This window comes from Taudactylus pleione, unplaced genomic scaffold (assembly GCF_031769625.1).
Source record: "Taudactylus pleione unplaced genomic scaffold, aTauple2 ptg000149l, whole genome shotgun sequence".
In the NCBI taxonomy this organism is placed as follows: Eukaryota; Metazoa; Chordata; class Amphibia; order Anura; family Myobatrachidae; genus Taudactylus; species Taudactylus pleione.
The window spans coordinates 1,531,652-1,592,599 of record NW_028284551.1 but is presented as its reverse complement, the minus strand read 5'-3'; the positions used below and the strand labels follow the sequence as shown (position 1 = coordinate 1,592,599).

The following is a 60,948-nucleotide window of genomic DNA, read 5'->3' as shown; positions in this document are numbered from 1 at the left end:
ACAATGTGTAAACGATTTGTAAGCAATCAAGTGAAATTGACCTGCATGTTCAGTCGATGGAGGAGACGATCAAACGACCAGCGGGAGCGCGCATCGTACATCGTTAGAAACAATTACTGCACGATTTGCAAACGATGTTTGAACGATTATCGAATGATTTTATCATTATCGTTCAACTTTATCGTCTAGTGGATACCCCCCTTTAGAGATGATTCCATGGAGTGAGATCATTAATAGAAGTTTCTGATACATTTTTGCAATACATTCAATAATGTACAACACACAAACTACTGGTAAGGAATGATATTGTAATTACCTTGTTGTAGATGTTGTTCATTGTTTGTTCAACTGTTTTTTTTGGCTGTTATATAATTACACTTTGTGTTATAACACACTTAGTGCTTATAATACACGGCTGCCATTGACATCCACGGCTGCCTCTATACTGATTCTAAACTTAAAGAAAGTCTGATTGAGACATGCTACAGCTGACCACAAATGATAACTAATCAATGAAGAAATTTGGCACTGGGTTTGTGTAAACACAAGCAGTATCCTACCATAAACTAGGCATCACTGAACAACATCCCCCACCCAGGTAATACAAAATACAATCAAGTCATTACAGCTAAATCTTTGCTAACAGAAATAAATTCCATTATGCAGAAATGTAAGAGCAATATGTTGCTTGCTAGATGGGAATGGGTAACATACTTTTTAAAATCCAAACAGCTGATCTGAGTGATTGCAAAGCACTAGTTAGACTATGCAGCTTGTAGAATGGGTATCATACCTGCAGGGATGACAAGAAATAGAAGATGTTCAGTCCAGTTGCAAATTTATGCAGATTATTGTTTTTTTTAACTGTTATATAATTACACTTTGTGCTATAACACACTTAGTGCTTATAATACACGGCTGCCATTGACATCCACGGCTGCCTCTATACTGATTCTAAACTTAAAGAAAGTCTGATTGAGACATGTGTCACTGTTTCAATAAAGTCACCACAGCAGTCAAACCTACCAGTTTCTGGACAGGAACCTCCTTCGGTTGCCTTTTCCTAGATCATGGCACAGGTTGCAGACCGTTTGGCGACTCCTTCGCCGGCCCCGATAATGGGGTTCCCTCAGCAGCTGCAACCTACAATGTTTATGCACCCTATGCAGCCGTCCTGGTTGGACATGTATGCTTACTCGGGTCAGAATGTGGCTTCGTCCTCAGCAGCTTTCCGGCAACCAGCCTCACTTGCCATCCAGTCCCCAGATTCTGGTACATCCTGCTGAGTATGGGGATACACTGGTTACATCTCAGGAGAGGAAGACTTTTCCAAAAGCAGATGGCCCTTCCCTGATTAGGGCAGTCAAAGCTGTGCTAAACATAAATGATGAGGAGCTGGTACAAAGAGGCTCCAGTATTTAAACGCCAAAATTTCCCAAATCTGAGCACCTTTTAGAGTTTATGGGGGAAGCATGGCATTCTCTGGACAGGAAATTCTATATTACAAGAGAGGTTGAGGCCTTATACCTCTTTCCATTGGATGAGTGCACCAAATGGGAAGTTCTGCCATCAGTAGACTCACATGTAGCACATCTGGTTAGCAGTGCCACATTGCCCATACCATCTGCATCCTCTTAAATATTCCACCGATAGGATACTTGAAGCCTGTCTCAAGGCAGTCTTTTCTCTATCAGGAGCTGTTACTCGCCCGGACATGGTTACGGCCTGGGTTTCTAAAGCTGTTGAGGAATGGGTGAAGGCACTGGAAGATACTCTTCCAGAAGCTTCCAATGGAAAATAAGAGTATCTTAACCAAAAGCCTCGGAGAGGCCTTTGGTTAAGAGACTGGAAAGCAGATGCAGGGTCTAAGAAAGCCCTGGAATCCCTTCTGTTTATGGGAGGCATTTTGTGTGGCAGAGAATTAGACAAGATTGTTGCTACGGTGGCAGCCTCTAAAATGGCTGGTCCACCTTCAGCACCTACTACTAGACCATAGCCGTCGTCCTTTTGGACGCAAGGAAAAGCAGAAGTGTCAACCTTCCTCTAGAACCAATTCTTGCAGGAAACCATTCTAAGTAGTTCTGGCCAAACAGGCGACCAGCTCCCGGGTCTGAAGATAAACCCGCAGCTTGATGGGACGGGCCTCCCCCTTAGGATCCCAGGGTAGGAGGCCGACTACTTCAGTACGGCAGAAGATTCTGCGAAGTCTTGGCCATCCAGCAGGGCTATACACTCCCTGCTGTTGTCGGGGTAATAATCCCAGTTCCAGTGAATCAACTAGGAAAGGGATATTATTCCAACCTTCTTGATTCAAAAACCCAATGGATCTCACCGGCCTATTCTAAACCTGAAGGGACTTCCTACATTTATACGGGTACCCAATTTTTGTATGGATGCTCTGCTGTCGATTGTGTTGGCAATGGAACTGGGGGATTTCATGGTGTCTTTGAATAGTCAGGATGCATATCTTCATGTACCATTTACACTGTCCAACCAGCGGTTCCTGCGGTTCGCAGTGCTGCAGAAACATTTAAAATTTCAGGCACTGCCTTTTAGTTTGTCAACAGCCCCTCGGGTATTTACCAAAATCATGGCAGAAATGATGGCCTGCCTCAGGCGCCAGGGAGTCAGGATACTGCCATACTTGGATGATCTCCTGCTATTGGCACAGTTGACACAAGAGTTGCAGTGTCAACTCAGACTGACAACTACCTGTTTACACAGACATGGATTGATCATAAATTGGAAGTCATCTTCACTTCTGCCAGTACAGCAGATGGTGCATTTAGGGGCGTGCTTGTATTCTCTGGCACAGAGGATATATCTGCCAGAAGACGATTGTGGCCCTTCAGCTGCGGATACGCAGGCTTCTGCACAGCCGGTCAGTATCTGTTCATGCAGCAATGCAGGACCTGGTATCCATGGTGTCCACCTTCGACATGGTGGAATATGCCCAGTTCCACTCCAGACCATTGCAGCGGTTAATTCTCTCGCAATGGAACGGGGAGTACCACTCAGACGATCCGTCTCTTACCAGAAGTGCGACTGTCCCTGTCATGGTGGTTACAGACATACCGTATCAACAAGGGTCGCCCATTCTAGATTCCAGATTGGGTACTCCTTACGACCGATGCCAGCGTCCGCGGATGGGGTGCAGTGACAGGTCGACACACACTTCAAGGAAAATGGGACGACCAGGGATAGTTCCAGGACGTTTATGGACAGGTAACTAAGGGCAATATTCAGAGCGCTTGTCCAAGCAAAGGAAATACTATAAAAGCCAAGCTTGTTCAGGTACAATCCGACAACACCACCGCAGTAGCCTACCTCAACAATCAGGGAGGCAGGCGCAGGCAGGGTGCCATGGCGGAAGTGTCAAACATTCTGGTCTGGGCAGAATGTCACTTTCCGGCGATATCAGCGGTGTTCATACCAGGAGTCCTCAATTAGGAAGCGGACTGCCTAAGTCGGCAGGATATACACGCCGGAGAGAGGGCTCTTCATCCACAGGTATTTCAGAGCCTTGTGGACAGATGGGGTCTTCCAGATGTAGACCTCATGGCCTCAAGTCACAACCACAGGGTCCCCAGGGATCCTGCAGCAGAGTTTGTGGACGCTCTGGCAGTGAGGTGGAACTTCAAACTGGCGTATCTGTTTCCTCCATTATCTCTTTTTCCAAGGGTCTTCAGGAAGGTCAAGCAAAAAGGCGGGACAGTAATACTGATAGCTCCTGCTTGGCCCAGAAGCCATTGGTTCACTGACCTACAGTCTCTCTCCATAGACACTCCGTGGCCTCTTTCTCTAAGGCCGGACCTGTTAATACAGGGTCCCTGCCTGTATCCAGATCTTCCTCGTCTGTTTTTGACGGCGTGGCTCTTGAGACCTCCATCTTAAAAGCAAGAGGTTTTAGCAATTCTGTAATTCAGACAATGTTGAGAGCATGGAAACCTTCCTCTGCCCGTATTTATTACAGAATTTGGCACTCGTATTTTCAGTGGTGTGAACTTAAAAAATGTGACCCTAAGGTGATTATGGTCTCTCGAGTGCTTTCTTTTCTTCAGGCTGGTTTAGATCGGGGTCTCAGTCTTGCCATCTGCACTTTCAATTTGGTTTCAGTGAAGGATCGCCCCATTGCCTGATAATAGAATATTTTTTCTGGGGGTTCAGCCTCCCTTTGTCCCCCCTGGTAGCCCTGTAGGATTTGACATTGGTTCTCATGGCTTTACAGGCTCCCCCATTCGAACCCCTGAAATCAGTAGACCTGAAGTGGTTGACAGCGAAGACCGTTTTTCTTCTGGCCATCGCTTCTGCCTGTATGGTCTCTTGATTTGGCAGCTCTTTCTTTTCGCTCTACTTTTTGATATTTCATCAGGATAGAGCTGTTCTTCGTACTAGGGTGGGTTACCTTCCTAAGGTGGTAACTCCGTTTCATGTAAATTAAGAAATTGTGGTTCCGGCTTTGCAAGCTTCAGACCTCTCGGCAGGTGAAGCATCACTGGATTTTGTTCGTTCACTGCGTATCCATGTATATCGCACCAACTCCATTAGAAAGTGAGATTCTCTATTTGTGTTGTATGGCTGTCATAAGCTAGGCTGGCCAGCTAACAAACAGATTTTGGCCAGATGGTTACGTAAGACAATTTCTCAAGCGTACACACAGGCTAGTCTTGTTGTTCCAAACACTTACAGCACATTCTACCATGTGGTCTTTCGTCCACACCTTTGTCAAATTTTATGCATTTGACACATTTGCCTCTCAGGATGCTTCCTTTGGGCGTGGGATTCTCCTTTCTACTGAAACACAGGAGCATCCCCACCCTTAAAGGGAACTGCTTTTTGACATCCCAAGGTATTTTCTGTGGACCCCGAAGAAGAAAACAAAAAGGTATGTTATACCATAACTCTTATTTTTAACTCTTTCGTCGTGGCCCATAGGGTCCACAGAGCACCCACCCTAACGCACCTGGTGGTGTTGGGTAATCTTTTTTTCTTTTGTATTTCTACGATTCACTCTTCTTAGAGAGTTTCTGGAGTACATGGGTCCTTCTCTTTTTCTTTCTCCTGCTTGGGCTTGATAACAAACTGCCTGTAGCCAGGGGTGGGGTATATATGGAGGAGGGCCCAGTGCATCCTGGGAGCTGAGAGCTTGTTAACTGTTTGGTGCCTGGATCACTCCAACCACATACCCCAAGGTATTTTCTGTGGACCCTATGGACCTCGAAGAAAAATAGTTAACAAAGGTATGTTATACCATAACTCAGTGGTTCCCAAACTTTTTTGAACCACGGCGCCCTAGAGTATAAGCAATGTTTTCATGGCACCCCTAAACCAAAAGTTTATTGAGAAATTCAGAAAACAAATTTAGTAAAGTGAATTGTGCTTACCAGTCATTCTCGGCTTCAGTTATGTGATAGTGGACAAGTTTGGGCTTCTGTTTGTCCACATATATACATTACATTGCCCATAAATAATTTGATTTGGTGCTGGACCACCAACCTGAGGCACCCCTGCAAGTGTCCTGAGGCACCCCAGGGTGCTGTGGAGCTTGGGAACCACTGCCTTAACTTATATATATATATATAATTTTTTTTTTGCCTAATTCTGAGGTTTCCTTTGTTTGAGTAGACTTATTTGCGGTGGTTAGATTTGTCCTTCATTTCAAGCATAGTGAGGGTGTTCCCAAACATGGTATTTCACTATTTAAGCACAAGAAAAAGTTAATTACCTTTCCTTCGTCTGCACAACGGCAGAATCAAAGCCAGGGATCGACTCCATCACAAGTTCGTCATCCAGATGGCTCAGATGCACACTGGTAGGATGGAGAGGAGCTTGAGCAGAGCTGGGTGTCTTACCAGCTCTTGAGTGTATGCAGGATGCGAGTAGCAGTGCAGGATCACTCTGGAAATGCTTTTGGAGCAGATAAATCGCAGGTCTAACTGGAGCGAAGTGGTACCACATCACAAGGTATCTGTATCCACTTACAGACTTTACTTCCATTTGACTACACACATCATAATGTACTACTGTATCTCAAGTGGTTTTGTAGCTGTACTTGTTGAATTGGGAAATGGCTGATCACTGTTTCCCTACTATGCAACTATCACATATGGGTTTCTCTGCATTAGTCATTATTCATGTGACCATACTGTAGCTTCTGAACACTGTTGTATCCAAGGTGACCAAATCTTCTATGCCAGAATTCCAATGACGTGACTCAGTTGTTGTTATTATTGCATAACAGTACTGTGTGACAAGGACAAACATTTGCTGACACCTTGTCCCTGTAGCTATGATAGTTCCACATCTGTTCTGCGCAGTACACTTTCCTTTAGTGAAGTGAACTATGTGGTCTGTTCCAGGACATTGATGGCTAAAAGATTTGTCCCCATTCCTGGTAGATAAAAGACGTCTTAGATTTCTGTGACATTTGTTCTTGTTCCAATTCTCAAGTGGGCTTAAATTTTTCCAACTTCAAAGAATAGCATGTCAGTTATGAAGCTGGACATCACTGGTTTTGGCTGAGTAGGACAAAACCAACTTGAAATCTGTATGTACTGAGAATCTCTTTTACCTTGGAGACTAAAATCTAATCTCTCATTATCTTGCTATGTACTGCCACAGATTGATGCAAGATAAAGAAGTACAGATCACACTTCTATAAGAAATTAGTTCCATACATTTTGATGCTTCCAACTGCTGTTCAAACCTGAATCAGCAGGGTCTCTGAGTCAACCATATGGTACTTACTATGCCAAGTTTCCTGAGATTAATTTTCCTCTTACCCCAGTCTCCTACACTATAGGCAGGTTTATGTCATATGTCGTATATTTATGATTATTTTTTATATATGATGCTCTGTGGACCACATTTAGCAGGTATATCCTTTTATCATGCCTTGATTGTTAGATTTGCTCCATTTCTCCTTCCTTTCCTTTTCCACCCTCCCTCCCAAGTTCTGTTGCTATACCTTTTTTCTGTAAATGTATCATTGTTGCCATTAAATCTACTATAATTACTCTTGTACGCTGCATAAACTACTTACAGTATGTTTTTCTTCCTGATTATAGTTGATTTATCTACCTATTTACATTATTTTTCTATTGCAGAGGTTCCCAAACTCGGTCTTCAAGGCACCACAACAGTTCAGTTTTAGAGATATCCATGGTGGAGTAGAGGTGGTTAAATCAAATTGACTGAGGTACTAATTAAGTCATCTGTGCTCAACCATGGATATATCTAAAACCTAAACTGTTAGGGAGAGTTGAGGATGGCATTTGGGAATCTCTACCCTATTGTATTGTCATTGGTTTTTCTACCTCAGGGATCCACAGGGATATCTTGGGGTATAGGGCTTGGCTCCAGCCATGGGCACCACAGAGTTAAAAATTCTCTCCCAGGATGCACCGGGCCCCCTCCTATACCCCGCTCCCAGGCCAAGGCACCTCAGTTTTCAGCAGGTGCCCGGCCGGGAAGCTGGGTCATCGCAGAGGGGGGCTGTGTAACAGCCCCTGAAGATCTTAAAGAGCGGTAGCATAGGACTGTCCAGCGGACGTCCATGCTACCGCTCCGACACCCCCGCCGGCGCCGACCACCGGTAGTGATCCGGGGAGCTCGGCGGGCTCTTGGGGGTTCCAGCTAGCGGAACCCCCGGGGGGACTTGGACTGTGGCCAGATGTAAGGGGGGCAGCAAAGGTAAGCAGCGGGCGTCTGCGGTAGGCGCCCGCTGCCTCACAGTCCGGCGTCCCCAGGGCTGGGGGATCCCTGGGGACGGCAGTATAGTGGAGCCAGGCGGATGTCTGCGCTCTCCACTAGACCACCAGGGATACGGGGCTGGAGCATTGCGGAACACGCTCCAGCATCCCGGGGGGTTAATGGCCTGCCAGGGGAGGACGCCTTCCCTGTAGCGCACAGGAGGCTCCTCCCCATCACTGCTGTCGGTGCCTTACATTAAGGCTTTGGCGGGCTGAGGCAGTGATCCTCCCCAAGCCCGCCTCCCTTCATCCTCCGGCGGCCATTTTATGTGACAAGACGCTGTGGTGACAGGGTGTGGAGCCTGGGGTGCCCCTTACATACCTCTCCTCCAGTAAAGGTCAGCGTATGTAGGGCTATCACTGCCAGGCTGTAAGTCTGTGTATGTGATAGTGCTGTTAGTGCAGGGTTTTCTGCATGGTATGTGACTTTATGCTAGCGCTGTGTGCCTGATCTTTCTCCTGTCAGCCATTTTACTATCCCTATCTCTTCCTCCTGACCAGCCCTCTCAGTGCCAGTACTGTCAGGGTAGGAATTTACCTCACAGTTTTAGATATTTCTGTGAGAGGAGTGTCACATATTACTATGTCCAGTGAGGACTCTGTTAGAGGAGCACCTCTCCTATTTTCCTGCTCCAGATGTAAAGCAGGTGTGGGGCAGGGGGCGGTACTCCAGGATGGGTTATGTGCTGCATGTTTGGCCATCCCTGGTACCTCTGCTGTACCCAGCACCTCTCAGGAACCACCTTGTTTTGCACAAGCCCTGACTGTTCTTGTAAATAGGCTTGCAGCCCCTCCTACGTTTCCACAATTGGGGTTTGCACAGCAGGCGGTAGTCCCGCCTCCTGTTCTGGGAGTTCCGGGACCGATAGTAATGCAGTGCCCCCCGCAACAGGTCCTTAATCAGGCTGACCCAGGTTTGTCTGATTCTGGGGTGCGGTGCTCTCAGCAGGATCATTCTAGACCTGCTAAAAGACAGTTATTGTCATATCCATCCGCTCAGGATGATGAGGATGACGGCTCGTCTGATGAGGGCGAAATTGTAGATTTTTCGGACACTGACACTCCTCAAGTAGGGGCAGAGGCTACGTCTAGTATTTACATTCCAGGCCTCATACGGGCAGTCTGTGCGGCCATGGTAATTACTGACAACAACTTACCTGCAGCGCCTACTCATGCTTATTTTAAAGAGGTTAAAGGAGCTGCAGCAGTTTTCCCTCTATCTGGTCAGCTAGTTGATCACATGGAGGAGGCCTGGAAATCTCCAGGAAAAAGATTTCAACCTCACAAGCATCTGGCACGTACTTATCCCTTTGCGGAAGATTACTTCACTAAATGGGAGTCTCCTCAGGTGGATTCTCACCTTTCGCGCTTAGTAAAGAGCGCAACTTTGCCTATGCCGTCCATGTCTTCTCTGACGGTACTACAGACCGTAAGGTGGAGGTGTGCCTTAAGTCTATCTATTCCCTTGCTGGAGGAGCATCTAGACCAGCTATGGTTGTCTGCTGGGTGGCCCAGGCTATGGAAAGGTGGGCGGACGCTTTGGAAGCATCATTTGCTTCTGAGGGTACCAGCGAACAGGTTATGTTAGTGGGTAACCTTCGGGATTCCGCTACGTACATTAACGAAGCAGCTTTGGATTTGAGCCTGTTTACTTCTAGGATTTCTGCGGCGGCTGTGGCCGCTCGACGCTCCTTGTGGTTACGTTCGTGGAGGGCGGACGCTGAATCCAAGAGGCTTGGAATGCTTACCCTACAATGGACAGGTCCTGTTTGGACCAGCCTTGGACAAAATTGTAGACACATTGGCGGCTGCAAAATCTGCGTGTCTACCCTCAGCCCCGACTCCGTCTGGGTCTAAAAATCCATCCTTTCGGCCCTATCGCCTTCCGGGAAAACCTAGGGTTCAGTCCTTTCCGTGACCTTCAGGTACCAAAAAGACAGCTAAGACCAAGAAGCAAGCTTGGAGTACCAGATGTCCAGCTGCCAAGCCGGACGACAAACCCTCAGCCTGACGGGTTGGGCCTCCCCTTGGGGGGTCCCAGGGGGGTGGGAGGCCGACTTCTGCAATACACCCAGTGTTGGTTCAAAACCACCACAGACACTTGGGTACGGGAGGTGGTATCTCAGGGATATGCCCTCTCCTTCCGCAGAAGGCCTCCTCATCAGTTCTTTGTAACAGCAGGTCCTTCAGATCCAACGAAGGCTCTAGCAATCCAAGAGTCGGTGCGTTCTATGCTTCAAATGGGAGTAATATAACCTGTTCCATTATCCCTGAGAGGGACTGGATATTACTCCAACCTTTTTCTGGTTCAAAAACCAAATGGATCATACCGACCTATACTCAACCTCAAGTCCCTGAACAAGTTTTAAGGGTCCCTCGGTTCCGAATGGAGACTCTGCGTTCTATTGTTTTAGCTATGCAGCCTGGGGATTTTATTGTGTCCCTGGATATTCAGGATGCTTACCTGCATATCCCCATTGCCAGGGTTCATCAGCGTTACCTCAGATTTACAGTGTTGGACCTCCATTTCCAGTTTCAGGCCCTACCGTTTGGCCTTTCCACGGCTCCTCGGGTGTTCACAAAAGTAATGGCGGTCATGGCGGCACACCTGCGGTTGCAGGGAGTTCGCCTGTTACCTTACTTGGACAACCTTCTGTTGTTGGCAGGGTCGCCACAAGTCCTTTGCAGCCATCTACAACTGACAATATCGGTATTGCAGGCTCACGGCTGGATAGTGAATTGGAAGAAGTCCACTCTAATTCCTTCTCAGAGAATGGTCCATCTCGGGCATTGTTGGACTCTCAGCAACAGAGGATCTTCTTGACGGAGGAAAAGATAGCCCTGTTGCAGTCCAAGATACGCCATTTTCTAAGCAGTCGCCGAGTGTCTCTTCTCTCGGCGATGAAGTTACTGGGATCCATGGTGTCAACGTTCGACATGGTGGAGTATGCCCAGTTCCATTCCAGGCCTCTACAAATGTTGATCCTGTCCAGATGGGACAGAAATCCCCGTCGAATAAAGACGCAGATGATCAGGCTCACTCCGGAAGTGCGCCTGTCTTTGACGTGGTGGTTACGAAGGTCTCATCTCAGCAGGGGACGTCCGTTTTGGATTTCAGATTGGGTCCTTCTAACAACGGATGCCTGTCTTCGGGGCTGGGGTGCTGTGACAGGCCCACACGTCTTCCAGGGCCGGTGGACGTCTGAGGAATCGGACCTGCCAATCAATATAATGGAAATTCGAGCAGTGTTCAGGGCGCTGCAGCATGCAAGACCGTTCCTGCTGGGGAAACCTGTGCAGGTTCAGTCAGACAACGCCACCCCAGCGGCTTACCTAAATCGTCAGGGAGGAACTCGAAGCCAAGCGGCTCTAAGGGAGGTGTCCCGCATTCTGACTTGGGCAGAAGGCAACCTTCCGGCCATTTCGGCCATCTTCATTCCGGGTGTGCTCAACTGGGAGGCGGACTTCCTCAGCCGCCACGATGTACACCCGGGGGAATGGTCTCTTCACCAGGAGGTGTTCCAACTCCTGGTGGACAAGTGGGGTCTTCCCGAAATAGACCTCATGGCCTCCAGACAACCGCAAGCTCTCCTGGTGGACGCTCTGTCGGCACGATGGAAGTTCCAATTCGCGTACCTGTTCCGTCCATTCTCCCTGCTGCCTTGAGTAATTCGAAAGTTCAGGCAGGAAGGAGGCAAGATCCTGCTGGTGGCCCCTGCGTGGCCCAGAAGGAGTTGGTACTCGGATCTCCAGTGTCTATCCATCGACACTCCTTGGCTGTTGCCTCAGAGGCCGGACCTATTGTCTAAGGGTCCTTGTCTCTACCCGGACCTGAGTCGGCTATCTTTGACGGCGTGGCTCTTGAGACTTCCCTCTTGAGGTTCAAGGGTTTCTCTAGAGCAGTGGTCAATACCATATTACATACTCGTAAGCCGGCTTCAAGAAGAATTTACCACAGGGTGTGGCATACCTATTTTGAGTGGTGTCGCCCTAAAGCGTATGATCCTCACGAGTTTAGAATATCGAGAGTGTTGGCTTTCCTTCAGGCAGGCTTGGATTTAGGTCTACGCCTTGCTTCACTGAGGGTACATGTTTCTACCCTGTCTGTTTTGTTTCAACTAAGGATTGCTACACGGCCTGATATCCGTACCTTTATGCAGGGTGTCCTTCGCATCCAGCCTCCCTATGTCCATCCGGTAGCTCCATGGGATCTGCCTGTGGTCCTGAAGGCGCTACAGGATCCTCCATTTGAACCTTTGGGTTCTGTGGATCTAAAATGGCTTACAGCAAAAACAGTGTTCCTTTTGGCTGTTGCTTCAGCCATAAGGGTGTCGGATTTGGGGGCTCTTTCGTGTCGTCCCCCATTTCTAATTTTTCATTCGGATAGGGCGGTACTTCGTACCCGTCCCGAATTCCTTCCTAAAGTAGTGTCTAGTTTCCACATTAACCAGGAAATTGTGGTCCCAGCCTTTAATTCATCTGATCTCTCAGCTGGTGAGGCTTCTTTGGATGTGGTACGGGCTCTGCAGATTTACGTGGACCGTACCAGTTCTTTGATCCCTAAAGACCCTGAGGTAGAAAACAGGACATATGGTAAGAACTTACCTTTGTTATCTCCGTTTCTACGAAGTCCTTAAGGTCCACAGGGCGCCCGCCCTGACGTCCTGTGCTTCCGTAGTTGTTGTTCTTAAAAAGTGGGAGGCACATATAGAAACCGTTGTAATTCCTACACCGTTCACCTGATTTGGATGTAAATACCCTCAAATTAAATCTGAAAGTCTGCAGTTAAAGCACATCTTGTTTGTTTCATTTCAAAGCCATTGTGGTGGTGAATAGAGGCCAAAATATGAAAATTCTGTCAATGTCCCAATATTTATGCACCTGACTATCTGATGAGCAAAATATAAATTAACAATAAGGTCCAGAAAATTGCTCTTATGTTCAAAAGTTCCCATAAAAAATAATGTAATTCTACAAAAATATGTAAAAGCCGAGAAAGGTAAAGAATTGTCACTAATAGTGGATTGCAAAACCAGGTTGCTTTAAAGACCTCCATTCAAAAAGCATTGATTGATTTGAAATGTCCTGTTGTTACTTGCTGAAATAGTAGATGTACTAACGCCAATAAAAGTACTTTAGCTGTAGAAGCATTGTGCCAACAGGATGAACATTTGTGTATGGCAGATGCTGTTCTAAAGTTTCTCATGTCTCATAGTATTTGCAGGACCCCACAATATGACGATTCGGAAGTAGAAATTTCTCAGATATTCACTATTGCTAGTCAGACAATAATAAGGTAACAAGTAAAAAAAAAAAAATGTTGATAGGCTAGCAATATGCACAAGTCAGCCACCGCCAGACACAAGTGTATTAGAGATTCAGGAGGCAGGAACAACAGCAAGAAATACCCTATGATGAGTCTGACCAGACCCTGCCACAGACTTGCTGTACTTTAAAGCAAATGTTTGATCTTGAAATCAAAGAATCGATATGGCAGTACTAATGCTCCTAATAACCACAATAATAATAAAATGTATACTCCAATATACAATCTAAAATGCAATAAACAATTAGGCAACAATTAATACAAATATTAGAACTACAAAATCACTGTAAAACATAGATGATGACATAGTATCAGAAGTAATACAATGACTATTGAGTCAATCCCAGACAAAATTCATGTGTGACAGGCTGTGAACAAAGTACTAGTAACTGCAAATACTGTAGGTCTTCTCAAGGTATCCAGGAAAAATGTGACATTAAAAGATAAAAAAAAAAGTTCTGTCAAAAAAGCAATGAAACCAGCACAGCCAGAAACTCACTTAGGGCTCTATTTACTACAATCCGCATTTGTAATGCAGATTGTAGTGTAACATTACCGACTGAATTCGCATTGCGAATTCATGGAATATCACAGGGATTTACTAAAAATCCCTTACAGGGACAGAACTTGTGATAAAGCTCTGTCCCTGCGAATCCCCTCCGGAGCCTTATCACGGTATTTTTGCAAAAGATACCGTGATTAAGTGCCCGTGCATGCGCCGACCGACCGCCGCTGCTACCCCCTCCGGCGCTAAGCCCCCCCCCCCCTCCCTTACTTACACTTACCTGCATGCTCCAGGCCTCCGGTGATGGTCTCCATTCCTCCGGTCAGGTGATCTCCCATACTGCACTGGGGCCCGATCACCTGATGACCGGGCAGCAGTGCACTGTGGGAGACCAGCTGACTGGAGGGGAGTCATCACCGGTCGTAATTTTTTTTTTTTTTTTTTACAGTTTTTTTTTTTTTTTTTTTTTACAGTAATCAGCATGCGGTCTGTTTAGACCACACAGCTGATTACTGGGACCGACTCCCGACTCTGCTCTCCCCGTTAGGGCAGGAGGCCGGTAACCGGGGGAGACCCTGGATAACGCCACCTCCAGGTGGCGTTATTATCACAGGGCTTTCCCCGATATTTTTTTCACATTTATTTTTAGTAACTCTGGTCGGATCACATTTCCCATTACAGTTATGGGAAATGCGATCTGCTTTACTAAAAATAAGTGATAATTAGGGGTTGGAGTAGAATTTTACGAATTCTACTCCAATTGCCCTGTAATAACTATAGGTGATACTAAAATAATGTGAAAAGGGTGTGAAAACACCCTTTTTCACTTTATTTTAGTAAAAATAATGTTAATAAATAGAGCCCTCAGTCTAGCAGCAACAATAATGAAACAAATGACACTGTTCAAGGCTGGAGGTAAACAATGCCACCATTTAAAACTGGAATACCAGTACCTACTGTCTATTCTGCCCAATAGCGTAGAGCCTGAAAGTGCTTTCTCTGCAGCTGGGTATATAGGGAGTAAAATCCAAAGTCAAGTTAGTGACGACACCCTGGACGCCCTGCTTTTTTTTAGGTCATACTTTCTGCAAATGAAAAAAAGATTCCCAAAAATGTTTAGAATATTTCCATTTGCACTACATAAGTCTAGTCAAGTAACTTCCAATTTCCAAAGTAGAGATTTAGGGCAGTATTCAATTTGAGGCGAAAACCCGTTATCGGCGATAATTTATTGCAGATGATGTCATTTTTGCCTGTTTTAATTATACCCGTATTCAATTTCAAAGACTTTTCGCTGGTGCGAAGTCTTTGTAAAAAAAAAACGGGGATAACTTCTCTCCACACAATAGGTGGCGAAAAAAAGTCCAGAATTGGGGTTTAGGGGTGCAGGCTTAAAAAAAATAGTCTGCACCCCTGGGAATGTCCCCTAAAATTAATGTGTCAAAAAAAGTTTATAAAAAAAAATGTACTTGAATTTTGGGGTTAAAAAAAATAAATATGAGGGACAAAGTTTTAAAGTACAAAGTTTTAAAGTAGCGAAATTAATTCAGGGGGGGGGGGTCCCCATGTATGCGGCAGGTGTTTTGAAGAATGCGGGTAGTAGCGGCAGTGCATTTTTGAAGAATTTTAAAAATGCACTTTAGGGACTTAAAAATATGCTTGCACCCATTTTCGTGTACCCCAAATTTGATGCAACTAGTGCTATTCTTCACCCCTTCTTCACAGACGCATTTATGCACCTGCCGCGGCTATTTAAAAGCCCACTTACCTTCCGCAGGCCAAAACGGGGGAACCCATAGTGACCCCCCATGTCAGGACATCATTAGGGGGGTCCCTGGATGATTTCCCAAAAATTCCCAGATTTTTTCCATATTTACCTTTCCGCCAGGTCCCGATTCCGCAGCTTCTGGAATTGAATACGGGGATAAGCGGGCACGCGCCCGATACTTTATCCCCCTCAAAAGCTCGGATGTGGTGCGAAAAGTCCAGCATGCAAAAAGCCCGGACTTTTTGCATCCAAATTGAATTCTGCCCTTAGACTGTCTTACCATTTCTCTTTCACTTTCTAGCCTTTTTTTTTCCTTTATCCCAATGCCGAAATTAATCCCAGGATCGTATCCCGAAATCCTGGAATTGGTAAATAATTTCAGGACTGGAATCCCTGCAGCCAATATTCCTGGTGTGTGGATAAGGACACTACAAGCCATGCTATCCATTTGCAGCTGGTCAGAGTGACCTAGAATTCCTAGAACTCAGTCCTTCCCGCATTGTTGCTGGCCCAGCGTTGGAAACTATATATTCCTCACATAGTGGGCCAGATAATTTTCAGCACAAGGGAATGGTTATTGCTTTGTGTACCGAATACAATGTGAGTACATACTCAAAATGGCACATCCATGCTGAGGCAACATATATAGCTAGTCTGAAATTGTTTAATTTACATTTTTCATTTAAATGTTTAAGCTACTGACGTGTCTACGCACAGTAAGAGCTAATACCACACAGCCTAAGATAAGATAGCTAATAAAATAACTATATGATAACTAGCATGTTTGACCCTTCATTCACTGGGTCCCTAGCTATTGTGGGTGCCATATAGCTTCATCCCAATATGCCTCTCCAGCCAGATCCCTCTATGCAGAGCTGTAATAGGTCTAAAATGCGCCCTGTGCCAGCCCGTCCCCTTAGCGTCCAACGTCATGATGTTGGGCACATGACATCATTACGATGCACAGAGGTGTGAGGGCCAGTAGCACCGGTAAGTGCAGGACTGACTTGGAGATCAGCTGCAAAGACTGCAGGGTGCCTGTCTAGAACATCTAAAGGACTCTCCGGCAGCGCTGCAGCAGTGATCCTGGCTGCAGGGTGCCGTTCCAGGCATTCTGCTAGCCAGAGGCAAGGGTTAGGGGGATGGTGATGATGGCACACACCCCTAGTTACAGCCCTGCCGCTATATTCTCTACAGCCTCAAGGCCCTGATGAATCTTTCCTGTCTCATGCCACCTTAGTTTCTCAAGCCTCATGCCCGTGTCTCTATAGCCTCATGTCTGCCTCTGTCTCTCCAGCCTTATGCCTCCCCGTGTCTCATGTCTTTTCAGACTCATGCTACCCGTGTCTCTGCACAGCCTCATGTTGCCTACTGTGTCTCCAGCCTCATGCATCCCCGTGTCTTTTCAGCCTCATGCTACCCTGTCTCTCCACAGCATCATGCCAACCCGTGTCTCCCCAGGCTCATGTCCCACACTGTGGATCTTCAGCCTCATGGTATGCCCCCACTGTATTTCTCCAGCCTCATGTACCCATTGTGTCTCTCCAACCTTGTGTCCCCACGTCTTTCCAGCCTTATGCCCCATGTCTATTTAATCTGTCCCCTCCATCTCTCTCTGTCATCCCCTCTCCCATCCCTGTTATCTATGTCCCCACCCCCTTTCTTACCCTCACTCTTATCTGTCAGGGGATAGGAGGTGCAGGGATTGCCAGCTTCAAACACTGACAGGAGTCTTGTCCAACTTCCTCATCTCTGTCACCCTCCCTCACACCCACCTGTTTCTCTAATCTTTGCATCTTCTTTCCCTCCTCCCTATGTCTGTATCTTTTTCATATCTGTTCCCCTCACTCCTCTCTTTTTCTTCTCTGCCCCCCACCCTCCCCCTCATAACAGCCACCGCTCCTGACAATGTGTGCTGCAGGCATCATGAGTGGGGAGCCAGCAGTTGTTGCAAGTGGGAGGGGTCCTCGGGTGCTGCAAGAGTGTGTCACGAGCGCCATAAGAGGAAATGCTGACAGGAGTGCTGGCTGTGTCTTTGAGGGGAGTGGGGCCACACAGTATTTCTGTCTAGCAGTCACTGAGGGCGCTGAGGAGGATGGGGCTCCAACTGTGGAGACAGAATTTATGGTGCTTATACAGATTTGTCCAGTTGCATCCATGCCGCTTGTGTGTCAAATCGCACCACGTATGGAGTGAGTTGCGCTCCCGCAAATGGGTATGCGTGCTGCGTACGCACCTGTGACCCCATAGGATTGCATGATGTGAATGCAGTGCGTGGCATGGCGTACGGTGGTGCACGCAGCCGTGGAAAATCGCATGGCACGATGTGTGCGCACATTTGCAGCGCGAGCAGCAAGGATGCAAGAGGACACATCTGTATTATAGAAGATGATATTCTACTAATAGAATGCTGAGTTGTCGAAAAAAAGGAAATACTGACAAACATCCTGTACAGCATTGTCATGGCTAAATTGCACAGGCAGTCTCCCTGTCTCCTCTTTGCAAGGCTATGTACACAGAACACCATACACTGAAGTGGCAAAAGTCATGGGATAGTGGAATGTAAAGGTAGGTAGTGTCACCGTACTGTGACGTCCTGGAAATACCCATCAGTTGTATCTGACATCTCATGAGTCAGTCTGAACACCGGCTAGGTTGCTCATGGTAAGGCAACGTAAATTATCAGAGTTCGAACAGGGCATGATAGTGGGTGCCCGATGGATGAGATATTCCATTTGCAAAGTTGTGCAGACATTCAACATTCCTCTATCTATGGTATAACGGGTGTACAGGAATACTTCATGAAAGGCATTACCACCCACCGTGGACAGTGCAGTGGCAGAGCACGGGTGCTTAATGATCGTGACCAGCAGTGTCTGCCCAGAATTGTCCATGGTAACAGACAAGCAACACTGGCTTAAATCACATCCACATTAAATGCTGGAGGTACTAGATGCATATCTAGCAGGTCAGTGCAGCAGTCTTTAGATTCCATGAGATATGGGAGTTATCAACAATGTACTGTACAGGCTGGTGGTGGTTCCATAATGATGTGGGGTGTGTCCAAGTGGCTTCGGTTTGCCTGAACATGTAATTGACCAGTAACCACTATGTTGCATTGCTTGATAACCATTTGCAGCCTTTCATGGACGTCATGCACTCCCACAATGATGGAATGTTCCAGCAGGATAATGCACCATGCTATTGGTCCCAAGTTGTCCACAATTGGTTTGAGGAGCACTCTGGAGAGCTCCGACGAATGGTGTGGCCACCACATACGCCCGACATGAACCCAATCGAGCATTTATTTGGAGAGGTCCATTCGCACCCATGATCCTGTACCTACAAATATCCAGACGGCATGTGTAAATATCTCTCCAGAGAGCTTCCGTCCACTTGTGGAATCGATGCCACCTCGAGTTGCTGCACTTCGACAGGCTAGAGGGAGTCCCACACTATACAATGCATCTATCCCATGACTTTTGCCACTTCAGTGTATATACTTATTTTATTACATTATGGGTTTGATTCCACGTTAGTAGCAAATCAGAAAAAAATAAGAAGCAATTGCTCCTTGACAAACCATCACCCACGGCAGGTGCGGAAGCTTTAAACTGTGCAGAGATATATGGTTGGGAAGGGGTGTGTTCTAGCATACTGAAAATTTTCAGTGAAAAAAGCAAAGCTTCCCAGTATTTTTTCACCAAATGTAAAAGCAGCCAGTATTTTCCCTGCATGTAAAAACATAAATGCATTTGCTCCTCTTTCATTGCAAGGTGGTTTGTTACAGGAGCAAATTGCTCCTTTCTTTTTTTTTTTTTTTTTTTTGCTCCTTACTCTAAATTGGGCCATATGTGTTAAATATCAATATAGGTCCACAGACATAAAGCACCAGGCTCATACAGGTAAAAATCCCCTGCTAAACCAATAACATATTTGGACACATTAATGATTAATGCTTACTTAGAAAATGCAAAAATTGTACTTATAATGCACAGTGGGGGAGATGCACTAAGCCTTAAAGAATGATAAAGTACCAGCCCATCAGCTCCTAAAGCCACGTATCCACTAGACGATAGTGCAGTAGTCGGGGAACAGGATAAATTACCCCACATGGGGTAAAAATGAAATTCCTGGGGGTAATGGACGGACAGCCGGGCTTGCATATGAATCATTCTATAATATAGAATGATTCACATGCATGCCTGGCTGTGCCGCAGGGAGGCTCTAAGCTGGACGCCCGCTGAGATGTTATTACCAGCGGGCGCCCGGCTCCTTCCCTGCAGCGCTGCGTTAGCTGGAGGCTGGAGTTCTCTTCTGAACTCCAGCTTCCGCCTCTCTCCATGCGCACTATGGGAGAGACGTCATGACGTCTCTCCCATAGTTCCGAGGAGCAGCCGGGCGGACAGAACGGCGGCGGATGCCTGAGCGGGGATTAAATAAGTGGTTTTTTTTTGTACAAGCGGCACTACAGGGGCATTATATGGGGGCACTACTATAGGATTTCCTTCCTTTCAAATCAAGGGGGTAACGTCGGCGTATCTATATATATATATATTGGGGTAAAATGTAAAAAAGTTCACTGACCCCTGCGATAGTGGAACGACAGTACGATTACAACATTGTAATCGTAGAGTCGTTCCTCATCCCCTGTAGTGCCTACACTGAACGATAAGACATTAAACTGCCCGATTAATGAGCGATTAAACGAGAACGATGTCGTTATCATTCAATCGCTCATTTATATCTGCAAGTGGATACACGGCTTAACTGTCACTATACAGGCTGTCTTTGAAAACTGACAGTTAGGAACTGATTGGTTAGTACATTATCACTCTCCACTTTATCTCTCTCCAAGGCTTAATGCATTTACCCCATGGTGTCCATTTGTCAGTCTAGCACATGTTAAGGTGTATATCCACTTAATATTCTTGGAAGCACGTACGTGAAATCAATTGGCACCAACATTTGCAGATATTCTTTTTAAATGTGCATGGTGTAAACTATGACACATCACATCAAAGTCCAACATGTGATCACTTAAAACAAAAAAACACCTTCACTCAATTAAACACGTTCTTCCCAGAAATGACTGCTCCATATGGCCTCATTTGTGTCTTACATTATTAGAGTGGACATTTGGACAGTATTATGCGTCATTTGTGGGGGGGGGTTTTACATTAGTTGATGCGCTCCTAAGCACACGCTTTCCCACAAAGTACAACTAGAAGGTGCATAATGCATTTTATTATAAATATAGGGACAAGACTGAAATTATTGCACCTCTATCCAGCCAGAGAAATGCAATTATTTTGTGGGTAGTAAAATGCTGTGTCCCCACCTACAAAACAGGGAACCTAAATGTGTCTTCTCTGCCAATGCCAGGTCTCTGAAATACTAGAGTCCCAGAAACATTAAGATTGGCATATGTTGCCATCTTGGTCCACGAAGTGTCGATTTTTTGCACATGACATCTAGGCTGCCAAGAGAAACCATGTGCACTATCCTAGGGTGGGGTGACCGCACAAACTGCCGCCAAAGATGTGTCTTCTGTATCTTAGTTGAAAGCAGGACCTGCCTATGCAAAATCACTTTCCTCCATCTTTATACTATCTACTATGAAACTGTGCGTGCAGCTAGTGCCGAAGGCCTGAGGTGGTTGCTCCATTCGCCTCCTCGCTTTCAGAGCCACTGAATGGCATCACAAGATAACACTTGCACAGCACTATTGCACAATCTTAAATAATACAGGGGACATAGAATGCAGGCGCACACTCTAGGTACTAAGAACAATGATAGACAAAAAATACCTGATAAACTCTACAATTAACATGGAATAAAAGTGAGGTTCTTAGTACATGTTTGGCCAAAAATGTTTGCCCATCCACCGCGTCAAGGTGAACCCCATAAGATGGGTCCCTAACATCCCTAATACTAACATATTACATAACATTTATCCAGAACTTATCTGTAATAGTACCCATTCTAACATGTAGACAGAAATGCAGGAACCTGGGCTGGTGATTAAAAACACCTGAGGGCAGATGGGTGGGGTGCAAATTCCAAATAGGAGGCGTCTCAACCTCCAAGTGAACAAAATATACACAAATATAATAGTAAGGGGGGGCGGGCTTGGACTTCACACCCTAATTTTGAACATAATAAGAGGTGCTGCCATGCTGAGACTTGTAGTACAATACAGGGGACATAGAATGCAGGCGCACACTCAATGATACAATGATAGACAAAACATGTACTAAGAACCTCACTTTTACTCCAAGTTAATTGTAGAGTTTATCAGGTATTTTTTGTCTATCATTGTTCTTAGTACTTAGAGTGTGCGCCTGCAATCTATGTCCCCTGTATTGTACTACACGTCTCAGCATGGCAGCAACTCCTATTATGTTTAAAATTAGGGTGTGCAATCCAAGCCCCCCCTTACAATCTTAATTAACCCTACATATATTTGCAGAAAGTCAGTTTGGGCAGAATACATGTATTAAAAAGTGACAGACTAGCATATAGTATGTAATTAAAAATGGCTAGTATAAGAAAAAAAAAATCACCTTTAAAGTCCTGCTTGTTGTGGTGGAAAGTGAGTAAAATGTTGTCTCAAAAACTCATTAGACTTTCATGGTACTAAATGAAGGTTCTTCAGGGCAGGAATGATCGAAATTTTGTGTACAAACAAAAAGGCAATATCTTGATACCATGAAAGTAGTAAGAATGTGGAAACTGCACAGAATAAATAGAGTGTCTGTAAAGTGGACAGCACTGATGATGTCACAAAACTATTTGCATACCGAATGCCCGATTATAGGCAGGATGCATAGTTGCCAATTCTGCTTATTACAACGGAATTGGGCTTGTTTTTTTTTTCACATTGCTGTTTTTTTTTATGGTTGCGGGTTGGTTGTTTTTGGGCTTATTTTTTTTTTTTAAATGGTAGCTTGTCTGTGTGCCACTGACACCTCCTGCCTGTGAGTCAGCACCTGCCTTCAGACCGGAGCCCCTCGCAACCCGTTACCAGCGTACCGCTATCAAGTTATTCTGTCATCACCCATCGTGCAGACACACCCCAGTCAGACTGTCATTGGTCATGGCCTACGAGTGACACCAACTTTAAAGCCTGAACTGTGCTGTGCAGGCCTGCCAACTTTCTGGCTGCCCCTCAGGTAGGGGGTAGCCATGTGGGCACTGCATGGGGCGTGGCAGTGGCAATGGTGGGCGTTGCAGCGCGATTGCGTCATTGCGGCCCTGCTATACAATACCGGGATTACTGGCATTGTAAAGCAGCATGCGGGGCTAAAATAATGCGATTCAGCATAAATCGTGTAAGCGGACCCCTCTGGACCGCCTATTTTTCAACAAGTGCGAGGGGGGGGGGTCTTAACCAGTCCAGGAAGTTTGCCCTCTCCTGGGGGGGGCAGGAGTGTTGCTCAATTTTCGGAAAATATGGTGCTGTGATTGTAGGGGATCCTGCTGCTGATGGACTGTGTCTCATGAATGGTGAATGTAGCTTTTGCTGATCCTCCAACATGACTCGTTCCACCATGTACAAAGTGCTCTGCTCCTGGCCTTCCCACGTAATGTATGACGGCAGACACCTGTTGAAACATCTGTCTCCTCTATTACTAGTTCCATACAGGGATCTGCAATAATAAATTAGGTGGGAAGTCCAGCACCAGAGCAATTGTACCGCGTGAAACGGGTCATGTTGGAGGGTAGGCTTTTGGTGCCACCTGGCAGGTGGAGACTACAAGACGGGCGAGGGACAAAGCCATGCTGCTATATGACCATAGTGTGAGAGCAGGAAGCTCCCTCCCCCGTCTGTCACCTGTCAGGCACCCCAGCCTGACAGGTGACATGCGGTGCTGCTGCTGTCCTACACACACACACGTCTGTTATTATATGTGTTTTTAAATTGTACTTTACCTCGCACAATATACCTCCTCCTCCCTCCAAATTGGCCATTTCCTTCTTTAAAAGTTATGCGCCTGTGTATACCAGTGTATGAGCGACAGGTGGGTTACTAGACCCACTCTATGTCCACGTGGTTAGTAACTGATGACGTCAGGGTACATCTACTGGAGGGGATTTATCCGCTACCGAGAGCGTTGCAAGGCCTGAGACACGTGACGTCACTTCTTTGTCGACTCCAGACATGGTAGTGTCTAAATCCCCTTCACGGAGAGGACCCTGACGTCATCAGACAGCATCCAGCGTCATTCCCCCTCCAGACATCTTTTACTACTAGAGACGCTTAATAAAGTTTTACTTGATGACGCGTTTCTCACGCGTGCGCAGTGTGTCAGTCACTCACTCCAGACGTACACACGTGTAGGGCGGAAGATGGCGGAGAGCGTGAGGCACAGCCTGGACAGCGCACAGGTGAGATCTACACACCCTCACCGACCCTGTTGAGTGGGGATGTGATCAGACGTGTAGAGGGCCGTGCAGCATGCCGTCACTCTGTCCTGTGCTGCTGGGCTCTGACGCCTAAGCTACCTCTCTCTGCTTCAGGGCTTTGGTTCCATATTAGCAGCTTATAACTTCTGTTCTAGTTTTCTAGTGAATATAACAGCGAGCTGTCATTCATATTATATAGTTGTTATCTACTGGTGGCACAGTTCATTAAATGCCTCTATTATTGTTTCTGTATATGGGATGTAGTCATGCAGCAAATGACTTTTCAAATGTGGTTAAATCAAAATAGTAAAAAAAATCAAATTGTAAAGGATACAAAGCCTGACATGCAGTGAGTTAATTGTCCATTATCCTATGTTTAAAACCCATCAGTTTGTGCAGAGAATTTCTGTTAACTGAGCCTTCAACCCTGTTCCTCAGACAAGCCAATTATTTCATCAAAGCAGACTTTACTCCAAATGTACTTTTCCCTCAGTTGTTGTTCAAACATTGTGCATGAAGCTAGGCAGTTATTACCAGTGATCGCAAATACGCGCTATAGCGCGTATTTTTCCCATAAATGAGGACCGGGGACTCACTTTCTCAGAATGGGTGGGTCCCCAAGGACGCGCTCCGCTGCCGGGAAATCTCTGGCTCCTGGTTACATGATTGATGTCACTCCTGGCCCGGCTGCAGGGGAGACATCAAAAAGGAGGTGGAGCCAGCCGTTACACGCCCCTTGATGCTGCAGCTCACTCAGTCAGTGAACTGTCCTAGTGTGAAGAAGGCTGCGGCCCAGCCTCCGGCTTGAAGACGACACCCTAAAGTAGATAGTGCTGTGGGTGGGCGTGGTGTGGTGCGGGCTGGGGGATGTAACAGATGTACCACTGGCTGGTCCACCGCTGTCCGGCTAGAAGTGCAGACGAGAGGCCATGCCCCCTCCTCCCTTCCTGCCTGCTTTCTGAGGACAGCGCGGCCATGGCCATTAATTCAGTCAGTTTCAGGAAGTAGAGAACAGCAGCGCACCTGGCCCCAGCTTTCTGCCTCTAATCCCTGCTCCCCCCCATCTCTAAAACCCAATGGCAACCTGTCCCTGCTTACTCTTCCCCATCTCCCCTCCACCTCATCCTGTCAGTGGCTTCTCTCACCCGCTAACACTCAGTGGCACCCAGACCCTTCTCTTGTCCCTGCCTACCCCTCCACCTCATCCTGTCTGCAGCTCCTCTCTCCCTCTAATACCTGGTGATACCCAGACCCTTCTCCTTTCCCCTCCTACTCCTTTCCCCAGCTACCCTCCTCCTCCTGTACATGGCTCTCCTCCACATCTAATACCTGGCATTCAGCCCCTTCTTCTGTCCCAGCCTACTCCTCCTGTCCCCAGCTACCCTCACCTATAATCTGACTCCACGGATCCTCCTGTTCCCGGCTCTCCACCTCCTACTCCTCTCCCCAACTCCGCCTCCCACACATTAAGAAGATGAGGAGCCATAAGGACCTGCAGCATGTGCGCAGTCGCCCCACATCTAGCTCTCACAGAATAAAAGGACAGAAGAGTACACAGCTAGAAGCATAGAATTATTTGAGCATTTCTGTTCAAAGATAAGAGAAGAAAATCTTTTTGGTATATTTTTAAAATGCATTTATCAGTGTGTGGATTTTCAAAAAATTTTATGCATCACCACTTTGTAAGAACAGTCTTATCACAGAAAGCGAACTACCGCAGCAGACTGCAGTCCCCATTATTGTCAATGGGTACTGCAGTCTGATCTTTGTGTACAAAACTTATGCTATTGGGGGTATCAGATGGGCATTCTAGGGGTATGTGAGGAAGTGTGGTGGCATATGGAAAGCTCTAAAGCATAAATTATGATGGGACCCAGAAATGGTCAGATAGGACCCCATTTTTTTTAAAGTGCTGGGACCCACATTTTGCCACTCAGCGCGATCACTGATTACATTTCTGAAACATTACACTACAAGTCACATTTTTGGCTCATGTATTCAATAAATAAAATTATACTACTGTTGGCTTCAGATATTTAAGGCTTAACAATTTCTTTAGTCATTTTTATAAGAGAAATGAGAAGCAGAAACCAATGTTGAAGTAAATGATCTTGACTTTTTTTTTTTTTCTCAATTTGCAGGTTAAGAAGGCAATCCAGGCCCTTTTCGCATATCAGAAAACAAAGGGAAAGGCTAATTCATTGCTTTTAAATGAACATGACCAGATATCCTTAATGGTTACTGTATGGAAAATTCCAGCTCGCCCACAAACCATCAGAATGTAAGCTCCTGTGTCTGATTATTCATTTACCTATCTCCAATTATATACTTGGAAACTGTAGTTAAAGACTTTTTCCACTTTATTCTTTTACAGTGGTATTCTGTTCGCCCATAACCTAGCAAATGTTGCCTCCCCGTATGGTCAGAGTGTATTGTACAACGCATGCTGCTGCATCTCACTCATGTTGGAAGTGATGGGACATAATCAATTAGCGGTGAAAATGGGCATTTTTTTCACCATTGGCGAAAACGGCAGTTTTTCGCCCAAAAAAAAACAGGAGAAAAAACTGGAGAAAAGTTCTCTACCAGACCAGGAGAAAACAAATGCACAATCCTTTTGGCTATAAACTTGGATTTATTTCAGAAACCCTTGGACACCTTCTCCCCCGACCCCTATCGCCCTTATGATAAATTACCATAAAAAAATTTTGACGAAAAACGACCACGTAATTGTTGGGTGTCCAAAGGGAAGTGAAAGAAGTCCCCACATTTTTAGCCAAAAATAGGGATTTTGCTTTTTTTTTCTCTCCTGGTCTGGGATGGAGAGAACTTTTTTCCTCCATTTTCACCTGTTTGCCGTTTTCGCCTGCGGCAAAAGAACCGTCTGTTTTCGCCGCTAATTGAATACGGCTCTTGGTTACTGTCTCCAACACAATTTGCTTTGTTATGTAGCAGTATGCTATCAGACCTGTTTAAAGGTCCCTGGAATCCAATCTTCAAGCTTTTTGGACAAATTACCCAAATATCTGTTTAGTTCTTCTCAACAAAGCACTTAATATCTACAAGCCATTTTCAGGTGCCTACTAATGTATCCTAAATTCAGTATACAATCTGGTTACTCTGTTTCCTGCAGGACAACTTAGGTTTAACACTCTGCTAGATTGTTCCAAACTTAAGTGCCTCCAATCTAAGATATCTTTCTTTATTTCTTATTTATACTCATTGGGGGATTTAAGTTGATTTATTTTTCGCCTTAAAAAATAAATCAATTCAATTGTTGCTCTGTTTGGGCACGAGAACCGCCAGCGCTGACTTTTCTGCCCACAACCTCATGAGGTTTACGCGGTAAACACAATCATATGATGAACGATTATCCAACGGATACACTTTGGGACTGTTTAACCTCTCTCATCAGACTTGTCTGTCATGTAATTTGTTAACTAATTTGTGGTCTGAAACTACAAAACGAACAAAGAACGAAATAACTCATCTCTTCCTGCTTAAGTCATCTGGTACTGTTTTATATCCTGGATGAACTAGTCTAAATCTGGGGATTCACACTGGACGTTATATCGCCTGTTCTATCCAATGGACAATATATCATTTGCATTGGCAGGTAGGTGCAGATGATGCTTGTGTGAACAGCGTCGTTCAGATTATCGCATCAGCCCTGCAGCACATCCAATACCCGATATATCTGCAGATATATCCACGCATCTAGCTGTGTGTACGGGCAACCCACCGACCGCCGGTGATTGACATATCAACTGCTCGCCCTGTTGTGATGTCAGGGCAGACACATTTGCTGGTGGTTAGTGTGTATAGCTTACCTGATCGGCTGCTCTGTCGATACCCAGCATTTACTTGAAGTGACAAATGCCATGAGCTGGTCTAGTTTGGCATATCAAAGTGCCCTGGTTGTCAGTCCGGGCTGCTTTAAATTTTCTTTTTGTCTTTTTTATTATCTACAAAATTCCACCAGAACCTAGTCTACTATGTCGTATGACATGCTTAGAAAACCTGTAGTAGGGTAAACTTTGTGTGTATTTAATGTATTGGTTTTCTTCTTCTCCTACAGTCCTCTACCTCATGGAATTAGACCTAGTACATGTGAAGTTTGTCTGTTCACCAAAGATGAGCCAAACATGAGTGCTGAACAGACAGAAAAGTTCTACAAAAAACTGCTCAATCAGCATGGAGTTACACAGATAACGGAGGTAAATACATAAGTGAATTGTAGAAATGATTTTTTTTTTTTACTACTTTTTAAATAGAATATAGTCAACTGCACAGGCATTTTTGTCGCACAGGTTATATATGGGAAAACCAATGATAGCCAGAGTGTTATAGGCAAGGTATCAGAATGTGCAGATACTTTCTGTACAGCCTTTGCTATAAGCATTTAATTAGATCATATGGGGAAGTTAAAAAAAAAAAAAAAAAAAAAATTGGGGTTCCTTTAAAGTACAGGCTGGCACAAATAAGTGTGCTCACTTGGCAAACTGTTCTCTATCCCCCATCTAGACTAAGCTAGCACTTGGTATAAACCAGTTGTTCTCGCCCTAAAGTGCATGATAAAAGCCAGGTCAAATAGCATGATAAACTTGGAGCTTTGTATGGGGTTGAATCCCTCCCTCTGTTTATTGTGAAAAGTAAGCTTTAGTTTGATATGATTTGATGTGGTTTTTCTAGGTCATTCCCCTTAAAAAAATGAAAAAAGAGTACAAGCCTTTCGAAGCAAAGCGCCGTTTGCTGAGCAATCATGACCTGTTCCTCTCTGACGATAGAATCCGCCGATTTCTGCCATCCCTTATTGGGAAACATTTCTACAAGGAGAAGAGGTGAGTGAGCACCTGGAACAGGTACCTGGTTATTAATAGAGCAGTTAAACTGTTTTGCAGCTGAAAATTAAGATTGTAGTTGTAAAAAGATGATCTTAAGAGTTTTTGTTATAGACATTTATGGGTGCTTTAACCTTTTGTTTTGTCTGATATGAGTGGCATTTGCCTTGAGGCATCTGTGCTACTATTCATATATCATGCAATCTTCTGCTAAAGAAAGTTTAGGTGTTACCTTCCACATATATTGCAACATAATTATACAGCTTTCACTTAAGGCAAAACCTCTGGTATATTTCTGATGCATTGCAAATTGACAGTATGCTTTAAATTTTACATTAAGGACGCAATCTCTTATAACCTGTGTGCAATTTTGTATTTTTCCAGAGAGCCCCAATCTGTGAATCTGAAGAGCAAGCACCTGGCTGCTGAATTGAACCGCTATATCCAGGGAACACAGCTTCATATTACCAACAAAGGCTGCTGCTAGTGAGTTTTTGAGAAATAATTTTTTGCTGCTCAAGAGATATTTATGAGATACATTTATTTATTTTTCTCACTTTTTTTTTTCTTGCAGCGCAATTCGTGTTGGTCATACTGGTATGGAAATGGCGGATATTGTTGAAAACACAGTCGCCGTTGCTCAAGCTTTAGCTGAGAAGTTGCCAATGGTGCGTGCCTCTTGTGTATAACATAGTTCTGGCTATGAGACTGAAATCCATGCCATCATTTCAAGTTCTGGTGACCTGCTGCTTTAGATAACTGTAAAACCTATTTTGCAGCAAATATGACTTTCTTTTGGTCTCATATTCTAATATCTGTATTGAGTGCGGGGGAATATATATGAGATGGCACTAATTGTGTGAAACCACCTATGGAAACGCAAGGAACATATGTACTTGGTTTTTATATTTGAGGGTTCCTCCCCTCCAAATACCACTTGTTTCCCTCTGTGATAGTGACGTAGTTAATACTTTGTTTTTGTCTAGTAAGTTATACAGGTTTTTCCTTTAATTTTCAGAAGTGGCAAAACATTAAAGTTCTTCATTTGAAAACCCAGAATTCTGTGGCTCTTCCAGTCTTCAACTCTTCTCTTGATAGTCTAAAAGAACTAGACATGGTGAAGGTAAAGGAAAATAAAGTAAGTGAGCATGCTTTAATCAATTAGGGGGGTATCCAATTAGCAGCGCTAAAGTAACACTGCTAATTGATTGTGGCAGGGCTATTCTATTATCCCCGAAGTGCCGCCCCATGCCGATACGTGGATATTTTTCGGGACCTGATGTGTCCCGAAAAATAATCCACGATAAGTGCCGTGTTTTCACCACCTAAATGGCGAAAACACAGGTCCTATATGTTTTCTGGAGAATTATCCTATTATTTTGACCAAAATAATGGGATAGGGTGAAATAAAACATCAGCAAAAATTGGGTGATCCCCGTTTTTCGCCGATCCCGCGGCTATCCATTAGCGCTCGGACTATGTTCGGGGCTAATTGGATACCGCCCATAGTCTGTTTGGAAGTTTGTAGACCAGAACAAAACACCCTTTGCTCCTTATGGTAAAACGTCTTCAGTTTACTGTAGTAAGTGTTCTGTGTATTTTATCCAGATGTTTTGCACTTCAAAGTTCAAAGGACCATGATAAATGTCACATATCGTCTTATGTATTTAAAAACAAAATTGAGTGTCCAAACATCAGAGCTTGGTTACCTGTCCTGTTCGCTCAATTACTTATGCCCATTTACAGCGTGGTAACAGAAATCCCCAATCCTGCAAAGGCGTGTATCATTTTTGTTTTCCGAGCATGGCTAGAGTGATTTTACAGAATTGCAGAGTGAGAGCTACATCAATCTGCATCAGCCCTATTATGTTTAATTAGTATCTTTGACTCATCATTTTCTGGATTGTTAGCTATTGTGCAGGATTTTTTTTCCTCTATCATCTTCTCTCCCCCATCCCCATCTATAACAAGCTTCCATCTTCCCCCTATTTGTAGCAACATTGGCAGTATCACTTAACGGCAAAATTTCCGCCTTCAGCTATACAAGGCCTCGGACTAAATCTGTTCAGTATTTTTGTCCTCAAGGTCAGCCTAAAGGCATGTTTTTTTCCCTAGGCTGTCGGCCTCCACAAGGGCCGCCATACCTGGTACCGAGCAGACCTATACTTCCAGATGCCCTGCTTCTTAACCCAAGGATAAAACTTCAGCCTGATGGGACAGACCTTCATCTGGGGGATTCCAGAGTGAGATACCGACTTTTTCAGTTCGCTCAGTGCTTGTGTCAAGTCACCACGGATGTTTGGGTAGTAGTTGTAGTCTCTCACTGGTACGCCCTCTCATTACTCTGACGGCCTTTTCACATGTTTTGGTACACAGGCCATTCTTCGGAACCGAACAGGGCCTTACAAATCCAGAGAGCTATACAGTCCTTGTGGTAAGCAGAGCTCTTTATGCCAGCCCCACTATCTCAGCGAGGAACTGTTTATTCTACTTTCTTTCTGGTGCAGTGGCGAATGGTCCTCATTGGCCTATCCTCTGTCTCAAATCCCTGCACCACTTCCTAAAGGTGCCTGGGCTCAGGAGGAAACCCCTACGCTCCATCATCCGAGATTTGGAACTTGGGGTCTTTATGGTATCGCTGAATAGTCAGGACATGTACCTACGGGTACCTGTAGAGTCCTCTCATCAGCGTTAGCTCAGGTTTGCTGTGCCACAGCAACACTTACAATTTTCGGGCTCTGCCCTTTGGACTGTCCACAGCCCCATCGGGGTTTACCATATTTATGGATTTTGTGACAGCCCACATGTTCAGTGAATCCGACTGCTCCAGTATCTGAACGGTCTCCTGCTCTTAGCAGGCTCACCAAAGTACTTTGAAACCATTTCAAGTTGACCATTACTTTCCTTCACAAGCACAAATGGTTAATCAACTAGGAAAAAGTCCTCCCTGAATCCCTCACAGGGTGTGATTCATCTGGGAGCCCTGCTGGATTCTCAGAGTCGGAGAATCCTTCTGACGTCAGACGAGATCTCCACTCTTCATCTAAGAGTGTGCGGATGTCTCCGAAATCGACAAGTGTCATTACACTCTGTAATGCGGGTTCTGGAATCCAAGGTGTCTACCTTCGGAAGAATGGAATATGCTCAGTTCCATTCCAGGCCTTTGCACAAACTAATCCTCTCCAGTTGGAACGGGTTTCTCCATCAGATCACGATTGAGACGATGATGCTCTCTCCGGAGGTGTGTCTGTCTCTGTCTGGGTGGCTATGGCCATCTCATCTAGGGTAATCCTTACAACGGACGCCAGTCTCTGGGGTGCAGTGACCGGTCCGCACTCCTTTCGGGGCAGTTGGACGTCTGGAGATTCCGCCCTGCCAATGAATTTATTGGAACGTTAAGCTGTCTTAGGCCCTTGTTCTGGCCGAACACATACTTTACGGTAAATCTGTGAAGGTTAAGTCCGATAACGTCACAACGGTGGGTTACATCTAGTAGACTCTCGTAGTTGGGCAGCAATGACAGGAAAGTCACATATATTCTGACATAGTCCAAGGGTCTCCTCCCGGCCTTCTCTGCAGTGTTCATTCCGGGAGTTCTCATTGGTAAGCGGACTTCCTCAACTGTCACGACGTGCATCCCAGGGGACTGGTCTCTCCGAGAGGTTTCAACTCCTAGTGACCAGAGGGGGCCTCCCAGAGGTGGTCCTCATGGCCTTCTGACTCTATCGCACACTGCCGGTGTTAGGGTCCAGAACTAGAGGTACTGAAGCAACCTTCAGTGACGCGTTGCAAGTGAAGGGGACTTTCCACTTTGTGTACCTGTTTCTTCCGGTCCCCCTTCTTTCTCGAGGTCTTCGGAAGTTTCAATCGAGACGGAGGTACTTTCCTGCTGGTGGCTCCACATTGCCCCAGATGTCACTGGTACTTAGATTTTCGGAATCTCCCCATCGACACTCCATTCCTGCTGCTTCAATATCCGGACCTGTTGTCTACGGGTCTTTGCCTTTCCATGGACCTGGATCATTTGTCTTTGACTGCATCCCTACTGTGGTCCTAAGGCTTCGCTGGCTCTGCCTTCATTGGGATGTTTAGAGCGTGTAGGCCAGCTTTTGCTGGGCTCTACCACAGAATGTGATATACCTAATTCTTATGGTATCGTACCTGCAGTTACGATCCTCAGCTGTTTAGGATTTCCAGAAGTTCTAGCATTCCTTCTGGCTGGCTTGGGTTTCGCCCTCTGCCTGGTGTTCCTGTAAGTGTGGGTCACATGTGGAATTGCTCCACTCTCTGGTATCCATACCCTCCTTCCAGGTGTTTTCTAAATTCTACCTCCCTTTCCCTTTATACCCCCCTAGAGGCTCCTTGGGATTTGGCAGTGGTTCTTCGTGTCGTCCTGTGGCTTCCATTTGGACCACTAGTTTTAATAGCCCTTATGTGGTTTATGGCTTAGACTCTCTGTCTTATGGTGTTTACATCTGCCAGGAGAGTGGCGGAATTGCGAGCGTTCTCATCTGGCTCCCTCTTCTGGATATTTCACCAAGACAGGGTTGTGAGTCGCACTTGCCCTGTGTTTCTATCTAAAGTGTTTTTTAAGTTCCTTATTATTCAGGAACTTATTGTACCTACGTTTCAGTCTCCAGTCCACTCGGCGGGGGTGGCCTCATTGACTGTGGTCCGGCCTCTCCGAATTTTCCTGATCTGTTCAAGTTTCTTCAGGAAATCTGACTCCTTATTTGTAGTCTACGAATTTCACAGGAAAGGAGGGCCGGCCGCTAAACAGACAGTGGCTAGACGGCTTTGTATGTCTATCTCAGGCGCCTACACATAGAAAGGCCTTTCTGTTGATGCTAATTCTACTCTGGTTGTGGGCGGCTCGCTGTGGCGCATCGGCTGTTCTGCCTTGCAAGGTGGCCACGTGGTCTTCTGTCCACACCTTTCTAAGGTTCTATGCATTGAATTCCTTTGCCTCTCAGGATGCCTTCTTTGGGCATCGGATTCTCCTCTCATCACAGGAGCGTCCCCACCCTTATAAGGACTGCTTTGGGACATCCCCAAGGTCAACCCTGTGGATCCCCCTATGGACTCTGAAGAAGAAAATGAGAGATATGGTAAGAACTTACCCTTGTTATCTCTTTCTTCGAAGTCCATAGGGTCCACAGGGCACCCGCCCTGACGCACCTGGCTTCATATGGGCTGTGTTACTGGTCACCGGTTTTCCGTCTCCTCTTCAGTGAGTATGGTTCTTGAATGTTCCAGTCTTCTCTCTTTCTTTCCTCCTCCGGCCTTTGGCTACTTACAAACTGAGGTGCCTCTGGCTTGGGGGCGGGGTTATAGGGAGAGTGGACCCAGTGCATCCTGGGAGCTAAAAGCTTTAACTGCGTGGTGCCCGGATTTGGTTCCCAACCTATACTCAACCCTGTGGACCCTATGGACTTCGAAGAAAGAGAGATAACAAGGGTAAGTTCTTACCATATCTCATTTTTTGTGGGGAGGGGGGGGGTCTCCTCTTTTAGGCCATGTGGTTTCAGAATTGTTTTGACTCTTGGGTCAAGGATGCTGTCGGTAGTATGCAAAATAGAGTTCTCTGGACCTCCTCCTTGGAGGTTCTTTTCCATAGGTCCTCCGGCTTCCCACCAAAACAGAATGGCTCTGACAAGTGCAATAGACTTAACTTTTTTCAGCAGGAGTCATCGTTCCTGTCCCTGTTGGACAGAGACAGACTCCAACCTTTTTGTAGTGCCAAAACCAGATGGCTCGGTCCAACTCATCCTAAACCTAAAGGCCTTGAACGTTCATCTGTGTTTCGACAAATTCAAGATGGAATCCCTTCTGTCAGTTATAGCCAACATGGAAGTTCTGGTGTACATGCACATTCCGGATGCTTATCTGAACATTCCAATATGGGAGCCACATCAGCCCTACCTCCGGGATGCCCACTTCCAATTCCAGGTTCAGCCTTTCGGATTCTCCTCTGCCCGACGTGTCCTTACTGAAATAATAGTGCTTATGTTGGCTCGCCTCCAGTCCTTGAGTGTTGATTGTTCTCTACCTTTAAGACTTTCTAATGAAGGCTCCGTCCTCAGAAATGCTTTCATCTATTGCTAATACATCACATGCTTATCTCTCGCCGCTGGATGGTAATTTAAAAAACATCCAATCTGGGTCAGCTTTGGAAGCTTATTTATCTTTGAATGCTATTCGATACATCCCTTTAGAGGATTTTTGTCTCTCCAGGTGTTAATACGATTAGTGCTCGAGAAGATTATGCTCACAGTCCATCTATGCATGCGTCTCTTGGTGAACGGGTATTGGAATATTTGTGTCTCTATTCAAGGCGGCATGTCCCTTCAGTGGTGGTTGGACTCCAAACATCTCAGGGGCGGGTCAGCCGTTCACCATTTGGAATTGGACGCTGGTCACCACATCTGAAGTTGGGTCGTCGTCCTTCAGTATTAGTTCCAAGGTCTCCGTCCCATATGGAAGCACTGCTACCCATAAATGTCCTGGAACTCAAAGAAATTCTCAGGACTACTGGCTGCTGTGTAAGTCCAGTCAGGCAACCCACAGTAGTGGCATACATACAAGAAAGCACAAAGCCATCTGGCAATGCAGGAGACCACTAAAATTTTCCAGTGGGTAGAAAAGTATGTTCTAGCCATATCTGCAGTTTTCATTCCAGGACTCGATAATTGGGATGCAGATTACTTGAGTCATCTGGATCTTCATCCCGGCAAGTGGTCACTGAATCCAGAAGTGTTCCAGGCCCTGGTACAGCAGTGATCGCGCTGAGCAAAAAAACTATGTGGGTCCCAGGGATCCCTTACTTTAAAAAAAATTGGGGTCCTACTGTGCAATTTCTGGGTCCCATCACAATTTATGGTTTTGAGCTCCTCATATGCCATGAGACCACCCCACATGCCCTACACATACTGTACACTATGGAAGTCGGTCACCAAACACGCCTTATTCTTCCCCTTAGTGTCATCATTGGGATCTCCCCCCAGCCCCCATGGCCATAACAGCACCCAAATCAACTTATGAAATGAGCACAGACTATATGGGGCCTACGTATACAGCTGATTTTACATAAAATTATGCAAAAACTGCATAATTATATGTACTAATTGCACAATGCAGGAGATTTCACAGAAATCCCCAGCAACTGCTAATTAGCACTTCATTATTATCAATGGGGACTACAATCTGACCACTATGTACTAAACTACAAAAAGCAAAGCTTTTCAGAGTTTATCCCCGGTAGTTTACACTATCTCCAGATGGTGTAAACTACTGTAAGCCTATGGGGGCTCCAGATGCAGGAGAGAGATCTTTCAATCTCTCTCCCTGCACACCCCGGCCAGCTCCAGAAGCTGACATTGTGTGCATGCGCAGTGTCAGCTTCACCCAGAGAAGTCTTTCACTTTTGTGGAAGACTTCTATAAATTGTTGGGGATATAGCTCGCAGGGACAGCGGTTACTGCAACCACTGTCCCTGTGAGTTCCCCTTTGTACATAACCTGGCACGCTGGCTGGCACTGGGGCTTGGCCAGACCCCGCCAGCAACCTCTTTAATGTTCCCGAGCTGACTGCTGGAGAGGTCACTGATTCACGGCTGGCAGCGGCGGCTCCTCTGCGGACACTATAGAGGCGGCAGGCCGGCAGCAGAGCTGACAGCTTTGACTGACAGCAGCTCCCCGCCAATCACAAGCCAGGACGGGAGCTTCGGCCAATCATAGGTGAGCAAGACCGAGCTGTTGGTTGCCAACCACGTGCAGCAAGAGCAGATCCAGCCCAGCACTAAGTTTCATAGAGAAGCCGTCAGTGACACGGACAGCGCGTCCTATGGGTCTCTTTCTGCCTATTGTGCGTATTTTGCAATCACTGGTACAGATGGGGGCTCCCGGAAATCGAACTCATGGCATCCTGTCTCAACCACAAGGTCCCCCACTATTGTTCAAGAACAAGGGATCCCACAAAACTGGCGGCAGACAACCTGTCTCTGCTGTGGTCCTTCCGCTTAATTTATCCATTTTTGCTTCTCCCTTGGGTTCTCAAACGCATCAAGCGGGAGCAGGAAATAGTGATTCAGGTGGCCCCAGATTGGCCACGGTGGGTGTGGTATTCAGATCTTCGGAGTCTTCTGATAGATGACCCATGGCCCCTTCCACTTTGTCAGGACCTGATTCGGCAAGGCCATTTATCCATCCAATCTTATTTTGGTTGCATTTGATAGTGTGGCTGTTGCAGTTTTGAGATCAAAAAGGAATTCCTGACCCGGTTATTCTAACATGCTTCAGGCCCAAATCCGATGTCAACTCAGATTTACCGCATCTGGTGGCCATATATATCTTGGTGCGAGGGGAATAAATTTCCTCTTACCTCTTTCTGCATCTCTTGTCTTCTGCTTTTTCTTCAAGCTGGGCTGGATGAGGGTCTCCGTTTGGGATATTTGAAGGTGCGGGTGTCTGCTCTCCATTTTTTTGTATTTTTTTTTTCCAGCGTTGTTTAGTCTTCCTGCTATCCAGACGTTTATACAGGGGGTATTTAATTTGCAACCCCTTTTCCTTCCTCCCAGCAGCTCCTTGGGACATAAATGTTGTCCTGACTTTACAAGCTGATTGGTTTGAGCCACTGAAGTTGGTGGACTTGAAGTTCCTGACTTAGAAGAAGGTCTTCCTTCTGGCAATTGCTTCTGCCAGGAGGCTGTCTGAGCTCAGTGCCCTGTCCTGTCGCTTTCCATATCTTGTATTCCATGACAGGGCAGAGCTCCATACTAATCCTTTCTTTTTGCCTAAGGTGTCCAAATTTCATTTAAATCAACATTTAGGGGCAAATGTAATAGGGTGAGAGTTTAGCACTAAACTCACATTGGTCGAGTTTTATCTTCAAAATGGGAAAACATCTGGATGAGATTTTAAATCGTGAGAATTTTTTTAGTTTGAAAAACATGCGAGTTTGCTCTGTTGCTTTGTTCTCCGGAGTCTATTACATTGGCACTCACATTTTCTAATCTCTCACCCTATTACATTTGTCCCTTAGTGTTGCTCTGCTCATTCCTTCGGCTTTGTTTCTTTGACTTCTTCTTTGTGGAAGACAGATGACTTGTTCATAGTCTATGGTGCCCACAGATGTGGTTAGCTGGCCTCCAAGCAGATGGTGGCTTTGTGTTGTTCGGCAGTATTACGTTGCTGTGGGTAAGACCGTTTCAGCTCATTCCACTTGTTTGGTGGGTGCCTCTTGGGCTCAGCTGTGTCTAGCTGCCACATGGTCTTTGCATACTTTTGTAAAGTTTTATAGTTTCAATACTTTTATGTCCAAGGAGGCTAGCTTTGGGTGCTCCCTCTCACAAGGCCTGCTTTGGGACACCAAACTCCAGTGTCTACCAGTGGATGATGGAGAACACAACACGATTTTTGTACTTGCCAGTAAAATTCAGGACACCCTCCCTGCGCTCTGTGGTTTGCTGTATTTTCTTTCTCTCTGTTGAGTGTTGACTGTTATCCTATGGTTGCTGCAAGTTTCCTCTTCTAGTTCGGGACCTGTTGTCCTGTGGGTTATGGATTTTTTTCTGTTGTTCCTGTTCCACTCTCTCCTCTGACATTGCTTGGTTAAACTTACCTGAGTCAAGTGGGGTTTAGAGAGGGGGGGGGGTTGAGAAAGAGTCTGTGCCAAATTGAAAGTGCCAGGCTCCACTGACAATAACCCAGCGTATCTCCAGTTCACTTACATGTAAAGGACCAGTTGGTAGGTTGCAAATAATGGCTTTGAAGGCAGAGAGGACTGGTCCAAAACTCCACTCATCATTTGAACAAGTGTTTTTCTGTGCTTATGTATAGTACCATGCTAACACTTCTCAATACCTTTTTGATGTTCTGTTTCATGTACATGAATTTTGTACAGTGAAGGTAACCTATTTTGTTTGTGTCCTGTATCAAAGCCTAATAAAACGAAGAAGAAGAAATCTGCTAAACTCAACAAGCCGGTAACTGCTGTCTCTGGAAAAACTTGTGAAGCTGTAGCAAATGAGAGAGAAGAAGAGTCAGTGACTTCTCCCAAACAGCAGAATATATCTGATGATGAGGAGATTCCTCAGCTGGTTCCTATTAAAGAGCCCACTAATACAAAGAAAGACAAAAATAAGGTAACATGAACTCCATGAAGATAAACTGGTCCTTTTTGATTTTCGTGCATATTTGCACTTTTCCTTTCATCCACTGGGGGACACTGAAACACTGGGGTATAGATGATGGTGTGTGGAGCCTGGCACCTAAATCTTAAATGATTTGAACAGGGCTCTCCCCTCTATACCCCACCTGCATTGTTTATTTTAAGTACCCGTTAAGCCATATGTGTGTTTTTGTTTTTTTTGTTGGTTTTTTTCTTTTTGTTTAGGCTGCGGTCCATTTTTTTTCTTTTTTTTTTCTTTCCCTGTATTTCCTGCCAGACAGGCTACGTGCTAGGGGAGCCTGCCTGCTACGTTGACGCGTCCTGGAGGTACCTGTCCGGGCTTCCTGAATGCAGTGTCTGCCGATGCTGCAGCTCCATTGCGCACGGGTGCAGTGTGTCTAATTTCACTTTCCTTCCTTCTTGGCACCTACACACTACTACTCAGTGGCACCCCCATTTGAAAGAGCCCCCTTTCAACAATGTTAAAATACTGGGAACTGGAAGTGTGTTGGCACCCTTTCCACTTGCAGTCTATTCTGTTGGTATAACAGTACCCCTACTGTGTGGAAGGCAACTAATATAAGAAAAGAAACAAAACATATACAGGCACTATGGATGCTCAGAATTCAGTCAATTTCTATATTGGTAATTTACAAAATTTAAATAAGTCCCATCTTTTTCCACAATTTTTCTTATGGTGTTTTGAAGTGAAAGTCTCTTCTTAGAGTTCCGTCTTTAAATAAATGCTGTCTCTGTGTGTCAAAGAGAATCTTCCTATTGATGGATGTCTTCTATTTTGTTACAAGTTGTCGGCTCAAAGAGATGGAGAATATGAAAAAAAGAAAAGCATATAGTGTAGTATGTTCTAAAAAAAATCACACTTTATTCGCAACCATATAAAGCGCTTTACATTAGGGAATAATCCCAAATATCGATAACACGTATATGCTGTCAAAATAGGTGCATATTTATTTATACAATCCTCCTGAAAGTGTCGTGTGTGTGTACCCGTATCTTGAAAGCTCCAGATTAGGAGCAATGGTGAAAGCATATAACAGGGGTGCTCTGGATATCTCCACTTCGTCCCTCAGATGGAAAACAGGACGCCTGCTGTCACCATTGGTTCCTTTTCACCAGCTGTCAGGGTAACTTTGGGTAGTTTTCCTTGCACTGTGGTCACATTTGGAACCTCTAAATCGCCACCAACATGTTTTGAATCCAGAAGGATTCTTCCTCAGGGCTGTATGTGTCCATCTGTGTCCAAATCCCCTTTTATATAGGTAGAGGGTAACTTCCTCTCCACCCCGGTGACATTATCGCCCTTCTCTCATCTCTGAAATTCTTAAAAGCTATAGAAAATGTAATTATTGGGTCTCCCCTAAGAGGTAATTGGGTCCTTATTATTTGAAATGCCATTTAGGTGATTGTCTTTTATTAAGAATGAAATTTCTGTTCCATACTCAGAATTTACATGACTGCCGCAACTGGAAGTGTGTGTCACATGACACGCTTCCGGCATTTTTAGCGGTCATTGCTCAGAACTGAGCGCGGGAGCTGTATTCCGTGTGCAGACTCCCTCCGCCTCGATTTCGTCCCCGGAAGTGCGTCGGATCTGCCACAACTGGAAGTGCGTGTCATATGACTGACTTCTGGCACTCTTAGCAGTCATTACTCCAGGCTAAGCGAGGGAGCTGTATTCCACGTGCAGACTCCCCCCGCCTCATCTCGTCACCGGAAGTGCATCGGAATGGCCCACTTTCTGTTATTGCGCTGTGCCAACTGATGGTAAACACTATGACCAGGGGATGAGTGGGAGTAGCGGATGGAGCACCCCCAAAAATAACTTTTACCTACCGGTCAAGGAGAACGGTGGGGGCTCCCTGGAGCAGCCGCCTAGAGGGAGTGGTTAAAGTACATGTATGAGCACCAGTAGCACTGCAAAGAAAATGGTAGGAAGAGGGACTTTATCTCCACCACCACAATATAACCTCAAGATTGGTGTACACTTAATTTGAAAGGTGGTACTACACTCTTTCAAATAAGTGCTCATACTGATCACCAAACAATAGCTCTCTGCACTACAGAAAAAGAATGTAGGCTAGACATGGGGGAAGATCTCGCTTATCCCCCCCCCCCCCAACCAGGCTACATATAAATAAGGTGCGACCACTTTAGAAAGAGGGTGATCCCCACTCTTTCAAATGTTGGGGGCCCTTAGTACATATTTCCTTGTGATCACCAGGAAATGTTACCCCTATGTTACCTATCACCTCATAGTGAAATCGGGCAGTCCACACTTTCAAAATATGAGGGCTATTGTCTGGTGATCACCAAACAATATTGCCATGCGCAACGTAAAATAGCCGTTTTCCTTCTTTGAGTGGGAAGGCCCTATGTGCCTATAATTACATCTGTAAATGTGGTATCACTCTCATATGATGGAAGTTCCCTCTTTATTATAATTAAATGTCTCCTCCATAGCAGCTCTTGTCTGGTGATCGCCCAGTGCTACGGAATAAAACAATGTTCCATAGATGGGGGAAGGGCACAAGGTGCGCTATTTAATTTGGCGCAATGCTAAATAGCCCTGGGAGGGAGCTCCCGGAGCTATTCAGTCCCCCGCTCTGTTTGGCCCGACAGTTGCCAGTTCTCGCGACTTAACATGGGTGTTTACTAGTGAGAACCAGCATCATCTGACTAAAGTGCCGGCCGCTCTGCTATTAGCGCTAAGCAGGAAAACCACCCCGCAGCCGGCACATTTGTCTAATTTCTCCTTGCACTCAGGGCGGATGTGAGAAGAAATCCTTTTGTCAGACCAAATATCGAGCTGAATTTAATAGCTTTGGGAGCTCCCTCCCTGGACTATTCGGCATTGAATCGAGCCAAATGTCTCCTCCATCTTGTGTCAAAGAAAAAAAAAAAAGTGGTTCCTCACTTAATGCGATATAGTTTACTATTTCTTAAATTAGACAACCTATGTTGGGCTGCCATGTTGCTCTTGTGCATTAGTATAAAGCTGGGTACACGCCTTATGATGGCCGATCTGCGATGTTTCGTAATGACCATCGTCATTGTTTGATGATTTGGTTTGTCGCATCTTCCCATCTGATGTGCTCCACAGACGAAGCGGTGTTACATTAAGCATGTAACAATATATATTGCATGATCATACTGCGGATCTTGCAGCGTGTATGCTACCATCGCGTAAAACTTTAAGCAAGAGTAGAAAGCCTAGGGACTGCCTCCTGTGCACGACGGTGAAGAATAAGAAACAAGTGTTTTGTGGGGGGGGGGGTTTCCTAATGTCCTTTCTACTAGGAAAAAAACATAGCCCACCATACAGTATGTGCCCATCTTCTGTAGAAACAGTTATAATAATGGAAAAAGGGATTTAATGGCAAGTAAACAACGTTTTTTTAAAACCATGGGGACACAGGACTCGCTGAGATGTTTTAGGTTTTTAGTTGTAAAGACTGACTCCATCCTGCTTGCTCAAGGTGGGTAAGAGGGGCAGGATGCTGTGCCTATTTTATTGTTTGGAATTTTTTTTTCCTTAAACGCCTTGCTTCCTAATGGTGTGACTTACCTCCCATTTGTTAGGTTGCACTCCACATAGGCTTCAGACGCCTTTGTCTACAATTACAAATCTAATTGTATTTAATCTTTTACAGAAATTGGGCACCATAAAATCACCAGTGGAAAAGTGGAAAGCAGGTGAGAAAAGGAAAGGGATTACAGAATCCACTCCAAAACAGTCAGCCCAGAAGCGTAAAATTAATGACCTTGAAAAGGATGAGCGAGAAACTGCAAGCAAATATAAAAAAGGTCTCCGTATAAAGCCACTGCGGAAGGAGACTGAAGAGAGCTCTGCACCCAAATTCAGACTTCTTAAAAAGACTCCCAAAAAAGCACCAGGCAAATCTGTGCTGAAACTCTCAAAATCTGCCCAAAAAGCCCCTCAAACTCCAAAACTGAAGCAAAAGAAGAAAATTAAAATCCCAGAGTCTGTATGATGCTGTAATATCAAAGTAATGAAAGTTGTGTGTTTTTTATATAATTACTAATTTCTAGGTCATTCTTAATGAGCATTGTAATAAAGTCATACCTATATTTTGCCTGTGTATAGAAGCAGCTGTAATAAATAAACCCCACACAATGAGGAACCCTCCTTTCGCTTACTCAACGGCGTATACAAACCCTGCTGAATAAATTCAAGATTTAAAATTGTAATTGTTTCAGAAGACCTTCTGGTGCAGGCAAGCCTTCTCCCCGCTACCCCCTTGTAGAGTATCTTTAAGTTCTTAACCTATTACATGTTCCCTGAAGAGGCCTTTTTTTCTGACTGTAAGGCCCGTATTCAATTTGAAGCGTTAAGTCCCCGCCGATGACGTCATTATCGCCTGTTTTGGTTTTACCCCGTATTCAATTTGAAAGACTTAACGCCTAGGTGGAAAGTCAATGCAATGTAATAGGCGGTAAAGTATCGCCTATGAATGGTAGGCGGAAAAAAGTGCAGAATTGGGGTTTTGGGGTGCAATGTTTTGGGAACCCCCATGCAGCCTTCAGACAGTCCTCCAAAGGTAATCTGTGTCAAAAAATTTTTTAAACTTAGACACCCCAAAAATTTACTTTGAATAAGGGGGTGGAAAAAAATGTTGGGGTACAAACTTAAAAACTAGCGAACTTGACTCTGGGGGGGTCCCCAAGTATGCCCCAATTGTTTTTTATTTATTGCAGGTGTTTGCGGCAAGTGGATTTTTCACGATTTTTTTCAAGTTCACTTTTTCAACTTTAAATATGCTGACCCCCATTTTCAAATACCCCAAATTTGCTGGGATAACTTATTTTCTGGAAGAAATACTCCTAAATACTATTCTGCATCAGGTATGGAAAAACACTATTTAGCAGCTATTGAGCCCATTTAAAAACACCAAATACCTTCAGCAAGCCAAATCGAGGGGGTATATAGTGAACCCCCATGTCAGAGCATCATTTGGGGGGGGGTGACAGGCTGATCTACCCAAAAATGGCAGCACTTTTCGCTTGTTACAGTGTCGCCGGGTGCCGTTTACACGTACTTTCAAATTGAATACGGGGTACGATACTTTAACATCTACAAATCAGGCAAAGTTGGCGTTAAGTCCAGGGCCGCGTTATCTTAACGTGGCTCGGCTCAAATTGAATACGGCTCTTAAATGGACATTATTTTTTCATATTTGCTAACCTAAAAATTTTTGAATTGAAGCCGTAAGCAGTTTACCGCTTGCCTTGTTACCATTTCAGGTTAGTCACTGAACTTGAATTTCTTCATTTTAATAAAAATATTTTTTTTGTAAAATGTTTGATCAGTTATGTATGTATTAAATATATAGATTTGTGACACAATGTGTTTTGCAGACCTAAAACCAATAAGGAGATTAAATAGAGCAAATAAATGTGGTCATTGTAGAATTTTCAGTCTATTTACAGGTATGGAATGATATCCTGTGTCCTAATACATATACTCTCTCACATCACATACATTCCTTTGGAGATTTTGGGATTTCAGGACTACAGAAAAGAAAGCGCCTCCATACAACACTGTTCAAGCCATGTTGATTTTCATCACCTTGATAAACTTAGAATAAAAAAATGTATATATAAAAAATAGTAGTAAGCTTAACTTGCTGCTTTTTAAGTAGAAATTATACTTCCATTTATAGTCTTCCTGGTTTTGCTACATTCGTAGTGGGCTGTAACCCTACAGCCAGTGTCACTGCTCCAATGTTGCCCAACACTCCGGAGATGCAGCTGGCAGCCTGTACAGTACCCCGGGGCATCATGAGAATGCAGCCCAGCCCCCTTGGCATAACATCATAAGGGGGGGAGAGAAGGTGGAGGTACAGGGTGACGTGCATCCCTGTTACAGCTCTGCCAGCAGTGTTAGGTTGCTGAAAACTCCCGAGAACATTGTGGAGGCACCGCTGGGCAGGTACATATTTGCCAACTCATTTCACGTTTTTATACTGTGGGTGGATGGTGCTCCTGCCCATTGAATGGCTTCCCGCTCTCAATAAGTTTGGTTATATTGTAGTGGTATAAAAGTAGATATCACTGTGAGGGGCAATGGTCTCTAGTTGCTTGTCTATGCTAGTCCCCACTTGACTCAGTGGGGCAGATGTATTATAGTGGCACTTAATGTGCCGCTATAACGCTTCCCGCTTTACCGAGGCGATGCAGGAAGCACTAACAACGAGATGTATTAACATCTCATGGGCTGGAGTGGGGGAGTGATAACCCCCCTCCGGCGATCCCTGCTTGAGACCACAGCGCATCAGCCTAGTGCTGATGCGCTGTGTCTCAGTGTCGGCTGGCTCCACTGAGCATGTGCGGGGTCTTGCAAGTATCGCGAGATTCTGCGTGCAGTCCCTGCAGCAGGGACAGCGCTGTCTCTGCTGTGGGGATAAGGGCTTTGCCAGACTGTAGCTGTCGATAGCGACTGACTGTTCATACGTAGCGAAGGCTATTGGCGCTGCTATCTTGTAAATAGCAGTGCTGATAATGACTGGTGCATACCCCCCAGACCCCTAATACATAGGGGAGAAGCGGTATCGGTGCACATAAAGTGCCTGAGTACACTGCACATCAGCTTAGTGCTGATACTCTGTGTCTCAGTCCCTGCAGCAGGGACAGCGCTGTCCCTGCTGTGGGGAAAGGGCATTGCCAGGCTGTAGCTGTCGATAGCGACAGCTGCAGTTGGCGGAACGGTCAGGTGAACTGACTGTTTATACATAGCCCTGCTATCTTGTAGATAGTGCTGATAATGATGCGCCCCTGTCATTTACCACCCAGACCCCCCCAATCATATATGGGGGAGATGCAGTATCAGCGCACATAACGTGTGCTGATGCCACTTTACTACATCTCCCCCATTGCATAATGTGGAGCTGATGGTGATACCACAAACTTCGTGCACACAACGTTCCCATGCAATTGGAAGTAAGCAAAGGGTGAACAATTACATTCAACATTTATTGATCTGTGCAAATTGGTTATCCAAGGGTAAAGCTAGGCTTTCTGTCACCTTGGGCAAAGATTTCAATAAACAATAACTGCGCAAAACCGTGTAATGCAGCCTATAATCTTCAGATAATCAAAACCTATTCATATGGAGAAGACATGTCCATAAATTCATTGAAAAGACCTCATCCAGATACAAAGAAATATTTAGATGTAAGGACTGATTTATTGTGTTTATATATGTGATTTTGCGCCATTTGAGAGGAATTTTTTTATTTGTATAACCTTGGGCAAAGACTTGGCGCGCTCCCCATACATATAGAATAGTCACCGTTGGCTTGCTTGAATACAGACGTCAACATTGTAAAAACTGATCTGTTTGTAAGGTGATGGCAAAAACGTTTTTAGTCCTGTGACCAGGGGCGCTAAGAGGAGGGGGTGGGTGGGTACTATTTACCTGGGCTTGATGGAGGGGTCCGTCACTGCACCGCTCTCCCTCTTACCTGTCAGTAGCCTCTATCCACAGCCCAGAACGCTTCAGTGATTACAAGGAGGCTGCTGCCACTGAGTAGCAGCAGTCTCTGTGTGGGGGAGCAATTGCAGCCCCCTCCACCCTGTATTTGACACTTGCTGAGGGGCTTTCAGTGTTCCCCGTCTCCAGCGTGTGCTGCAATTTAAATTTTTATTTTTTTTTCTTCGGGTCCATAGGGCTCCACAGGGACACAATGGGGTGTAGGTGGTACTTGGAGCCCCGGACACCAACAAAGCTATTTTCTATCCCAGGACACTGTTCCTTCCTCCTATACCCCGCCCACAGCCTGAAGGCAACTCCGTTTCTTTGGTGTCCGCCAGGAGCTGGATCACCATTAGAACAGTGGGGCTGCTGTTAAGCAGCCCAAGCTTTATTTTTATGAATTATTTTTATTTTCATACAGAGCAAGCACCGGTAGACAGTCCTCTGGACGTCTGCCCTGCTGCTCCATCACCCCTCTGCGGCGCTGCGACTCCAGCCTTTGTTTAGGTACTCTTGGTGGGGAACCTAGGTAGCAGGGCTCCTCGGACCCCAGACTGCAGCCGGGACACAAGGTGACAGGTAAGGCGGGGACCCACGTCTATGCGCAGTCTTACCTCCAGTCTTAGGAGACAGGCCAGGGGGCGCTGATATGGACACCGGTTTGTCCGGGACTCCACTAGACCACCAGGGTATAACCGATACTGGCACAGGTGACAGCTAAGGCCAGGGACCCGGTGGTTGATGTCAGCATAGGTTGTTGATGTCTGCAGTCACTCCCCCAGCTTAGGGCGCCATTCCACTGCGGTCTTGCTGCCCCAGAGTTGATCCTCCCTTATCCTCCCCCTTAAAGACTCGCGGCAGCCATTTTCTGCAACAGTCTCAGATCTCCGGGATCACTCGGTCCGGTCTCCCTGTATACCTCTCCCAGGAGCCAGGTTATACAGTGCTATTTCCTACCAGCCACTGCGGTCTGTGTAGTTGAATTTCGTGCCCACTGCAGTTATATTGCATGCTCTGCATTGTATGTGGCTTGTGCTAGCACTGCTGTCTGTTTATTTTTCTCAACTGTCAGCTTATACCTTTCCCTTTCTTTCATTATAACCCTGGAATACTGAGGTATAGGGGGTTCATTGTACCTCACATTTTCCTATATTTGTGAGGACTATCACCTACTGTTTATCTGTGTTGTGCACTACACTGTGCCATACTGTACATATATCTGGGTTGCTCACTGCACTGTGCCATATTGTGTGCTACATTATCCTTGCAGCTATGTCTAGCAAAGGCAAGAATAACAAGCAGCCTGCTGCTCCCACTCTGGTGTCTTGCAAGTCCTGTTTAGCAGGCTTAGCTTCAGAGGATCTAAGTTAAGATGGTCTATGTCACAGGTTCTCAAACACAGAGCCTGATTCTGACCCGGTCCCAAGGCTGCGTTCGCATGTAACCTGTCAATGTTTGCAATCTGTGCATGCGTACAAGACACAGTGCACATTCGTGAACTAGTCCTTGCGATTGGGAAGCGTTCGCACCCTGTACACAGATGCTTCGCTAGCATGAGTGACAGGCCGTGCCGTTAGTGGGTGGTGACGGGGTGGTCGATGGTAACGGGGGTGTGGTGGTGCGAACGCAGGTGTGTCTGTGCATCTGAACGCCATTTCAGGTGCGTGCATTACTAAGACGCATCGTCAGCATAAACATCACATGGCTGAATTGCACACAGCAGCACTCGCAGTGCTTGCGGTAGGGTATGGTCAGCCACAAGTGCTGCGTATGGGTCCGATGTTACTCAATGTTACCGATTATTTAATACTCTTCCTGGAGATGATGCATGTTACTAAGGGAAAGTGGGTGTCTTGTGACAGGCTGGTGAGTAATGCATACCGCAATCGCACGGCAAAACATAGCGGGTGTGCTAATGTCTTGCTAGCGATCGAGGGATTTGCATACTTTGGCAGCTGATGGCTGCTTGCGAACGGGTCAGAATCAGGTCCTCGGTCTTCAGGACCCCAAACAGGTCATGTTTTCTATGTGTCCACAGAATCACAAGTGAAATAATTAGCTCCACCTGTGGATCTTTTCAAATTTGTCAGTGAGTAATGAATGCACCTGCTAGGTGACCTGGAAAACGTGACCTGTGTTGGGTCCTGAGGACCAGGTTTGAGAACCATCTTGTTATACGGCACCTGGCCCATCAGCCCCTGCATCCTCTCCTCGGGACCCCCCCTGGGCTTTTTCACAGGTGTTGGCAAAAATTGCGGACCACCTAGCGGTCCCTATGGTTTGGCTACAGCAGGTACTCCCTGCGAGTCCTTTGCCTCCCCATTGGGTAGACGTACTTTCTATCACAGTGCAGAGTCTGGTGGCTACCTCTACAGCCTTTCAACAAATGCTGCAAAAGGAGAAACCCTTACCTAGTAAACCAACTAAGCGTGCTGTGTTATCTTCCCAGTCCAGACAGCTATCAGATTCTGAGTTATCATTTGAAGGCAGAAAACGCAGACCTCTCTCACTCTGACTCCCCCTCGGGAGAGGAGGAGCCCCCCTCTAAATTGAATATACCTGCACTCGTAAGAGCAGTAAAATCCATTCTTCAAATAGAAGAGACATAACCCACTCCTAAGGCCAAAGAGACACTATTTAAGCGTCAGAAGGTAGTTTGGCCAGAGTTTCCTCACTCTGATCAGCTATCTGATCATATGTGTGAAGCATGGAATATGCGTTATTGGTTATTGAGCCTGGGGACTTTATGATGGCTATGGACATTCAGGATGCTTACCTACATGTACCTTTAGTGCCTTCTCATCAGCAGTATCTCCGGTTTGCTGTCCTACATTAACATTACCAATTTCAAACACTGCTTTTTGGGATTTCTACAGCTCCTCGGGTATTTTCCAAAATCATGGCAGTTATGTGGTCTATCTTCGTTGTCAGGGGATCAGACTGCTCCCATACTTGGACGATCTCTTGCTCTTAGCAAGCTCCCCAAAAATTCTTCACCGCATTCTACAAGTAACCATTGCCTTTCTACAAATGCACAGTTGGCTGATCAACTTTAGAAAGTCTTCCCTGACCCCTTCACAAAGATTGGTACATCTGGGAGCCTTCCTGGACTCTCAGGCTCAGAGAATCTTCCCGCAGCAGACAAAATCTCTGTATTACAGCACCGAGCGTGCAGATTACTCTACAGTCGCCGATTGTCAATTCACTTTGCACTGCAGACCTTGGGATTCGTGGTGTCCACTTTTGACATGGTGGAGTTCGCTCAGTTTCACTTCAGGCCCCTACAACACCTGATCCTCTCCAGGTGGAACGGGCTGCCCCATCTGCTCAGATCCCAGACAATGGGCCTCTCTCCGGAGGTTTGCCTGTCCCTATCCTGGTGGGCACTCCTCACCATGGATGCAAGCCTCCATGGATGGGGTGCAGTGACGGGCCAGCACTCCTTCCAAGGACACTGGACTCCAGCCAAGGCGATCTTACCAATCAATGTCCTGGAACTCCAAGCCATTTACAAAGCCCTCACTCTGGCTCAGGATATTCTTCAGGGCAGGCCAGTACAAGTACAGTCCAACAACGCCACGGCAGTGGCCTACCTCAATTACCAAGGAGGCACTTGAAGTCAGCCAGCAATGGCAGTAGTGTCCCGCATTCTCACATGGCCCAAACACCATCTCCCAGCCATCTCCGCAGTGTTCATCCCGGGGATTCTCAATTGGGAGGCGTATTTCCTCAGCCGTCACAACGTGCATGCAGAAGAGTGTCTCTCAATACAGAAGTCTTTCAGCCCCTGATGGACAAATGGGGTCTACCTGATGTGGACCTTATGGCCTCATGACACAACCACAAGCTTCCAGTGTACGGGGCCAGGATGAGGGACCCCGACGCAGCCTTAGTGGATGCATTATCTGGGAGGTGGACCTACCATTTGGCGTACCTCTTTCCTCCAATCTCCCTTCTTCGGGTTCTTTGGAAGTTCAAGCATGAGAGGGGCACGGTCCTGTTGGTAGCCCAGACGCCATTGGTACTCCGATCTTCAAATTCTCTCCATAGATGTTCCTCTCCAACTTCCTCTATGACCAGACTTGTTGTCTCAGGGTCCCTGTCTACATCCAGACCTGGCCCGTCTGTCTTTAACAACTTGGCTCTTGAGGCATCCCTCCTAAGGTCTAAAGGGTTTTCGAGCTCTGTGATCCCGACCATGCTCAGAGTGCGTAAACCGGCCTCTGCCAGGATTCATCACCGGGTGTGGCATACAAATTTCCAGTGGTGTGCTAAACTATGACCCTCAGGTTTTTAGGGTTTCTAGAATACTTGCCTTTCTTCAAGCTGGATTGGATCTAGGACTCCGCCTAGCCTCTCTGAAAGTGCACATCTCTGCTCTGTCCATCTGGTTCCAGTGCAGAATTGCTCCACTGCTGGATATTCACGCCTTCCTGCAAGGTGTTCTACGAATGCAACCTCTCTTTGTCCCTCCTGTGGCTCTGTGGGATTTTTCAGTGGATCTCCACGCACTTCAGGAACCTCCATTCGAACCCCTGGGCTCAGTAGATGTCAACTGGCTCACTGCGAAGACTCTGTTTCTTCTGGCTATAGCATCTGCCCATAGGGTATCGGATTTTGGGGCGCTTTCCTGTCGCTCCCCATTTCTAATCTTTCATTCGGACAGGGCTGTTCTTCGAAAGCACCCTGGCTTCCTTCCCAAGGTGATCTCTCGTTTCCAACTCAATAAGGAAATTGTAGTTCCGGCCTTTCAATCACCAGACCTCTCGGCAGGTGAGGCCTCTTTGGATGTGGTCCGTGCTCTGAGGATTTACGTGGATCATACTAGTACCATCAGGAAATCGGACTCCCTCTTTGTCCTATATGGATTCCACAAGAAGGGATGGCCAGCTAACAAACAGACTCTGGCCAGATGGCTTTGCATGACAAGCTCACAGGCTTACAAGCAGACTGGCCTTCCTATGCCGGCTACAGTATGTCTGCCGAAACAACTGTGCAAGGCAGCCATGTGGTCTTCTGTCCACACCTTTCTTAGGTTCTATGCCTTTGATACATTTGCCTCTCAGGATGCTTCCTTCGGGCACCGTGCTCTCAGCTCAGGAGCATCCCTGCCCAACTGCTTTGGGACATCCCCATTGTCTCCCTGTGGAGCCCTATGGACACTGAAGAATAAAAGGAGAGTTATGGCAAAAGTTACCCTTGTTAACTCTTTTTCTTCGAAGTCTATAGGGTCCACAGGGCACCCATCCTGAGCACCTGGCTTCTATGGGTTTCATCTCTTGGTCACTTGTTTCCTTTTCTGTGTGAGAGTGTGATTTTTCAGTGTACCAGTCTTCCTTCTCTCCTATCAAGCGTTGGGCTTGTTGACAAAACTGAGTTGCCTTCAGCCTGTGGGCGGGGTAAAAGGGGAAGGACCGGAGCATCCTGGGATAGAAAAAAGCTTTGCTGTTGGTGTCCAATCTTCCAAGTACCACCTACACCCCATTGTCTCCCTGTGGACCCTATGGACTTCGAAGAAAGAGCGTTAACAAGGGTAAGTTTTACCATAACTCTCCTTTTTCCAAAGGGGGTGGTCATATATCCTGCGATTAGGTGGAATGTGCAGGCTCCACTGTCTTAAAGCTCAAAAGGAAGTATTGCTGCCTATACTACACTACCTCACCCACTATAGAGCATTGCAGAGACTGACATGTAATGCAGAGAACATAAGTGACAGCCATATAATATAGAGAACATTACAGTGGCAGTCTTATAATGCAGAGAACAACACAATGTCCACCATGTAATACAGAGAATCTTAATGACTGCCATGCAGTATAGGGAGCATCAATTACCACAATATTATACTGAGAGCATCGGTGAGCACATATAATATAGAAAGCTCATTGGCCCACCCAACAATACAGAGAATAGTTGTAACTACTGTATAATATAGTATTTTTGATCCCCGGACCATCATATTCCCCATAATTGGCCCCAACATCATCATCAAATAATTACATTTATTTACATGAGTCACCTAATTAGCTTCCTAAATCTCATTTTTGAAAAAATGTCATTGTAATTAACCCTACTAAAGTATTAACCCCTTATTATTAATATTACTATTCTGTTAATGATCTCATCTGTTACTCTTCTTGAAGCCACAGCAGCATTCAGGAAGCAACCAGGCAGGTCCTGCCAAGGCTGTGAGTGAGGTGGTCGGGCCATCAGATGGAATACAGAAGCTGTGCAGCCAATGTATGGGAAAGTGGATAAGAATATACTGCAGACTGCCCTCCCTCCCTGCTCTATTGTTTACATAAAAATAAAACTCTGGATCCCTCATCTCACCTGGGATCATGGCTACACCGCTGATGCCACCTCTCCTTTCCATCACCTGGGACACACTCCCATTGTGACCCCCCCTCCAGCTGCAGCCCTTCTAGGAACCACACACACCTTATGTCACCTATTGTTACGAATATCGTAAGGAGCACTCTTGTGACTGAAATGTGTAAGCAAGATGACAAGCTGCTGTCCCACTTTGTAACTGTAACCTTTTCTACTAAACTGGCCATACACGCTGCACTATCACACTTATTATCAGCAATGGGCATGAACATATCTAAAAATAATAGTGATGGCTCATTAATAATCCTAACAAAATCGACAGACTCATTATTGGGTATGTTTGTTACTGCAGTCAGAATTTAACTGCATATGTCTCCTATCGGTCATCTTCCAATGGAAATAACAGGCCCCAATGATGCTGTATATGTTGTGACAATCATGTATGTCCAAGTTGGGCATTATTCCTATTGCCTGGCACTCAAACTGAGCAGCAGTATGGGAGCATGTGACCAGCTTTTCAGGCTTGGCAGACAATGGTAACCATAAGGATTGTGCTTTGCAGCAACATGTATGTCATATCAGGCTATACACTCTATAGGGATCAGATTTCATAACCAGTAACATCATAGAATTGTAGTTGAATTTTTTTTAGGTCAATTAACATAACAAACTATAAACTCAGAAATACACAAATAAATGAATTCAACAAAGTGACATGAGTTTAATATTGTGAATATTTATTATAAACAGTATTTGTGACATTAATTTTTAATTTTATTTATAATTTTTAATCATTTAAAATTATGTAAAAAGTTCTTATAGTAACAAATGAACTTTGTTAAATTTATAAACTACTGTACTTATGTGATTTTATGTTCATTTATAATTTTGTTTATAACTTTTAATAATTTAAAATTATATAAAAACTAAGTTCTTATAGAATTATTCTATATAATAATGATAATTTGCTCATGCTAAACTGACTATCTTATACTGTGTAATTAATATAAAATTATATAAAAAACTAGTTTCTAAGAATTAAGCTAAATAATAAAACAAAGTGATAGATAAATGTTACATTTATTATAAACTACTGTACTTTTGTGTGATTTTATGTTAATTTATAATTTTATTTATAATTTTTATTTATTTAGAATTATTCTAAATAATAATACTAAACTAACTATCTTGTACTATGTTACTCAGTTACTGTGTTAAGAAGTTACTCCCTATCACTCACGGAGAGTATACAACAGCACTCAGGACAGGAAAAAACCCCTGTGGAGGAAACCTGTGGAGGAAACCATGGCTACTGTACTGCCCTTCCTCTGGGCATACTTAAGGGAGTAACAGATACATATTATGTTGTTTCTATTACGTGTTATTCTCTATCTAAAAATGGTTCTTCATCTGAAGTTGTCTGGTCTTCTTTCTTCAATAGGTCTTCAGGTGTTCCAAGGTCAGAGGCTCCTTTCCAGTCAGTTGGTCTTCTTGGCTTAAAACACATACAATAGGTTAGCTTGTCACTTTTATGTACATGTACAGGTGTCAGATCATTCATTCTTAACTTACACATGGAAAGGTAATTACCAAACTACAAAAGTTTAATACTGCAGTGCAAAAACTCTTGTGTCATGTCATGTACCTACTGTGCAAGTGTGCTTATTATTATGGGGAATGAAGTCTCAGGACAAGATGGTAGTGTGGTCAGAGATTCATAGATTTGCCATGGGAGGAGTTGGGTGTTTCTTTCTAAGGGTGGTTTAGGTGCATGAGTTCAAATAACTTTGCATTTAAGTACAGGAAGGAGATTCCATATTGTGGAATGGGATTATATAAATTTAATATAGAGGTGTAGAGAGTGAATCCACAAGACATCCCCTAATTTTGCAGGGGGTGCACAGCCTCTTGTTCCCCTTACATTATCACAGGAGATTAACAATCTGATTAAATTAGTGATTTGCTCTTGTAATTTACTAAACACTGTCCATCTTACAAATCATTTTTATAATAAAAAAAATTAAAATTGTACAGAATTTGTTTATTCCAGAATGATAGAAGGAAAATATACATTCCCCTTTACACGTTTCCTGTTTTTTTATGGGTTTTTTTTAGACCCATTGAATGATTCCAACAATATCCCTGTGCTTATCTTTACAGAATAGACATTTGTATAGTTATACCTCAGCTGTTAAGGGGAGAGGCTTTTTAAAGATCTAAAGGACTGCCTGTGGCCATATGTTTCCATATTATAGAACCAAACACATTTATAAATGTAATCTATTAATGAACAGTGAATTAATATAAAATCACAGCCACAAGATATAAAAGATGTGTGTGTGTGTGTGTGTGTATCCTCTGTACCGAGACAGGATCTTTCCTACACTTTTTAAAATGTATTGTGTACAGTTTTAATTCTTATTGAGTAGTTTTTAATTTTCTTATGTTAATTGTCCCATGTGAAAAAAAGAAACATAATAAGGTAATTTGGACGAAGAACAATAATGTTTTTGGTACCATTCACCCTATACTCACCGGAGATGTTTAAGGTACAATGACCGTAACAATCATCTCGGGCTCATCCTCTGACTGGCCTTTGTAGATGTTGATCCTGACCACTTCCCACTGGCTTGGATGGCTCACAGTGGCAGTGCATAGGGAGCAAGATAGAGGGCTGCTCCCTGGGCCTCACACTTTGTACTCCTGTCTGCTCCTCCGATACCAGCGAGTGGCCCAGCTGTGGTGTTCTAGCAAGTCCTCATCCAGACCCAGTGAGAAGAGTCTTCCGCCATGAACTATAATGATATAAGCATCCATGAAAATAGACTTTTGAGCTTAGACTCTTAACCAACAGCTGTAAATCTAGTTTTATTGTGAATTTAGTTCAGATCATTGGTGTGAAAAAAACATAGAATTGTCTGGCAGATAAGAACAGCACAACCCATCTAGCTGCCCATTTCTTTCTCTTCAGTTCACATTTAAAACAACTCTGCAGTGGCGTATCTATAATGGGTTCCTGAGTCTAGGAAGGCCCCGCACCGCACACCCTGCACCCATATTATTTTAAACACCTGTCCGTGGTCCCAAGGTGGGTGCCAGCACTGCTCAGAACACCGGAAAATGGTCGCCGGAGCCATTTTTCCGGTGTTCTCCGCATGCGCAGTAGACTCCGGTCACACTCTAGTGCCCAGAGTTTACCGTGCATGCACAGAACGCCGGAAAATGGCCGCCACGGCCATTTTTCCGGAGTTCTGCGTATGCACAGTAGACTCTGGGCACTAGAGTGTGACACACACTCTAGTGCCCGGAGTCTACTAATCCTCCGGTGGCTGGCCAGTTGCGTCAGTCGGCTGCCGTCCACCGGAAAGAGAGGAGGGGGCCCAGGACGGGGAGTGCACATGGACCCCTCCTCTCTTAAGACGCCCCTGCAACTCTGTTATCTTTATATGGGGACAGTATAACATACTTGGGCACAGGATGATCATATCTCACCTGTCAGACCCAGTGTACTGTACATATGTGTCAGGTGGTATTTAAAAGCTAGTATTAGCTTTTATACAGCTGAAAAGTCCTTTCACATGCAGCATTTATATGTAATTACTTATGGAGTGGGCAATTTCATTTGCTATCTCTAAATTCATTCTTCTTTATTTTATATAGTAAATCACACAACTACAGCCCTTTAATATAATTTAAATAAAGGTTATTAGTTTATGTGATTCAAGAAATTACCTTTTGATTCCTAACTAAAACCCAAGTTATAGAAAGTGAGTTGCAGAATTGAGCATGCAGTTAGTCTCCACCCTGTAGCTACAAATCCATTACCTCCATTATACAGTACTATATCCAATGCTGAATAGTTTAACTACTATATTATCTACCAGGTGTAACATGTCTCATATATTATTATTACAAATCAGATCACAGATGGTCCGATCCACCACGGCTCTGTAGCCCATCCTCATCAACATGGTGTCCCTTCTGTGATGCAGACGATGCTTCCTCTCTCTCCACATCCAGCCGAGGGCCCAGGGCTAGATCTCCTTCCCGAACTTCAGGTCTTCTTTTACCTGGTTCGCCAAGAACCTGGAGCAACACGTGGACAGTGAGCAAGAGACTAACATTGTACATATAATATGAGACAGTAACTAGAACATATATTAGAAGAGACACAATGTTATAGGAGCAGAAATGGGGCTAAGCCAATTTCCCTGCATAAGAATGGACGGATGTCATGTAGATAGCATGTTATGGGCACTGCCAGTTATATGGTCACCTTGGTGAGGTTCTTCATACTCAATTTACTTGTTTTTTTGCCTCTGTGTACAATCTGACATTGTTTAAACTTTTATCCCTTTGGTGATTTGTATTAGTCTGGTTTTTCAATGGTTAACCTGACTAATATTTAGCTCCCACCTCTGTATTGTGGTGTTTGCCAGCACTAATAATGCTAACAATCTATACCAGTCCAGAGATACCTGAGTAAGAGGGAGCCTGCTAGGTGTAAGGGAAAGGGGCTAATACAGGAGATGATCATACATAGCTCAGATTCATGGATTTAGGATTAGTGAGCCAAATGTTACAATAAATTATATTATGAAGTAATCAGTTGGGATATAACTTCTCCAATTCATTTAACTGATGGGATACTTACAGGGCAGCGAAGACGTTCTTACCATACTCCTCCGTTTTCAGGCCTGCCCGTTTGAAGTAAACCAGTACCATGGCCAGGAGGTACTAGGGGGATAAAGAAGTGTGTTATGTCAAAGCCGGATGATTGGCTGAGACCAGATCTTAAAATTAATATCGAGTGACGCCATTTTAGGTTGCCTCTGACGACGTCATCTAGCGTCTTCAGCATGAAACCATGGTGTGTGATGCTAATATGCTATTATTAGCATCGTGCGATCGCATTACCACTGCATACTGTTTAAAACCCTATCATAACCCATACGCATATATATATTTAAAGACTTCATGTATTCAGTGATGACAGACTTGTCTTGTAGACATGTCTGTGACAAATAATCAAGAATACACAAAGATACTGTGAGTGTTTACCTCAAATATATACACAGTATGTCTGTGGCAATTAAAATATAACCCAGACACTGATATGCACAATTGAAGTGTCCTAAATGTAGATTAATAAACAATTGCCAGACGTGTAGCTATTGTTAACATATATCCAATGCTGGTGTATTTAAGTTGTATTAGGGGAGCCTTTTGTTAAAATGATCAGATTGTTTGCCAAGGCTTGCTCCATCCATGAACAGGACAAAACCCCATTGTCTGTCATTCTTTTAGTCCAGACAGAAGTAAAATAAATAATGACCAGTTTGAGGATATATATATGTGAATGTGTATATATATATATAAATATATATATATATGTGTGTATGTATATGTACGTATGTGTATGTGTACATATATATGCACTTAAACGATCACATGGGTATCCACAATGCGTGCACACATAGATATACAGTTGCAATTATAAATAGAAACACACAGCGCACCTTTCTACACTGCATGAAGACACAACGCATACTTACATATAATCATAAATGTACACGCACTCATAAAAGGTTCCTGCACATTATGGTTTATATTAAAGTTATTAATTATGATATAAAATGCATGTATTTAATATTTATGGTATACAACATGATAAACATGGCATGTTTGGTACTAAACTGACACACTGTTTATTTCCAGATATCTAAACCTATCAGCGAGGGAGTCGCATCTTGCGTTCGATAGTTATGGAATATAGGAAATTATTTGTTAGAATGTGTACACTGTAATGTAGTGTCTCTATCTAATTTAAATCAATTAAAGAACGACAATGTAATCTGAAGAATTGGGACATACCCCTAGTGAACTGTCCTATGAACTACAGCGTACTACAAAGACCAAGAACCAATGGAATTTGTTTGTCTGTCATGATATGTCAGGGTATATAGCCTGTGTCCCGGTCCCAGTTAGTAGCTATTCTCTGGGATGACCACAGACCTCTGGATTGATGACTGGAACTGGAACTGGTGCGCTTGCGTATGTATCAACTATACCTTGTGATTGTATAATTTGTTTGCGCTAATTGTATTTAGATCACAGCGTGTAACTGTCTGCTTTTTGGTGAATAATATCTTTTTGTGCTTTGAAAACACAATCAAAGTCTGAAGAGCAATTATTTCTGGAGCGACTTATTACGCTAAATAGCGACATTTTAGACTGTATAGATAGGTAGGAATTGATAGTTGGGGCTCGTAGGGCTACCAGTCACACGGTAACACACGATTATTGATCTCTCAGCAAAAGGGTGGAGGCGCCATACACAGGAAAGAACACATTGTGCCTTCGAATACCTGCTACCACTTGTTGCTGAGAGACCGCTATCCGTTATTATGTGAGTTCAAGGAGCGCTGATTAGAATCCAGGGACAAGAGAGGAAAAAGTTTGTTTTCCTCCGTTGATAAAATTTCATGTTAAAAGGGGAAGTCGCACAATAGCATAAGGGTAATAATACGTTTTGTGTAGTGGTCGCATTATTGTGTATGCGATTGGTCGCACAATAGCGTATATGTATTTCCTGTATTGCTGCCACGTGTTTAAACAAAGCCGTTGAGCTTACATTGTGATATTGATAGCATGATAACATTATAAATAGAAAATACACAATGCTGCGCTTGTAAATTAGCAGCTGCTCATTAAATTTTGATATTAGGAATTAGTGTTTATGAGCGCTATACAGAAGTAAAATGAATATATTAGTGGCACCTGTAAAAAAATTGGTTTGTTAAAACGTAGTGTTTATAGCTCCTTTATGAGGATGTTTTAAGGTGAGGTCCGGTTTGACACGTAAGTTGTACCGCACTGTATAAGTCCAAAAGCTGTCCCTACCTTGTCCTCATAAAGATGGTGCAGCGGGACAGGTCCGGGTTATGATGTTACGTTGGTGGAGAGCGGCCTGGCCCTCGTGGAAGCCGCTTACACTACCTGCACTGTCCCACTGACGTCATCCATAGCTGCCGCACACGGCCAGACGCCGGCAGCACGTGGAGAGAGAGCCAAGGCCAGGCCGCTCTCCACCAACGTAACATCATAACCCGGACCTGTCCCGCTGCACCATCTTTATGGCAAGGTAGGGACAGCTTTTGGACTTATACAGTGCGGTACAACTTACGTGTCAAACCGGACCTCACCCTAAAACATCCTCATAAAGGAGCTATAAACACTACGTTTTAACAAACCAATTTTTTTTACAGGTGCCACTTATATATTCATTTTACTTCTGTATAGCGCTCATAAACACTAATTCAGCATGATAACATTGTTGTAAGTACCTTAGTCGGTGCTGCCACAGTCTGCGAAAACGTGTATTTTTCTGCGCAGGAAAAAGGTGTGTAACAGTGAACGTGTGTTGGTAGGGGTAACATGTTCCCTAGCTAGGGGTATCGTAAGACTCTTAGGGGCTAGGCGCCTGGTGTCGGCCTAATGGCTCGGTAGTAGATACCGAAGTCTATACACACAGCAGGTGTAGTTGTTGTTTTGTTGTAGGTATCGGCTCTCAGTGTGATTGCAGCATCCAGTGATCAGTTAGGGTTATTGGGCATTGTGATTGAACTGCACAGTTGTGGCATATTGTGATTATGAACTGAGCAGTGGTGGACGAAATCACTGAAAAGGGTAAGCGTTATTGAAATGCTTAAATTCTAGCAGTGCAAAGTACTCTAAAAGGGCTTAGGTGCGTGGAAGCAGCCTGGTTATTCTTCTATAGGGCTTAGTTGCATGGGCGCATCCTGTTAATATCGTCCACAGGTAAGAGAAAGTAGCCTTGACATTCTTTCACCGATTTAAATCTCTATTGAAAAGTTTAGTGTGGTTTTCCCAAGATGGGAACTAAGCAAACGGTAGAGATGTCAGATGATGTGCTGGTTTTGAAAGCGCAGATCGGGTCGGCACGGCATATTATACATACTAGGTACGGTGCTTATGCAACTAGGTACTGTGATGTATGGTTTAAAATGACGAGGAAGAGTGTGAAACCATTTCCCAGAATTGGCAGCTTTGATAAGGAGGTATTGAACAATGTCCGAGATAGCATCTGCATGGTGCACTCAAGAAAGAAAAAGATAAAGTATAACGATTGTTTAAACTTATGGCAGCACGAGGGGGATACGTGGCTTAAGGGTATGCACACGACGCAAACCAGCAACACCTGATACGGACCTTCCCACCGATCTGTCAAACAACCTGAACGTAAGAGATTTCTGATCATAACAAATTCTCCAGGTTCAACATCATGACAGTTTGTTTCTGGCATATCATGTGA

The 60,948-nt window shown here is 44.9% G+C and overlaps 1 protein-coding gene and 1 pseudogene across 2 annotated transcripts; one reads left to right on the top strand and one right to left on the bottom strand.

Annotated features, from left to right (window-relative positions):
- Positions 1-23,526: 23,526 nt before the first annotated feature.
- Positions 23,527-44,105, top strand: RSL1D1 (ribosomal L1 domain containing 1). 2 transcript variants are annotated; one of them, XM_088474223.1, is made up of 9 exons: positions 23,605-23,741; positions 25,901-26,040; positions 27,838-27,976; positions 28,452-28,600; positions 28,985-29,086; positions 29,175-29,268; positions 29,619-29,738; positions 38,538-38,741; positions 42,439-44,105. In XM_088474223.1, exons 1-9 carry the CDS (start codon positions 23,703-23,705, stop codon positions 42,778-42,780), a joined length of 1,329 nt encoding a protein of 442 aa, XP_088330349.1. In that variant the 5' UTR covers positions 23,605-23,702; the 3' UTR covers positions 42,781-44,105. The 2 variants fall into 2 exon arrangements, with proteins under 2 accessions (XP_088330348.1, XP_088330349.1); XM_088474222.1 differs by lacking the exon at positions 38,538-38,741 and having other exon boundaries at positions 23,527-23,741.
- An 11,052-nt stretch (positions 44,106-55,157) lies between these two features.
- Positions 55,158-57,338, bottom strand: LOC148522233 (speedy protein 1-A-like; annotated as a pseudogene).
- Positions 57,339-60,948: the final 3,610 nt, after the last annotated feature.

Bases quoted from the DNA above. Each gene is read 5' to 3' on its own strand.
- RSL1D1 (XM_088474223.1), top strand. From the start codon at position 23,703: ATGGCGGAGAGCGTGAGGCACAGCCTGGACAGCGCACAG. The intron at 26,041-27,837 runs GTAAGCTCCTGT...CTTCTCCTACAG, and splicing joins CGCCCACAAACCATCAGAAT to TCCTCTACCTCATGGAATTA. The intron at 28,601-28,984 runs GTGAGTGAGCAC...GTATTTTTCCAG, and splicing joins CATTTCTACAAGGAGAAGAG to AGAGCCCCAATCTGTGAATC.